At 43.7% G+C, this 67,683-nt stretch overlaps 3 protein-coding genes and 1 pseudogene across 3 annotated transcripts; 2 read left to right on the top strand and 2 right to left on the bottom strand.

Annotated features, from left to right (window-relative positions):
• Positions 1–2,479: 2,479 nt before the first annotated feature.
• Crxos1 (Crx opposite strand transcript 1) lies at positions 2,480–5,304 on the bottom strand. Its single transcript, XM_006228355.5, has 3 exons — positions 5,174–5,304; positions 3,873–4,021; positions 2,480–3,219 (listed from the first exon to the last, which is right to left on the bottom strand). Exons 1-3 carry the CDS (start codon positions 5,196–5,198, stop codon positions 3,037–3,039), a joined length of 357 nt encoding a protein of 118 aa, XP_006228417.2. The 5' UTR covers positions 5,199–5,304; the 3' UTR covers positions 2,480–3,036.
• A 24,129-nt stretch (positions 5,305–29,433) lies between these two features.
• Positions 29,434–43,315, top strand: Crx (cone-rod homeobox). Its single transcript, NM_021855.2, has 4 exons — positions 29,434–29,497; positions 37,277–37,408; positions 39,845–39,996; positions 42,339–43,315. The coding sequence occupies exons 2-4, from the start codon at positions 37,309–37,311 to the stop codon at positions 42,984–42,986; spliced, it is 900 nt and encodes a 299-aa protein (NP_068627.2). The 5' UTR covers positions 29,434–29,497; positions 37,277–37,308; the 3' UTR covers positions 42,987–43,315.
• Positions 43,316–45,970: 2,655 nt separating this feature from the next.
• Positions 45,971–46,639, bottom strand: Rpl23a-ps5 (ribosomal protein L23a, pseudogene 5; annotated as a pseudogene).
• A 19,291-nt stretch (positions 46,640–65,930) lies between these two features.
• On the top strand, positions 65,931–66,383 carry Elobl4 (elongin B like 4). Its single transcript, XM_039097344.1, has one exon. It carries the CDS (start codon positions 65,931–65,933, stop codon positions 66,381–66,383), a length of 453 nt encoding a protein of 150 aa, XP_038953272.1.
• Positions 66,384–67,683: the final 1,300 nt, after the last annotated feature.

Genomic DNA, 67,683 nt, shown 5'->3' with positions numbered 1-67,683 from the left:
AAAAAAAAAAAAAAAAAAAAAAAAAAAAAAAAACCAGCCTTGGCCACACCGGTTTTCTCAATGATCCTGATTCCAGGAAAAGGGCCTCCAGCTTGCTGGTTCCTTCTCCACGTTTGCCTTATTTTCTTCCTAAAGCTCTACACCAAGAGTAGGGACCAACCAGAGCTCCTTGTCCCTTCACACACCCTGTCCCTGGTCCCCAAGGACACTGCGAATGTTACTTCATAGTCACAGGGCTCCCCTTGGTTGTCTGGACCTGAGGGGTCAGGAAGCTTCTCCGCTTGGCAGTTTTTTTTTTTTAAAGATTTATTCATTTGTTATATATAAGTACACTGTAGCTGTCTTCAGACACACCAGAAGAGGGCATCAGATCCCATTACAGATGGTTGTGAGCCACCATATGGTTGCTGGGAATTGAACTCAGGACCTCTGGAAGAGCAGTCAGTGCTCTTAACCACCAAGCCACCTCCCCAGCCCGGCAGTTTCTTTTTAAGGTATGACCTGAAGCTAAGAGTTTTCCTTTATTATTCCTGTCTGGTGTTTCAGACAGGGTCTCACTATGTCCCGCTGGCTGCCTTGGACTCACTGTGTAGACCAGGTTGGCCTCCAAGTCTCAGAGATCTGTCTGCCTCTAATCCAGAGTGCTTAGGTCAAAGGCCATCCTAGCTTTCTAGAACTCTGAATATAGCTTGACCTTGAAGAACTGATCTTCCAGATTTCTCTCCCAAGTGCTGGGATTACAGGCATGTACTATGAGAGAGTGGCTATGTCTAGACACTGGCTTCAGTCATTGGAATTGGAAAGTATGAGTTTGCGACTAAAAGTAAGACCTAGCAATGTCCTAAACCACAGCTCCAGTGTTTTGCTTTTGTTTTCCTTCATAAAGGGTTTGACCAGTAACTCTGGTTGGGCTGGAATTTGGATGTGTAGACCAAGCTTGGATTCTGGCGCAGAGACTGGAATTAAAGGCACGTACATCCACACCCAACTTCCTCTACTTTTTAGATAAGCCTTTCTTAGGAGCCAGGCTGTTTAGTTGTGGTTGTGCATGCCTTTAATCTCACCCCTTGGGAGGCAGAGGGAGGCCAATCTCTGAAATCAAGGTCAACCTGGGCTAAAGAGAAACCTTGTCTGGAAAGAGAAAAAAAAAGTGGGGATCTAGACTGACAAATTACAAGCACAAATTTAGAGTGGGAGGACCCTTGACTTCTCACAATGGAGCAAAGATATTGATATTGAACAATTTATTGAAATATCAACTGAGTTCATGGAATCAACCAATGTCTCATGAACTAAAGTTCTCAGGAAAAAGAATTTCCTTGTCATCCATGTCTGTGTGGAGGGTTCTACAGGGAGCCAGGTGAGGTGGCCCATGCCTTTGCTCCTAGCACTGGGGACAGGGTGGGAGGAAGACAGGGTGGATCTCTGCATAGAGAATTCTAGAGCAGCCAGTGTTTCTTAGAGACCCTGTCTCAATAACAAAACTCAAACAATGAAGTGGCTTGGTTAGCACTTGGAGATTGGTTAAAGCCAAGAAATCTTGGGGTATCTAGGTCACAGAGTAGCCTTACCTGGCTCACCTGGCATTCTAGTTTACAACCAGGTACATCCTTCACATTTCCCAAAGGATTAACTCAACACTAACTTCCACTGAACTCAAAGAATGTCATCTGCAGGCTGGGCATGGTGGGGTACACCTTCCCTTCCATCATTCAGGAGGCAAAGGCAGGCAGATTACTTGAGTTCAAGGCCAGCCTTGACTCCGTATGCAGGATGTTCCATGCCGAGGTTTCCAGGACTGCTGTAACCCACTTATGGTTACATCGATGTAGTTGGTACATGTACGTTCTTGATTCAACAGTGTCAGCACTTTTCAGTCTTCACATCACTTGGAGTATCTCAAACCCGTTTGGAATCACTCATTCACTCAGCATAACAGTCTTTAGCTGTCTGGATGTTCTGCCTGCATGTATGTCTGTGTACTTCATTTATACAGTGCCCTTGGAAGTCAAAGAAGGTGTCAGAGCCTCTGGTTCTGTAGTTCAGACTATTTCAGACCATCCGGGTGCTGGAAATGAAACCCTGGATTCTGGAGGGCAGTGGTGTGAAAGCTGAGTCATTTTCCTGGCCTACAGACTGACTCTTAAAGACCTTAGGGTTGGGGATGGCACAGTGGTGGGACAAGCCTTTAATCCCAGCAGAGGATTGAGGCAGAGGCAGGCAGATCTGGAGTCCTAGGACTGTTCAATGTTGCAAGTTGCAGGCCAGCTAGAGCTGGTACAGTGCAACCTCCACCTCAAAGAGCATCAAATACAAACAAGAAAGCCTAGCTATTGAGTTGGCCTTGGATGAAAGGTCTTTGGCAGGAAGCTGGAAGACTTAAGCTCCATCCCCACTACCAGGAGAATTGATTCCTAAGTTGTCCTGACTTGTACCACACAAGTGTTTTTTTTTTAATGCACAAAATTTTTTAAAAAAATCAATTTTTATTAATCAATAGTTTCATTTTACCAGTGACCCACTCCCAGATCTAAATCCCCAAGCAGGTGCCTCAGAAGCCCCAATAAAACACACACACACACACACACACACACACACACACACACACACACACACACACACTTATTGGCCTGATTGATTGATCAAGGTCACAGAGGAAAAAAAGAGCTAGCTGTGTTAACTAACTAGTTAATCTCATGGAAAATGGTGGTTCTGGCAGTATATATTAGTCTGTAATCAGGCCATGGGAAAGGAGGCAAGACATCGGTGTCATACTGTCCTACGTAATTGAGTTGATAGCTCACCTTTGAGGAGAGGCTGTTAGAAGAAGGAACCACAGGCTTCCCTCAGAGATTGGTCACCATTTCTGACCAATGCCATCTGTCAGGGCACCCAGGTATTCAGACACCGACCCTGAGGTTTCTGGAATGCATCCACCATTTGTCGTGTCTGGTGCAGCTAGGAGTCTGGAAAGGAGGGGTGTCGTGAGGGAGGTTTTTGTGCTACATGTTGAAGTGGCCCCCTGGGGAAGGAGGATCAGCAGCTGTGCCTGCAGCTGGTTGAGGACTCCGGGGCGTTGATGGGAACGAGCCTGTACTTCCAGCTTGTCGGCTGGCAGCGGAGGGCTTTGTGGGTAGCAGAAGAGTTATCATCCCGGGCAGACTGCTGCAGCCTGCGGGGGCGCGTCTCCTGCTCCAAGGATCGCTGGATGAACCAAGCCTGCAGAGGAGAAGAATACATGTAAACATTTCTAAGGAGGGACCCTGTGCTTCCAATCTCCTGATATGATGCTAGAAGGAAACGATCTTTCCAAAGCTGCCACCAAAACTCTTCTCCTGACTTCTTTGATCAGGGACCCAAAAGGATGACCCCCAAGAAATACTGAGGGGCCTCAAAGGTAGGACCTACCATCCAGGGATCTAGCCTGCTACAGTGCCTAGCTAGTATGTAGTTCCTAACCTTCCTGATACTTGACCATCTAATACACTTCCTCATGTTGCTGCTGCCCCCAAACTATAAAATGGTTTTTGTTGTGTGGGAGGGGATATATGGGAAGAGGTGACTCACACCTTTAGTCTGAGCACTAGGAGTCAAAGGCAGGCCTTCTCTGAGTTTGAGGCCAGCCTGGTCTACAGAGTCATTTCCAGGACAGAGCTACCCTCTCCAGTGAAAATATTTTCACTGCTACTTCATAATCATTTTTGTTGCTATTCCATAACTAACTTTGTTACTGTTACAAATCCTAATGTAAATATCTGAAATGCAGCATATCTACTATGTGATCCTAGAGAATGGGTTTTTTGACCCCAGAGGATTCTCAGTGTGGAGAACCACTGACTTTGAGGCATATAAGGTGAAAATGGCAATCTGACCTCAACCTGTTCCTCCTTCAGTTTGAGTCTGGTGGCCATGACTTTTCGATCCTGGAGGTCCGGGTATGGTTCCATCTTGAAATGTTGTTCCAGCTCCCAAAGCTGCTCCCAAGTGTACGTCTGGTCAAGGGGAGCCATGGTATAGGAGGCTAAGACAGAGAGGGAAAAATGGATCAGGAAATCTGTAACGTAAGTGTCCAGAGTATGGGTCAAGCCCTTGGTGTCAGGCCTGAGGATGTGAATTTTGATCTTGAGGGACTCATGGTAGGAGCTAGCCCATTGAATAAGGAGGTTCTCGGACCTCTACACTCTTGCCCAGGCACACTCATACACAAAAGAAGCAACTGTCAGGAGATAAGCCTTCCTTGCCACCCCAAGGTCTCCTTTTTCTCTTGGGGAGCAGAAAAATCAATGAAATACCTGTGGCCCACTTTAATTCCCCACTTTCCAGTCCCACCCAGTTAAACTCTTCTGGGACTCAAGATCAGAGGAATCTTTGAAAAAAAGGCAGAGTAGAGAGTCACACACCCTTAATCCCAGCCATTGGAGAACTGAGGCAGGAGGATAGGGAGTTTGAACTGCTGTTCCTACTGCTGTAACTGTAGAGTTGCAGTAAACATTTGTCTAAGTATGGTAGTTGCAAGCCTGCAATACCAGCATTCGGGTAGAAGGAGTTCCTTACAAGATTTCAACATTGCCCTGTCCACAATAGCCAGGCATGGTGGCATTTACCCATCATCTTAGCACTTGGGGGGCAGAGGCAGGTGGACATCAGAGTTGAGGCCAGCATGATCTGCAGGGAGACCATTGTTCAAGGTCCATGACATCTTGTCTCTAATAAACGTAACTATTAACACCCTCCCCAAAGGAAAACCTGTCAAACAAAAATCTTACAAAATAAAAATCAAAACTAAACAAGTTCATATGAGTTTGCAAATAGTTCCCTTGTTAATACGGTAGCCTAAATCTAAGCAGATAGGTTTTTATGGAGGACCCCCACCAAGAGCCTCCAAATATGCTGCTCTCCTACCCTTAACCCTGAACCTTAGAGGAGCCAAAGTGTTCCGCCAAAGCGCCATGTGCTCAGATCACCTCTCTTGACACTACCACACAGACCCCTCCCACCCCATCCCCACCCCCACCCCCACCCCCACCCCAACTCCACTGCGATGGCCTCAGTTCTCCAAGCCTGGTCTGCTCTGAGGGCCGGATGGGAACTATAAAACCCAAGCCTCAGCATAGCAATCCTTCCCACCCGACAGCAGATGCATGCAAACAGGCTCCTTAGGACCCAGACTTACTCAGAGAACGCGGAAATGCTTCCATCTCATCTGTTGCTCACTTCAGGTGTGATTGAAGATCTATGTACTATGAATTTAGGATTACATCTCAGGGCGGTGTTGGACCCATTCAGCAGGGACTCTCCTACCTCTAGCCCCTCCCACTCTTCAGCCTCCCCTGAGCCTTGGCTTTGGCCTATTGAGTTTCCAGCCCAGAGGAAGGACAGACTCCACCCAGGGTCTCCTTTGCAGGAAATGGACTCCAGCCAGCCAGCCAGCCAGATAACCCCAGGTGTTCTTCCTCATTCTTTCCCGAATCTGGATGCTCCTCTTTCATGTCCAAGAACCAGCCTAGTGTCTCGGGCTGCCGCCCTATGCCTCCCCCCCCCCCATTTGTCCGGATTATCTAGAAACCTCTGAGATTACCTAAATGCCTGGACAAGGGGGCTCAGGTAACAGCCTTGATTTCCTTAGGGTTTCTTTTAAAACTGAGTGCAAACGGATGTTCACGAACAACATGGCTATGAGTCCCGAACTCACTTTGTAGACCAGCCTGTCCTCCAACTCAGGGAGCTGCTGGTCTCTGCCTCCCAAGTGCTGGGATTAAAGGCATGAGCCACACTTCATCCGGTCATTTTTGTCATCTGTTTGCGATGTTGTCATGTTGCCCAGGTAGGTTGGAGGTATCAAAGTGCTGAGATTATAGGTTTGTGATACCAAGTCTGGATTCCATTGGTGTTTTAATTTTTCTCTCTCTAATAAATTTCAAAGCTAGAGCATTGCACATGCTAGGTGCTTTACCACTGAGCCACTCTTAGCCTCCCCCCCCCCCCCGACCCTGACCCCCATCCTCCAATAAAGAAGGGATTTATATAGTCCTGGCTATCCTGGAACTCACCATGTAGACCAGTCTGGCTTCAAACTCAGAAACCCACCTGCTTTGCCTCCCACCCCACCGGGATTAAAGGGGTGGCCTCCTCTGTCAGGACTCATCCTTTACTTTTAAAGACTTGCTGGTGATAAAAGGCCAGGGTGATTGAACAGTTCTCTTGTAAATGACGTTCCTCCAGGTGAAGCAGGGCAGAAAGATTTGAATTTTTAACATTAATCATGAACTACCGTAATTCAATCAACCCCTCTGGTATGTAAACACAAGTGCCTAAAGGGCTCTAAGGAGCCAAACCCGTGTTCAGCATGTGTATGATAAGGAGTTGGAGATTGTGGGAAGGTTGCAATGCTGTAGAGCAGAGCCAGGCTTTCTTGGGCTAGCTTTAGTCTCCTTAATATCTGTTTCCATCGATGTGTTTGACCTAACACTCCTCCTTCTAGCAAGTTAAAACCTTTCCCTTTTAGAAGGCCTTAATAAACCGCTAACTCCCACCAACCCAAAAAGTTAAGGATCTTATGCACAGCAACTTCTTCTCTCGACTATAACATGATTCATAGAGGTAATTTTTTTAAGGCACTTTCCTGATTTTGACTTTTCTTCTGTCCCATGACCAAATATACAAGTTCCCCTAAACCACTTTTCCCAGTGTTCACCCTGGGCAACCCGAATTGGTCACGCACTTTGCTCCTAATAAACTAGACTGGGCTTAATATTGAACACCTGGAATTTCAGGTGGAGGTGGTGGTGGGGGATGGTGAGTTCAAATCCATCCTTGGCTACAGAGTAAGTATTGCATTTTCTGGGAACAAAAATGGGGTTGGTGAGGGTCTAAACATGCTCCCTGACATGGTGATGTCTTGTGTCAGATCCCTGGGACACAAAGGGTGGAGGGAAGGAGAGCCCTGACTTTTACATTCCCTCCCCAACTCATGCACAAGGAATTAAACACAATATTAAAAAAGGAAAAGACACCCGGTCATCTTAGGTTTTTTTTTTTTTTTTTTTTTTTTTTTTTAATCAATGACTTCATTTTATCATCAATCTGCCATTCATAGATCAGGAAATACAAATAACAGTTAAAGTCCTCATGGACAAAATAAATTCAGAAGGAAAAAAGAAAACTCACTTCTAGGGGTTAGGGTGCATAAAACTTAGGGTCAAAACCACAAAGAATATGCTACAACAACAAAATGAATGGTAGAGCTTGGGGAGTTGGCTGGCTGGGTAAGGGCACTGGTTATTCTTGCAGAGGATCTGAGTTCGAGTCCCAGCACTCAGCTGGTGGCTCAGCCATCTGTAATTCATGATCCAGGGGAGCCAAGACTTCCTTCTGACTTCCTGGGAACCCGGTATCTATACTTAAATAGGCAAACATCGCTAACATCGTCCCGCTAAAACCAAAATTTTAAGATGAGCTTGAGAGGCGTCTCATAGGTTAATAACACTGGCTGCTTCTTACAGGTTCCATTCTCAGTACCTGCGTGGTGGCTCACAACCACCTTTAACTCCAGTACGAGGGGATCTAATGTTCCCTTCTGATCTCTACAGATGTTAGATTATTTAAGGCAGCTGTAAAGAGACAGAAGATAGACTGGTTTGATTTTAGGCAGGAACCCCATTTATTCACTGGCTTGGGAGGCACTGTCACCACATGAGCAGATGGCCAAAATGCCTGTAGAAGAAGATCAGATGCAGCCCTTTAGATGGGAAATTTGACTTCCATAGTCAGAAAGGAATGTTGGGAAGTGTAGTCTTTCCAGGGGGAGCTATCAGTAAACACCAAGCACACATGCTGTGTACAGACATACATTCAGGCAAACCAGCCATACTCATTTAAAAAAAAAATGTATACTGTCCTTAAAAAATTAAAATGGGGGTTGGGGATTTAGCTCAGTGGTAGAGCGCATGCCTAGGAAGCACAAGGCCCTGGGTTCGGTCCCCAGCTCCGGAAAAAAAAAAAAAAATTAAAATGGCGGGCTGGAGAGATGGCTCAGAGGTTAAGAGCACTGGCTGCTCTCTCGAAGGTCCCGAGCTCAATTCTAAGCAACAAAATGGTGGCTCACAACCATCTGAAATGGGATCTGATGACCTCTTCTGTTGTGTTGAAGACAGCGACAGTGTACTCATACACATAATTAATCTTAAAAAAAAAATTAAAAAGGTGGCTGGGTGGTGGTGCAAGTACCAGGATAGCAAGGACTATTGAGAGCAAGCCTTTCCCAACGCCCCCCAACTCCCCAAAAAGGCTGTGAAATTTAATCCCAGGTAAATCTGAGTTTAAAGGCCAATCTGATCCACAAAGTGAGCTTCAGGCTAGTCAGGACCACACAATGTTTCTTTTTTTTTAAAGGAACAAAAAGCTGGGTATGGTGGCTCAGGCCCTTGATTGTTCCCAGCACTCAGGAGGCAGAAGCAGATCTCTGTCCTTGAGGCCAGCCTGGTCTACAGAGGGATTACCAGGACAGAGAAACCCTGTTTGGAGGAAACAATTTTCACTGCTACTTCATATTTTGCTATTGTGATCAGTCGTGATGTGACTATGTGTTTTCTGTTGGTCTGATGTCCCTCCTGGGAAAAGGGTGTTCATCCCTGAATCAGAGTTGGATATCCACAGGTTGAGAATTGATGCCTTAGAAGGAACCACACTATTTTCCAATAGGAAGCAGTCTCTGTCCAGAAAGCACCAAAATGACCCCTAACCATAAAAGTTTGCAATTTCATAACTAATTTTGTTACTGTAAATATCTGAAATGCAGGATATCTAATATGTAAGCTCTGTGATTGGGTGTTTGAAGCCAATGGTTTCTGTGTGGAGATCCACTGGCTGAAAGGCTTGTAAGGTTTGAGATGGCGATCTGACCTCTTGCTCCTCCTTTAATTAGAGTCTGGTGGCCATGATCTTTTGATCCTGGAGGTCCGAGTATGATTCCATCTTGAAGTGTTGCTCCAGTTCCCAAAGCTGCTCCCAAGTGTACGTCTGGTCAAGGGGAGCCATGGTATAGGAGGCTAAGACAGAGAGGGAAAAATGGATCAGGAAATCTGTAACATGAGTGTCCAGAGTATGGATCAAGCCCTTGGTGTTAGGCTTGAGGATGTGAATTTTGATCTTGAGGGACTCAAGGTAGGAGCTAGCCCATTGAGTAAGGAGGTCCTCAGACCTCTGCACTCTTGCCCAGGCACACTCATACAGCTGTGAAATAAGCCTTCTCACCACCCCGGGGTCTCCTTTTCCTTTGGGAAGTGGATAAATAAGTGAGATAACTGTGGCCCACTTAATTTCCCACTTTCCAGTTCCACCCAGGTAAACCTTCTGGGGCTCAAGATCCGAATCTTAGAAAAAGGCAGTGTGGAGAGAATCTAAGATTAAATCTCACCTCCAGGCTGGGCCAGCTCACCTGGGACTCTCCCACTGTCCATCCTCTATGGAACCTTGCCTTCAGGTCCTAGAGTCCCAACCCAGAGGATGGGAGGGCTCTACCCAGGGTTTCTTTTGCAGGAAGTGGCCTCCAGCCAGTCAGGCAGATGCCCAGGCATTGATCCTCAATCCTTCTCCAAGGAGGATGTTCCTCCTCCTCGGCCAAGGATCAGCCTCAGGTCTCAGGCTGCTACCTTCCTTGTGTCTGGATTAACTAACAACCTCAAAAGTTCCCCCTACAGTGCCTGGACAGAAGGCTCAGGTGACTGCTCTGAGGTTGACTAGGTTTCTCTTAGGATGTCAAGACTGAATGAGGCATGAGAAGTGTTCAAGGGCCAGCTACTGAAGAGTCTTGGACCTTACTTTGTAAACCAGACCAGCCTTGAACTCTACTTGTCTCTTCCTCCTGGATGCTGGGATTAAAGGCATGCAGTTCTGTATTTGTGCAAGCTCTCTTCTGGATTACAGTGTTTAAGGGCATCCAGAATAATGAATCCACAGGATATGAAAGGAGAATTCAAACAAGTCCTACATCAAGATACCCATCCCCACTCTAAAGTTTATACTAGGATAGGAAAACCCTGAACTGGACTGAGGAATAAGGGACTTTGGTGTTTAAAGGAGTCATTTTTCTTTCTTACTAGGTTTATTATTAATGTATCATCGATAGATATAAAACCCAAGGGCCCCAACAAGGAAGTTGAAAAGCCATTAACAAAAGGAACATACAATAGATAGGACAGGGAGTCAGAAATCCTGTGACACCATCCCTGAAGAGAGTGTGATTCTCTTCAAGGCATCGAAAGCTTTTGGGTACTTCAGGATCATTTTGGGAGGACTCCTTGGGGTTCTGCTTGGTCAGTCCAATGGGTATGGAGTAACTTTCCAAAGCCTGGTGCTGATATTAAACGACCTCGTAGGCTACATGTTGACCCATATCTTCTGACAGACTGACACTGAAAACTATCTTCCCTGCACTTCAGCTCAGATGTGTGGGCCTTGGACAACTGCTTGAGCTCCATCTCATGTTTTCAATATAGGAACCAAATCTGGAGAGGCAAAGAGAATATGGAGATAAAGATATCAAAATAGTATCTTGGTCCAGGTTGTGATCATGAGCTCTGGATAGAAGGACAGAGACCATTAAAGGCAGGCCCAGTTACCTAGGGACTCTGAGTTGCCTGCTTGAGGCCTTTGTTTTCTTATTTAGGGCAGGGGTTGGGGGTAGTCTGGGCAGGTGCTGAGGTTACAATCAGGGCTGATTGTTTTGGACACAGGGTCCATGGAGCCCAGGCCACCCTTCATTGGCTGCAGAACCCAGGATAATCTTGATCTCCTGAAACAACGATCTCCATCTCAAAAACTTCTATTTTTTAAACAGGGTTTCTCTGTGTACCCCTGGCTGTCCTGGAACTTGGAAACTGTACACCAGGCTTGACTGAACTCAAATATCAACTTGCTTCTTCCTCTGTGCTGGCACCAAAGGGGTGTGATATCACTACCTGCCTTTCATTTTTTCTTTTGTCTTTTAGAAACAGTAGCCCAGTCTACTTTCCAATTATATTGTATAGGCCAGGAAGTGATAACCTTGACTTCCTTATGTGCTACTCTCCATCTCTTTGCTGACCTGTACTGTAGCTTGACCTTGAATAACTGATCTTCCAGATTTCTCCTCCCAAGTGCTGGGATTAAAGGCAGGTATTATGAGACAGTACCTATGTCCTGAAAAGTATGAATTTGAGAGTGCTACTAAAGGTGGGATTTGGCAATGGGCTAGGCCACACCTACAGGTTTTCTTTTCTTTTCTTTTTCTTCATAAATGCTTTGATCAGGAACTCTTGTTGGGCTGGAACTTGAATGTGTAGAATGGGCTGACCTTGGACTCGGGCTCTGAGTGGAATTAAAGGCACGTACATCCACACCCGACTTCCTCTACTTTTTAGATAAGCCTTTCTTAGGAGGCCAGGCTGTTGTGGTTGTGCATGCCTTTAATCTCACCCTTTGGGTGGCAGAGGGAGGCCAATCTCTGAAATCAAAGTCAACCTGGGCTAAAGAGAAACCTTGTTTGGAAAAATAAGAAAAAAAAATTGGGGGTCTAGACTGACTAATTTCAAGCACAAATTTACAGTGGAAGAACTCTTGACTTCTCACAAGGAAGCGCAAAATATTTATAGATATTGAATAATTTATTGAAGTATCAACTGACTAAATTCATGAAATCAATCTATGTCTCAGTAACTAACATTCTCCAGAAAAAGAATTACTGTATCATCCATGTCTGTGTGGAGGGTTCTACAGGGAGCCAGGTGAGGTGGCCCATGCCTTTGATCCTAGCACTGGGGACAGGGTGGGAGGAAGACAGGGTGGATCTCTGCATAGAGAATTCTAGAGCAGCCAGTGTTTCTTAGAGACCCTGTCTCAATAACAAAACTCAAACAATGAAGTGGCTTGGTTAGCACTTGGAGATTGGTTAAAGCCAAGAAATCTTGGGGTATCTAGGTCACAGAGTAGCCTTACCTGGCTCACCTGGCATTCTAGTTTACAACCAGGTACATCCTTCACATTTCCCAAAGGATTAACTCAACACTAACTTCCACTGAACTCAAAGAATGTCATCTGCAGGCTGGGCATGGTGGGGTACACCTTCCCTTCCATCATTCAGGAGGCAAAGGCAGGCAGATTACTTGAGTTCAAGGCCAGCCTTGACTCCGTATGCAGGATGTTCCATGCCGAGGTTTCCAGGACTGCTGTAACCCACTTATGGTTACATCGATGTAGTTGGTACATGTACGTTCTTGATTCAACAGTGTCAGCACTTTTCAGTCTTCACATCACTTGGAGTATCTCAAACCTGTTTGGAATCACTCATTCACTCAGCATAACCGTCTTTAGCTGTCTGGATGTTCTGCCTGCATGTATGTCTGTGTACTTCATTTATACAGTGCCCTTGGAAGTCAAAGAAGGTGTCAGAGCCTCTGGTTCTGTAGTTCAGACTATTTCAGACCATCCGGGTGCTGGAAATGAAACCCTGGATTCTGGAGGGCAGTGGTGTGAAAGCTGAGTCATTTCCCTGGCCTACAGACTGACTCTTAAAGACCTTAGGGTTGGGGATGGCACAGTGGTGGGACAAGCCTTTAATCCCAGCACTTTGAGGCAGAGGCAGGCAGATCTGGAGTCCTAGGACTGTTTAATGTTGCAAGTTGCAGGCCAGCTAGAGCTGGTACAGTGCAACCTCTACCTCAAAGAGCATCAAATACAAACAAGAAAGCCTAGCTATTGAGTTTGGCTTTGGATGAAAGGTCTTTGGTAGGAAGCCTGAAGCTTCATCCCAGTACCCGGAGATTCTATTCCTATATTGTTCTTTGTTCTGACTTCTACACAACCAGCCAGCTTCCACACAAAATGTATTTTTTTAAAAACAACATGACGTTTGTTTTAAAAAAAAAACAATTTTTTTTTTCCGGAGCTTGGGACCAATCCCAGGGCCTTGCGCTTGCTAGGCAAGCACTCTACCACTGAGCTAAATTCCCAACCTCCTCAAAAAACAATTTTTATTTGTCAACAATTTCATTTTATCAGTGAGCCACTCCCAGATCTAAATCCCCAAGAAGGTCCTCAGAACCCCAATAGACCAAAAATGCATAAAAACCCATAAAATATTCATTTGCACAAAATCAATGATCAAGGTCACAGAGGAAAAAAAGCAGTGTTAACCAGTTAATCTCTTGGGAAATGGTGGTTCTGGCAGTATATATTAGTCTGTAATCATACCTTGGGGAAAAGAGGGAAGAAGGCAGTGTTATACTGTCCTGCAGCCTGGACATGTTAGAATTAATGAGCTGCAGGGATACGGAAACTTATCAGATTTACTGCTGTGCTGCTGCTACCCCGCATTACTGAAGATGGCTTTTGTGGTTTCTCCCTTTACATACACTGTGCTGAATATTAAACTCTGAGCCTTCATCAGAACACTGTCTTGGCTTCATGTTTCTCTTGTTCCCTGCCCTTTTCATTTCTAGCCCTCCTTTCAGGTGAGCCCTGCTCGACCTTAAGCTGCCTTTTCTTCTGTCCCATGACCTCAGATACAAGTTCCCCAAACCACTTTTCCCAGTATTCACTCTGGGCAACCTAAATTGGTCACACACTTAGCTCTGAATAAACTAGACTGGGCTTAATAGCACACACCTGAAATCTAGGGGTAGGTGGGAGGGTTGTGACTGCTAATCCATCCTGGCCCAGTGAGTAAGTATTGCATTTTTTAGGAATAAAAACAGGGTTGGTGACGTGTTTGAGGGAATAAACAGGCTACCTGACATGGTGATGTCTGGTGTTGAATCCCTGGGACCCAAAGGGTGGAAGGGCAGAGAGTCCTGACTTCTACATTCTTTCCCTAACTCATGCAGGAGGAATTAAACACAATATTAAAAAAGGAAAAGACACCTGATCATCTCAGTTTTTGTCAATGACTTTATCATATCATCAGCCTGCCATTCATAGATCAAGAATTACAAATGGCAGATGAAATCCTCATGGACAGGAGGGAAAACTACAGAATAAATCCAGGAAGAGGAAAGGAAACTCACTTCTAGGGGTTATATACACTCAAACATTTACACATAAAATAAGCAAATCTTAAACTCAAAATAAACCAAAATGAATGATGAAGAAATGCTACAATCCCTAGAGAGACCAGGGAGTCTCGCATAGTGTAAGATCTTCATTTGATGCAGATTTTGTTTTGTTTTGGGTGTATGTGTGTGTATGTTTAGCCTTAGGTGTCCTGGAACTCGTTTGTAGACCCAGCTGGCCTCTGGGTAGAGATCTGCTAGCCTCTGCCTCCAGAGTGCTGGGATTAAAGGCAGGCATCACTGTCACTGCCCTGCTAAAACCAAAATTTGAAAACAAGCTTAAGAGATGTCTCATAGGTTAATAACACGGGCTGTTCTTCCCAGGTTCTATTCCCAGCACCTGCATGGTGGCTCACAACCACCTGTAACTCCAGTTTGAGGGGATCTAATGGTAGCTTCTGGTCTCTGCAGATGTCAGATAATTTAAGGCAGCTGTAAAGAGATAGAAGATAGACTTGGTTTGATTTTAGGCAGAAAGCCATTTACTCACTGGGTAGAGGGACACTTTGTCACCGCATGTGCAGATGGCCAAAATGCCTATAGAAGTTGCAGCCCTTTAGATGGGAAAATTGAGTTCTACAGTCTGAACGGAATGATGGGAAATGTAGTCTTTCAGGAAGGAGCTATCAGTGAACAGCAAGCACACATGTGGTGTTCAGGTATCCATGCAGGCAAGCTACCCATACACATTAAGAAAAAAAAAAAGGGAATAGTGTCCTTAAAAAATTAAAAAGGCAACTGGGTGGTGGTGGTGCAAGTTCCAGGGCAGCAAGGACTATGCAGAGAAACCTTATCTCAAAACACCAAAATAAATAAATAAATAAATAAATAAATAAATAAATAAATAATTTTTAAAAAAAGGTTGTGAACTTTAATCTCAGGGTTATCTTTGTGAGTTCAAGGTCAATCTGATCCACAAAGTGAGTTTAGGACTAGTCAGGACCACACAGGTTTCTGACTTAAAAAAACAAACAAAAAGCTGGGTGTGGTTGCACATGCTCTGGATAGATCCCAGCAGTGAGGAGGCAGAAGCATGCTGATCTCTGAGCTTGAGGCCAACCCGGTCTACAGAGAGAGTTCCACGCTCTGGAAAAACAAACAAACGAAGTGTTCAAAGTCATTTTCTGCTACTTATTTGAGTTGATGCCTCGCTTGTGCTACAGGTGACCCGGAGGTAGGGTGAGGTTGACTAAATACATAAATAAACACGCAGAGAAGTGCAATTTGCAACTTCCTGCTTTTTTCGGAAGTCAGTTCAGAAAGAGGCGGAAATGACTTAGGGCCCTTTAAGGCACCTTCCCTACTAGATTCAAAGATTGTTGAGGTCTGATTAGTCGTCTGCCATTCCATCCTCTTTGGGAACATCTCTAGTGTTGTGGGGAGTTGGGTGGACCCCCATTGTGGTCAAAGTTCTAGCCATCGGTTGGGGGTGCCCTGCTGTGCTAGGTACTGGGGATCACATAAACCACAGATGTGCTTATGGCTGGACAAGGACCACTTTCTTAAGTTTTAAACCCAGGACAGGCAGAGGAGGTTCTTATTTAACATATCAAAGCCAACCTGGCCTCCAGGTTCTCCCAGGATCCCTCCACCGGTTATGAAGTATGACTGGCATACCCCACCCTCTACCTAAACTCTTTCAGCCCAGGGGCTGGTCTACCCTTTCCCCAGGGCTCTTCTCTGGACTGAGCTGCCCTTCCCCCAGGGCTCATCTATGGGCTGGGCTGGGCTGGGTTGGGCTGGGTTGGGCTGGGCTGCCCTTCCCCCAGGGCTGCTTTGTAGAATCTAGGTACCTTAGTTACCCAGCCCTCCTTTTGTACCTTTTCACAAGGGTGTTCACTTGTTGTGTTGTACTTGAGTTTCTCTCTTTCCCTTGATCACCCCTCTTCCCACATATCTCCGGGTCATGCTCATTCTGGACTCTCCTAAAGTGTTCCTGCCTCTGGCTGTGTTCTCCCACATATCTATAATAAACTTTCTCCTCCACCATACCTAGGATCATCATGCAGTCATGTCCTTTTCTTTCCTGTTTGTTTTTATTTATATTTCATTTGCACTTTGAGTTTACAGAATCAAGCTGACCTCCCAGCCTTTGGAATGTCAGCAGTAGGTGATGTGTTGGTGATGGAATGAGAGTCTGATAAGGATTGGATTGGGTATGCTGCACCTCAGTCTTCTCCAGATCCTTCTTGGGTTTGAGCAGGCTAAATCAAGTCTAGTTGGATAAAAGACAGAGATAACAAAGTGAAGGACTGGAAGACTGGCGAGAAGGATGGGTGGTCACCTCCTCTTTCACCCAAATGGTGGCCTCATTCTTTGTGACTTCTAATATATTTCTTATTTATTATCTATTATCTATCTATCTATCTATCTATCTATCTATCTATCATCTATCTATCTATCTATATTTATATGAGTGCTCTATCTGCATGTACACCTGCAGTCCATAAGAAGGCATTGGATCCCATTACAGATGGTTGTGAGCCACCATGTGGGTGCTGGGAATTGAACTCAAGACCTCTGGAAGAGCAGTCAGTACTCTTCTTCTTCTTCTTCTTCTTCTTCTTTTTTTTTTTTTTTTCTTCCCGGAGCTGGGGACTGAACCCAGGGCCTTGCACTTGCTAGGCAAGTGCTCTACCACTGAGCTGAATCCCGAACCCCACAGTCAGTACTCTTAACCACTGAGCCATCTCTCCAGCCCCTGGAATATATTTCTAACAACTGTTATCCCTCGTGTTCCTAAAAGTTTTTCATTATATCTCTTTGGGGGTGAGAATGGAATTAGTAGTGTTTGTGGCATTTAAAATGGCTCCTGGCCATTTAGTACATGGAGTGGACCATTGAAACAATTGATCTCTCAAGAAGAGACTGAGAGCAATGCATCCCTCTGGAACAGGACCCAACCTCTGAGAAAGACAATTTGCCCAACACCAATTATAATTTATGACAAATGATGTTCCCAGCTCCCTTGTATTAAAAGCTATCAATACATCTACCAATTTTCAAACCCCTGAAGTACTTTATTTTGTGGCATTGGGGTTGAATCTCCAGGTAAGTGCTCTCCTATTAAGCTGTAGCCCACATCTCCAGGAGCTCATTTAAAAATCTTTCCAGCATAGAAGTACCCACTGTTTGGTTTTGGGCTCTGGGACAAGGGACTGAGGTCCACATTTTACATATCAAAGCAGACCTTGACTCCAGGTTCTCCCAGAATCCCTTAGTCCTTACCTAGCAAAACTTGCCCCCAACCATGAACTTTCCAGTCCAAGGACTGGGCTGCCCTTCCCACAGAGGCTCTTCCCTATATAATCAAGACTTATCAGACCCTCCTGGGTCCCCTGCAGTGTTTGACCCCCGCTGAGTCCAGCTGATGCATGTAGAAGCCTTTTGATCCTAACAAAGGAATGCCCTGGCCCAGCAGTGACACACCTGTGTGGTGGTAAGCCTGGGTGGTGGTGATGTTTGATGGTTCGTTCCTGACTTTTGTTCTTCGGTCTTCCTGGGATTCTCCCCAGTAAATTTGGGGCATGTATTTGGTCTTTTGTTTCTGAGGCCTTAAGCCGTTTTTTTCCCACTGTGCTTCCTGGAATTTCGCTCTCTCCCCACCCCAGTCTTCCCCTCTTTCTCTTCCTCCTCCTCCTCTTCTCCTCTTCCTTCTCTCTTCTCTCTCTCTTCCCATGGCAATTTCCCTGGTCTTCTTCCTCAGGCCAGTGAACTCCCCTACTGGAGAGCAGCTTCACAATAAACCTCCATTTAATATAATCTAATCTGACTTGAATTGGCTCATTTCACTGGCAGAGAAATAATTTATCATTCACCTGTAATCCCAGCACTTCTGAGGCAGAGACAGGAGGATCACTCCAAATTTGAGGCTAATATAGTCTACATAGAAAGTATACGACCTTCAAAACAAGGTTACATAGTGGGACTCCATCACAAAACCTATGAGGCAATCCAGGCTAATCCCAGCACAGGCAAAGACAGGCTGATTCCTACTCATTCCAGGATCTAGACTAGCCTGGTCTACTTAGCTAGTTTCTTTCAGGCCAACCAGGGCTAAGCAGAGAAACCTTGTGTCAAAAAACAAAAACAAAAACAAAAATCAAGCAAACAAAAATCCCTTAGTCTTGAGATAGCTCAACAGCCAAAGGCTTTTGCTGCCAGGCCTTGGCAACCTGAGTAATTGCTGCCAGATTCACCTGTTCTTGGAATTTTATAGAAAATAATTAGAATGAGGTAGACAAGCATAGCAGATCATTTTAGCTTCGGACCCTGTTTGGTTTGGGTTATTCATACCCCTCCCTCTTGTAATAACACACTTGACAACCTAGTTTCTTCCCATGTGCATACTATGCCCACACACTCCTCTCCACACAATGCACCCAACAGCCTCAGAACCCCTTGACACCCACAACCTCACTGTGTTATTCATACTTCTAACTCAAGGACAGTATAGATTTCTTTACCCACAGCATCTCATTTAGATAAATTCTATTCAAGCAGATTCCCAAAGTGTAGGGTGGAAGGAATAGAAGGGCTGAACTGGTTTTGGGTGTACGCACAGTGAGAGGAGTCTCTTCACTATCTTATGCCTGTGCACAGTTGGGTATGTCTATGGTTAAAATCAGATCATAGTGAGGAGGGATATTCAAAGTAGATATAAGACTTCATCTGTCTGGGGTTGGGGATTTAGCTCAGTGGTAGAGCGCTTGCCTAGCAAGCTCAAGGCCCTGGGTTCAATCCCCAGCTCTGAAAAAAAAAAAAATAGAAAGGAAAAAAAAAAAGACTTCATATGTCTATAAGAACAGAGAACTGTGATGGTTTGTATATGCTTGGCCCAGAGAGTGGCACTATTAGGAGGTGTGGCCTTGTTGGAGTAGGTGTGTCACTGTGGGCGTGGGCTTAAGATCCTCATCCTAGCTGCCTGGAAGTCAGTATTCTGCTAGCAGCCTTAGATGAAGATGTGGGGGCTGGGGATTTAGCTCAGTGGTAGAGCGCTTACCTAGGAAGCGCAAGGCCCTGGGTTCGGTCCCCAGCTCCGAAAAAAATAACCAAAAAAAAAAAAAAAAAAAAAACCTAGATGAAGATGTGGAACTCTTAGCTCCTCTTGGACCATGTCTGCCTGGATGCTGCCATGTTTCTGCCTTGATGATCCTGGACTGAACCTCTGAACCTGTAAGCCAGCCCAAATGAAATGTCTTTTATAAGACTCGCCTGGATCATGGTGTCTGTTCACAACATTAAAACTCTGACTAAGACAAGAACCTTAGGTGTTAAGAGCACTGGCTGCTTTCCTAGGAGATCCACTCTACATTCCCAGCAACCATGTTGCAGTTGACAACCATCTGTAACTCCACTGTCAGGGGATCTGATGCCCTTTTCTGGCCTCCGCCCCTATCAGGTGCGCAAAAGTACACAGACACACTCAGGTAAAACAACCATATACATAAAATAAAACAACAATGAGGCCCTCTTAAACTTCATCCTTTAGTAACCAGCTTCTCTCTTTTTCTTTCTTGGGTTAATGTGTATAAATAGGAATGGCTAGGACTTAGAATCACTCCCTGTTGAGCGTACAGATAGAAAGAAGAGCCTTGGCTAGGTAATAAAGGTGACTTACAGCAGGGCTGGCTTCTTCCTCATGCTCCTGGCCCTGAGACAAAAGCAAGGCAGCAGTTGGGTCCTACAATTTTAAATCACATATTGACCCTCACACAGTGATAATGGCAGCTTTCAATATCACACTCCCACCAGTAATCAGGTCCTACAGACAAAAAATAAACAGAAAACTATTGGAGATAATAGATGCTATGAACCACATGGATCCAATACATACTTATAGAACATTTCACCGAAACACAAAAGAATATACTTTCTTCTCAGCACCTTACAGAACTTTCTCTAAAACTGACCATATACTTGGATACAAAGCAACTCTCAACAAATACAAGAAAATGAAATGACTCCATGCATCCTCTCAGACCACCATGGATTAGAGCTGGATGGATATCAACAACAGAAACAAAAGAAAGTTTACAAACTTGTGGAAACTGAATGACTCACTATTGAATGAAAAATGGCTCAAGATGGAGATAAAGAAAGAAATTAAAGACTTTCTAGAATTGAATGGAAATGAACACAAAGCATAACCAAACTTATGGGACACAATGAGGGTGGTTTCAGAGGCAAGTTCATAGCACTATGTGCCTACATAGAAACAAAACAAAACAAGCCCCACCCCCCAAAAAAACCCAGAGAGATCTCACACTAGCAACTTAACAGCACACTTGAAAGCTCTAGGAAAAGAAGAAGGAGGAGGAGGAAGAGGAGGGAGAAGCAGAAAAGGAAGAAAGGACACTCCTGAGGAGTAGAAATAATCAAATTCAGGACTGAAATCAATAAAATAGAAATAAAAAGAACAATACAAAGACTCAACAAAACAAAGAGTAGGTTCTTTAAGAAAACCAACAAGATATACAAACCCTTATCCAAATTAATGAAAAAACAGAGAGAGAATATTCAGATTAGCAAAATCAGAAATGAAAAGGGTTCACAACAACAGACACTTAGGAGATCTAGAGAATCATAAGGACATACTTTAAAAATCTGTACTCCACCAAATCAAAAACTCTAAAAGAAATGGATAATTTTCTTTGTATATGCTAATTACTAAAGTTAAATCAGGATCAGACAAATAATTTAAGCAAACCTATAACCCTTTATGAAATAGAAGCAGTAATAAAACATCTTCCAATCAAACCAAACCAAACCAAACCAAACCAAACCAAACCAAACCAAACCAAACCAACCAAACAAACAAACAAAAAACCAAACCAAAAAAAAAAAAACAAACAAAAAAAAAAAACAAACAAACAAAAAAACCAGGGGCAGATGGTTTTAGTGCAGAATTCTATTAGACTTTCAAAATAGCATTAAAGCCAATACTTCTCCACTTATTCCAAAAAAACAGAAACAGAAGGAAGATTGACCAGTTTGTTTTATAAGGCCACAGATACTCTGATACACAACCATACAAAGACCCAACACAGAAAGAAAATTCCAGACCAATTTCCCTTATGAACATAGATGTAAAATTTCTCAATAAAATACTTGCAAATGAAATCTAAGATCACATCAAAAAAAAATTCACCATGTTCAAGTAGGTTTCATTCCAGAGATGCAGGGAAGTTTCAATGTAAAAAAATAATAATAAATGTAATCCACATATAAACAAACAGAAAATAATTGTATGATCTTATCAGATGGGGGAAAGGCCTTTGACAAAAATCTAACACCCTTTCCTGATAAAAGTCCTGGGAGAAGGGATATAAAGGACATACCTAAACATAATAAAGGCAATTTACAGTAAGCCCATAACCAACACCAACTTAAATGGAGAGAAACTCAAAGCAATTCCACTCAAATTAGGAACAAGACAAGGTTGTCCACTCTCTCCATACATAGTCAATACATTACTTGAAGTCTTAACTAGAGCAAGAAGACAACTGAAAGAGATCAAGAAGATACAAACTGGAAAAGAATAAGTCAAAGGATCTTTATTTGCAGGTGGTATGATAGTATATATAAATGACCATAAAATTCCCCTGGGAAACTCCTACAGCTGATAAACACTTTCATCAAAGTGGCTGGATACAAAAACTGAAGAAGGGGACTCAGGCAAGCCGCAGCCATGATAGAAGAAACTGAGATGGAGATAAGTCCAAGTCTGTACTATATGAATAGAAGCTCTGGGTTCACCTGTGAGCAGTTACAGGATCTAAAAAGGCACTTCGAGACAGATTACATCCCTAACAAGGAGACTCTGGAGGCCTTGGCTGATTCACTCAAACTGACAAAAAGAGATCAGGATTTGGTTCTTATATCAAAAACATGAGATGGAGCTCAAACAGTTGTCCAAGGCCCACACATCTGAGCTGGAGTCTAGGGAACATAGTTTTCAGTGTCAGTCTGTCAGAAGATATGGGTCAACGTGTAGCCTACAGGTTAGTTTAATATACTACCAGGACCAGGTTTTGGAAAGTTACTCCATACTCATTGTACTCATATATAAAATAAATAAATCTTTAAAAAAAATAAAGAAGCCATAGATACACATTAGGGGGAAAAAAAGGCAGCATCTTCAACAAATGGTGCTGGTCAAACTGGATGGTTGCATATAGAAGAATGCAAATAGATTCATACTTATTATCCTGCACAAAACCCAACTCAGCAAATGAATCAAAAACCTCTCAGCATAAAACCAGAGATAGAGCTTTTGAAATTGGTTTGTGGAAGAAATAATAGAAAGGATGATAGAAATTAATGAAATGGTGGAGTGGATGAAGGTAACACCACCTTGTTCTAGGGTTATTCTTTGCTCTTAACCAGTGAGTCATCTCTCCAGCCCCAATAAAGAACTGAAAACTTACAAGGAAAGAAAACAAAACCTGATAGAAAGGGAACTAGGGAATCGTCTTGAATTCACTGGTACAGGAAAAGACTTTGGTACAGGAAAAGACTTTTTGAACAGAACACAACACTGTTATTAGCATAGACATTAGGATCAACAATTAATAAATGAGACCTCATGAAACTGAAAATGACAAAGGACATCATTATTCAGACAAAGAGGCAGCTTACACATTGGGAAAAGACTTCTTTAAGTAACTCTGTGTCTGATGGAGGAGTAATATTCAAAATTACAAAAAAAATCCCTCAAAAAACTAGATATTAAGAAAACAAATTATGCAATTAAAAACGGGGTACAGATCTAAAGAGAATTCTCAAAAGGAGAATTTCAAACGGCTAAACACTTAGAGAATTGTTCAACATCCTCAGCCCTTAGGGAAACACAAAGCAAAACTACTTTGATGAGTTAGTTCATTCTACAGCTGTCAGAATGGCTAAGATCAGCAGCACAAGTGATGGCTCATGCTGTTGAGGATGTGGAAGAACGGGAGGACTCATCCATTGCTGGTGGGAGTGAACGCTTATTTGGCCATGGAAGTCAGTGTGGCAGTTCCTTAGGAAGATGAGAATCAATGTACCTTAAGATCCAGCTACACTACTCTTGGGCATATACCCAGTGGATGCTTCATCCTATTGCATGTTCATTGCTGTTCCATTCATAATAACCAGAAACTAAGTGGAAACAGCCTAGATGCCCCTCAACAGAAGAATGGACAATGAAAATGTAGAATATTTACACATTGGAGTATTACTCAGTCACTAAAAAAAAAATGAAATAATGAAATCTACAGGTAAATGGATAGAACTAGAAAAAAAATCATCCTGAGTGGAGTATCTCAGACCTGGAAAGATTAATATGGTATGCATTTGCCTATATGTAGATATTAGCTGTTAAGTCAGTGACAACCAAGCTACAGTCCCCAGAACCACAGAAGTTAGGTACAGGAAGTAGAGGTGACAGGAATAGGGGAGAGACAGCTAAGAGTTAGGGCCATTTGAGGGGTAGTATGGAAACCTAATACAGTAGAAACTTCCATATATATATATATATATATATATATATATATATATATATATATATATATGAAGGTGATCTGAATGAAATTGCCAAATAATGGGGAGACAGAGCCTCAACCGGCCATCTCTTGTCACCAAATGAAGCTTCCAGTACCAGGACTGGGTTATACCTAATTGAGTTGTTGGTTGAAGGGGTCCCATGGGAATCCCCCAACAATCCAGGCTGTTGACAAGACTATAGATTGCTCCACAAACCGATGGCAAAGCACCACTGCTGAAGACAACACCTACCCAACTCATCGAACATAGAGAAGTCAAAGCTCGTGCCCACACGGAACCTTCGCTTCTATGTTCTAGTGTCTCTGGTACAGGAAGATACTCTGCACACTATCAAAAGAGATCTGTAAACACCAACACAGCCACAAACCTTTGAATCTACAATGGCGTCCTTCCTGCAAGATATGCTAGTGCAGTGGCTGCGTGAAGTTTGTGGGAGTAACCGACCAATGTCTGACTTAAGGCCCACTCCATGAGATGGAATCCCTTGGGCTGGAGAGAGGGCTCAGCGCTTAAGAGCACAGACTGCTCTTCCGGAGATGGAACCCGTACCTGATAGTGCTTGCATAACGTGGACTAGATAGCCAAGGAAGCTAGGGCAAAGGCAAATACTACTGTTAAAAATAAAAGCAATAAAATGACTCCTGATGACTTTCTGCTACTCATAGATCAGTGCCTTGCTCAGCCATCATCAGGGAAGCTTCCTCCTGCAACAGATGGGAACAAGTACAAAGACCCACAGCCAGACGTCTTGCAGAGAGAGTTGAGGTTCTTAGAAAACTCAGCCCTGAAGGGGTGTCTCCGTTATAGTCAGCCCCTAACCCCTGCCTTGCAGGGGATCCTGCAGAAGAGGAGGCAGAAAACGGGTAAGAGTCAGAAGGGATGGACGATACCAAGGAAACAAGGTTCTCTAAATTGACACGATCAAAGCTCATGTGAACTCACAGATCCCGAGGCAGCATGTACAGGGCTGTGTGGGTCTGCGCCAGGCCTTCTGCCTATTCACTAATTATTCCTGTTAAATTTTTTTTCATCTTTATTAACTTGGTTATTTCTTATTTACATTTCGATTGTTATTCCCTTTCCCAGTTTCCGGGCCAACATCCCCCTAACCCCTCCCCTTCTATATGAGTGTTCCCCTCCCCATCCTCCCCCCATTACCGCCCTCCCCCCAACAATCACATTCACTGGGGGTTCAGTCTTGGCAGGACCAAGGGCTTCCCCTTCCACTGGTGCTCTTACTAGGATATTAATTGCTACCTATGAGGTTGGAGCCCAGGGTCAGTCCATGTATAGTCTTTAGGTAGTGGCTTAGACCCTGGAAGCTCTGGTTGGTTGGTGTTGTTGTTCATATGGGGTCCCGAGCTCCTTCAAGCTCTTCCAGTCCTTTCTCTGAATCCTTCAACGGGGGTCCCATTCTCAGTTCAGTGGTTTGCTGCTGGCATTCGCCTCTGTGTTTGCTGTATTCTGGCTGTGTCTCTCAGGAGAGATCTACATCCGGTTCCTGTTGGCCTGCACTTCTTTGCTTCATCCATCTTATCTAGTTTGGTGGCTGTATATGTATGGGCCACATGTGGGGCAGGCTCTGAATGGGTGTTCCTTCTGTCTCTGTTCTAAACTTTGCCTCCCTATCCTGTTAAATTTTTAATGGAATTCCTGGGTGTGAGAACAGATCCCATCTTGTGCCTTCTCTTGGTTTCTTGTACGTCTCTCAATTCTGACGCTTAGTTTTTACTTTATTCTATTATTATGTTATTATTATTTCATTGAATTATTATCCCTTAAAAGCCAGATTGTTTTCTAGTGAGCCAGAAAGGGAGTGGATCCAGTGAGAGGGGAAGTGGGGTGTGACTGGAAGGAGTAGAGTGGGGGGGGGCATAATCAGACATATTATTCGAGAAAAAAAAACTATTTCACTAAAAAGAAAAAAAGTAATTCCTTGTCAGATGTGATGGGTACACACCTGTAATCCCAGTACTGAAGAGGCAGGCAGATCTCTGTAAATTCAAGGCTAGCCTGGTCTATGTAGGTACAAACAGGTGAACCAGTGCTACAAAGGTGAGATCTGCTTCAAAACAAAACAAAACAGAACACAAAAAGGGGATTGCCTGGAGGTCTGATCCCTACCACAACAAAACAAACAAATAACAACAACAAACTCAAATCCTACCTAAGCAACAAAGCCAAAAGAATGTGTTTCCAGAAATCTGAGATCCTGGGGCTATCTGTGGGGGTCTGTCCTTGGGTGGGGCTAGACAGGAATTACAGTAAAGGCAGCTGCTCTCAGCAGCCACCTGCTCCTTCTCTGTTTCCCAGTGACAGACACCATAGGGGCTCCCAGAACCACCAGAGTGGGTTTCCTCATCTATTTAATCAGCCAGCCCCACTCATTCTCTTAGCCTTCATCAATGCTCCATAAAACACATGTGCCAGGGCCAGCAAGATGGCTCCGAGGGTAAATGTGGCTGCCACCAAGTATCCCCAGGACCCTGTGGTGGAAGAACAGAACCAGCTTCTGCAAGACGCCCTTTGACTTCCATGTGAGTAAACTGGTTTTCACAAACAAGCAAACAACGTAGTTAATCAAACCAAATCAGACATTTCATGAGTTCATAATTCTGGATGGGAAGACAGCCCTGATAGAGAGGGGTACCATTTAATTGTTTGGGTAGAGGCTTCTAGAGCTAAGGTGATTCTGAGGGAAAGCCAAGTTAGGGAAACATCTTTCCCCCATCTCCCAATGTAGAGTAAACCTATGGCCTTGTTCTTGCCTGGTCTTTTAGTCCCATTCTTCTTTAAACTTTTCTGAAACAGAAACAAAAAACAGAACAAAACAAAAAGAACCTAAACAAGGTCCGGCTTGGTGGCACACGCCTTTAATCCCAGCACTGGGAGGCAGACGCAGGTGGATATCTGTGGGTTTGAGGCCAGCCTGGTTTACAGAATGAGTCTAGGTTAGCCATGGCTCTGTTACACAGAGAAACCCTGTGTTGAAAAACAAAACAAAACAAACAACAAACTGAAACAAAAACCAAAATACTGCATCTCTCCCCTCCCCCCCCCAAAAAAATCCAAAATCAAAACACTTCTCCAAGCTAAACTAGAAAACCCACTTGTCACAAGCATTCTGTAGGGCTTTAGGCTAGAAATCTAAAGATGAGGCCCCTGGCCTGAAGGATTGTTTCCTAACCCTGTCTGCACAGTTCAGCCTTCCTGCTGGGCTGAGCAGCAGTGAGGGCTGGAGCCTCCCCTCCGGACAAGCTTCAGAGCGTCAGACACCTCTTCCTCTGTGTCATTCCGCTAATGAGATCTGCTCTGATTCCCCTTCTGGCCCAGAGGCCCTAATCTCTCCTAGCAGGGGGTCTGGGGAGAGGGGAGAGAGGGGAGGCCCCTTGTGACCAGCACTGGTCCAGTGGTGAGCAGGGATTATAGAGCGTGAGTGTGGCTGTGTGTGCGCATGCGCTTGAGTGCAAGGCCGGGTGCTGGTGTTCAGAGATATTAATACCTAGAGAGATGAGGGGAGGGACAGAGAAGGAGGGAACTACTGAGGGAGAGAGAGAGATGGCAGGAAGATGTGTATGTGTGGAGTAGCAATGGAACCTTCAGCGCATGGATTGCAAGAAGCAAGCAGAGGCTCTGAGACCAGCCTGCAGCCTCAGGCTTAGGTGGTCAGGCAGAAGGGCTCAAAACGAGGGAGGGACCCCCAGACAATGGCAGAGTGACAAGGGAGGAAGACACAGTGGGAGATGAGAGAATGCAAACTTGCCTTACAAAGGGAACTAGAAACAGAGTTAGAGGCACAGTGAAAGGCTAGAGGGAAGGCTTAGTGGTTAAGAGGACAGGGGCTCTCCAGGAGGACTCAGGCTCCATCCCCAGTACATAATGGTGGCTTATAGTCTGCAATTCCTCTTCCAGGGGATCTGAAGTCTTCTTCTGGTCTCTTCAGGCATCAGGCATTCACTGGGTGTGAACACCCGGGTGCAGGAACAATACTAATAGATGTATAATAAAAAAAAAGAAAAACAAATCTAAGGAAGCTCCAGACTGATTTCTAGAGTGGTTGTACCAGGTTGCAATCCTACCAACAATGGAGGAATGCTCCTTTTTTTCCACATCCTCGCCAGCATCTGTCCTCACCTGAATTTTTGGTCTTAGCCATCTGACTGACTTAGCCATTCTGCATTTCCCTGATGACTAAGGATGCTGAACATTTCTTTAGGTGCTTCTCAGCCATTTGATATTCCTCAGCTGAGAATTCTTTGTTTAGCTCTGTACCCCATACCCATCGTTCCAGCTGCATATATAGCAGAGGATGGCCTTGTTGGGCACCAATGGGAGGAGAAGCCCTTGGTCCTGCCAAAGCTGGATCCCCTGAGTGTAGAGGAATGTCAGAGTGGGGAGGCAGGAAGGGGAGGTGATTGGGGAGAAGGAACACCCTTACACAAGAAGGGGAGGGAGATGGGATAGAGGGCTTATGGATGGGAAACCGAGAGAGGGAATAACATTTGAAATGTAAATAAAAAATATCCAATAAAAAGCAAAACAACGGGCTGGAGAGATGGCTCAGTGGTTAAGAGCACTGACTGCTCTTCCAGAGGTCCTGAGTTCAAATCCCAGCAACCACATGGTGGCTCACAACCATCTGTAATGGGATCTGATGCCCTCTTCTGGTGTCTGAAGACAGCTACAATGTACTCATATATAAAAAGTAAATAAATCGGGGCTGGGGATTTAGCTCAGTGGTAGAGCACTTGCCTAGCAAGCGCAAGGCCCTGGGTTCGGTCCCCAGCTCCGGAAAAAAAAAAAAAGCAAAACAACAACAACAAAACCCAAATCTAAACAAAATAGACACAGAGAGACAGAGTCAGACACACAGAAACACTCAGAGATAAAAAGAGAGGAAGAGAGACAGGGAGGACAAGAACCAGAAGCAGAGTTTCAGAGAGACAGCCAGAGACAAGGATTAGAGTCTAGCAGAGACACAGGTGGAGATTGACAGAGACAGCCAGAGAGAGATTTAGAGACAGAGAGTCTAACAGAGACATAGAAACCCAGGGAGAGGCATAGACAGAGACACAAAGAAACTCTGAGAGACAGGGTCTGAGCTAGTGATGAAGATACAGAGGCAGAGATTAGAGGCAATTGAGAAGATACAAAGAGAGCAGTGGAGAGACTGCAGAGATATAGAGAGATGGAGTTGGAAACTGAGGGAGGGGAGGAAGGAGGGAGAGAGATGGAGAACACAGAGAAAGAGAGCCTGAGGTCAAAAGAAGGAGAACCATCAGGAACTACACATGTGAACTAGTTCACTCATCCAGAGTACAGATCTCTTCCCAGTTATTCTGGCTGTGTCAGGAGATTTACAAGTTCAACGCTAGCGTGGGCCACAAAGAACAACCCGGAAAGCCCTGTGCCTTTCTCTTCCCAGTCTCTCAGGAGCACTGTACACATTTCTCGGTGCTTTTGAAGACATTTCTTTCCAGATAATAGCTGATGCTGGAGGGACACCAGTTAGACCTAAGGAAAGACTTCCCCAGGAGTGGGGACTCCTGGTTGCCGGCAGGAGTTGGGCCTTCCTTCCCTCCCTTCCTCATCAACCCTAATTGCCAAGATGTCACTGTGGGGGTGGTGGCGGTGGATTAAGCAGACGGTGCCCTTCCCCCAGCCAATGTCACCTCCTGTTGCCCAGTCGGTCCCCCACCTTCCCTGGGATTACCCTTCGAGATCCAGGCCACAATAGATGACATCACTCTCAGCTCAGGCTTAAAGTCACCCCATGTGAGGGGACCTATTTCCTCTAGCCTCTGCTGTCTGATGACACCATCCAGGACCTGGGCATCCAGGAGAGCCCCCATTTCTTCTTTCCAAAGGTGAGTCTTTGCAGGAGAGGCTGAGTGGACCAGGAAGAGAGAGAGAGGGGGTGGGTGGGGGAGAGAGAGTGAGAACGAGAGAGCGAGAGAGAGCAAGAGAGCGAGAGAGCGAGAGAGCGAGAGAGAGGAGATTTTATTCTCACTCGTCCATGTTTTCTGGGCTTGGTATAGTTTGACACAAAGATGGATCTGTGATGCTTTCTGAATAAATTAAGGTAGGGTAGAGATTCCAGCAGGTGTTCAGGGAAACAGGCCACTTAGGACCATGGTTGGAGGGAGTTCAGAGGTGGAATGCACACATCCGTGTATGTGAGCATGTTTGTATGTTTGTGTGTGTATGTATGTATGTATGTATGTATGTATGTATGTATGTGTATATGTATGTATGTGTACAGCGTGTGTAAGTGTGTGCGTCCATGTAAGAGAGCATCTGTGGAGGACAGAGATAGACATATTGGGTGTCTTCCTAAATACTTCCCGTTTGCTATTTTTTCCTAGAACTCTCTATGTAGACCAGGCTGGCCTTGATCTGATGGATCTTCCTGACCCTGCCATCCAAGTACTTAAGGTTAAAGGTGTTCACCACCACACTCAGCCTATCTCAGACAATGTCTTTTACTGAACTTGGATCTCCCTTCTGAGCTGAGGCTGGCTGGACAGTGAGCCCTGTGTATCTGTTTGTCCCTGTTTCCCCAGCGCTGGGGTTATAGTGTGCCCAGCTTTTATCTGGATGCTGGGGATCTGAACTCAGATCCTTACATATGCACAGAAGGTGCTTTATGTACTAAGCCATCTCCCCACTCCCCCGCAACCTTTTAAATTTTATTTATTTATTTATTGAGAGGAAGTCTTATGGAGCATCGGGTGGTCTTGAACTTGTTCTGTAATAGAGGCTGGTCCTGAACTCCTGATCTTTGTACACCACTACTCCCACTTGTATTGTCTTTAACTCTTTGGGATTTTTCTTCTCTGTTTGTAAGGATATATATATATATATATATATATATATATATATATATATATATTATATATTATATAATATATACATTATATATCCTGTTGAGGCCAATGTGGCTAATTTCTGTTCAATGCCAGCTCAACATAGTAAACTGGAATTCTTTCTCTAAAGTTGAGAGCAGGGCTAATGTTTCTAAGAACTCAAGTTATAGATGTTGAGTTTTGAAGGGAAACACCAATATTACTAATTTTTTTGCCTCAATGACTGTAGAAACTTTTCTAGGGCCTGTGGTCATCCAAATGAAATTATAGAGACATGTGGCAGGGCATAGTGGTGTATGCCTTCAATCCTAGCATTCAGGAGGTAGAGGCAAGCAGATCTGTCAGCTTGAGGTCAGCCTGATCTACAGAGTAAGTTTTAGGTTAGCTAGGACTTCATAAACTTTATATCAAAGGGAGACCTTGTCTTAAAAAAAAATATGGGGAGTTGGATGGCTCAGTGGTTACGAGTACTGGCTGCTCTTCAGGAGGATTGGGGTTTTGATTCCAAGCACCTACATGGTGGCTCACAGCTGTTTGTAATTACAGTTCCAGGGTACTTTTCTGGCTTCTTCTGATGGTACCAGGTGTGTTTGTGTTCATAGAAATACATGCAGACAAAACACCCATACACATAATATTAAACAAAACACTAACACAATGAAAGTAAAAAAAAAAATCCTAGGAACACCAAAGTTCGATATTACTGCTGCATATTTCTCTCTCTCTCTCTCTCTCTCTCTCTCTCTCTCTTGTCACAGTCTTTTATAGCACATGCTGGCCTTGGATTTGCTATATAGCTGAGGATGACCTTGAACTTTTGATCCTTCTACTTCTACCTACAGAGTCCTAGGATTACAGGTGTGAGACTCATGTTACTGTTTCTTCTCGTGTGTGTGTATGTGTATGTGTGTAATATATGCATGGAAGTGTGTGTATCTATTTGAATATGCCTGCATATTTGGAGGCCAGAGGATAACATCAACGTTTTTTCTTCTATTCCTCCTCTGCCTTATTGCTTTGAGACAAGGTCTCTCAGTGAACTAGGCACAGGGCATTTTGACAAGGCTGGCTGCATAGCTAGCTCTTGAGACCCACCTGTTTCTACCCTTCTTAAGGCTATAGTTCCAGGCATACAAAGCCATGTCTGGCTTTTTACATGGTAGCTACAAATGTAAACACAGGTTCTCATGCTTTTGCACTTAGCACTCTTCTCTACTTAACCATTTCTACCATGCCCACCCCACCTCACTTTTGAGACAAGGGCTCATGTATCCCAGGGTAGCCTCTAACATGATAAGTAGCCTAGAATGTCATTGACCGCCCCCAGCCTCCATCATCTGAATTTTAGAATTACCGGTGTGTGCCACCATACCCAGTTTATGTGATATTGGGGATTGAACCCAGGGGCTTAATACATTCGAGGCAAGTACTGTAACCAGCTGACCTATACCCCAAGCTTCCCATTGTCATTGTTAGACAGAGTGTGCTTATGAATCCCAGGTTGGCTTTGAATTTGGATCAATCCTCCTGCCTCAGGCTATGAGTGGCATATGTGAGCAAGCCTCCACACCCAGATAGAGGGTGAGAAGGAGGGGCTGGAGAGATGGCCCAGTGGTTAAGAACACTGACTGCTTTCCTTGAGGTCCTGAGTTCAATTCCCAGCCATCACATCTGTAATGAGATTTGATGCTCTCTTCTGGTGTGTCTGAAGACAGCTGGCTGCAGTGCACTCCTATACATAAAATAAATAAATTAAAAAACAAAACAAAAAAACAAGAGAGGGAGGGGGAGTCAGCAGACTGTTAGCAGGGTGCTGCTGGTTGAAGATCAGAGAACAACATGCAGGTGTGAGTCCCTCTTTCTACCGTGTGCATACTCAGTTGTTTGGCTCAGAAGCAGGTGCATTCACTCATTGAGTCATTTCGCTGGCCTTATTATTTTGTGTGTATGTGTGTGGTGTATATTCATATATTTTGGGAAGTGTGCACACCTATTGGGACATAAAGCTAACTTGCTCTATTACTTCCCACACTATTATTTTGAGACTTGTTTTCTCACAGAGCCAAGATCTGGGTTGTTAGTCAGCAATCTCTGGTGATCTCTTATGTCTGCTTCTCACAATCTTTTTTTTTTTTTTTTCCTTTTTTTCGGAGCTGGGACCGAACCCAGGGCCTTGCGCTTGCTAGGCAAGTGCTCTACCGCTGAGCTAAATCCCCAACCCTGCTTCTCACAATCTTAGGGTTCACATGGTCAAGTCTGCTTCCCTCACTTTGTATTTTGAGAAAGAGGAATCCATCTCTGTAGGTCTGGCTGTCCTGGAACTCGCTATGTAGCTGGAACTGGTCCAGAACTCAAAGAGATGAACCCACTTTTGCCTCGTGGGTACTGGGATTTAAGGCATGCAGCACTATGCCCAGCACACAAACTCAGATGCTGGAAGTGAACTCAGGTCCTTGTGATTGTGGTGTGACAGCTGTTCTTGTCCACTGAACTACCTTTCCAGCCCATGTACTAGCATGTATTATTATTATTGATTAAAGAATATTAATTGTGTATTTGCACTTGAGTGAGAGTAACTGCCGAGGCCAGTGGAAGGCAGTGGCTCCCTTGGAGCTAGAGTTACAGGCAGTTGTGAGCTCTCTGCTCTGGGTGCTGAGGACTGAACTTGGGTTCTCTGGAAGAGTAGCAAATACTAACCTGACCCGTCCAGCGGGTGCAGTTATTCAGGGTCCCGAAGAGGCTTTCTATCTGTGGGTCAATGGGGGTGAAGAGAAGAAGGAGACCAAGCAAAAGTTCTGTTGCCAAGGTCTTGTTTATTGGGGTAAGCGTTACAGCTTTTAAGGCTTTCTGGTAGGGGGAGTGACCTTTGTGAAACACAAAGGAAGGAGGGACGAGGGTACTCTGATAGCAGGAGGTGAAGAGGTCATGCGGTGGAGACACCGGGTGTTTGCTCAGGAGACATCTGGTAATTGCTCGGGCTGAAGCATCCCTTGGTTGTTATCTTCTTGTGCCGTAAATTCATGGGAAAGGCTTTTGATCAACAATCTCATGACTTTATGGTAGTCATTTCAAGGTTGAACATCTGTAGCCATGCAGCCAAGAGTCACGTAGGCATTCTGAGCTATACAGTCACAAAACAGCCAGGCCCAAATCCAATACGGCTCCCTACTCTGCAACTTTCAGTCTTTGCCTTCCACACCTTTTTAGAATATGTTTTTATTATCAAAACTTACGGGGTTGGGGATTTAGCTCAGTGGTAGAGCGCTTGCCTAGCAAGCGCAAGGCCCCGGGTTTGGTCCCCAGCTCCGAAAAAAAAGAACCAAAGGAAAAAAAAATTATGTGTATGTGTGTGTGTGTGTGCACTAGTGTGCAGATGTATGTTTATGTGTGTGTGCATGTGTGTGTTTGTGGGTAAGAGTGCATATGTATGCAGCTGCCTTTGGAGGCCAGGAGTGTAGGATCCTCTGGAACTGAAGTTATATGTAGAACCACCCAACTTGGGAGCTGGGAACTGAACCTGGGTCCTCTGAAAGAGCAAGGAATGCTCTTAACTGTTTAGCCATCTTCTCCGCCCCTCTACTCCTCCTCCTCTTGTTTGTTTTTTTGAGACAAGGTTTCTCTCTGTAGTCCTGGCTCTCCTGGAACTCAATCTGTAAACCTGTCTGTCCTCAAATTCAGAGATCCACCTGCCTCTGCCCCCAAGTTCGAGGATTGAAGGCATGTGATGATACATCCGGCTCCAGCCCCCTCCCCCTTTTAAAAAAGATTAATTTATGTGCATATGCTTGAATATATGCATGTGCACCATGTACATGCAATGTCCACAGAGGAAGAGGGAATTTGATGTGAGTTACCATATGTGGGCTGGGAATAGAATCCAAGTCCTCTGCAAGAGCATCCACTGCTCTTAACTGCAGGGCTGTCTTTCCAGGCCCTATACATTATATGTTTAAAATTCTTTGTTTAAAAATCATAAACAGTGGCATAATGTGCATGTTGATAGCACTGGCTTTTATTCTTTGAATATCCATAGTATATAGTAAATATGTTCATAAACTTTATATATTAAATGGCACTAAATAAAAATATAACAAACATTATTAATTTATTTATTTATTTATTTATTTATTTTTTGGTTCTTTTTTTTTTTTTTTTCCGGAGCTGGGGACCGAACCCAGGGCCTTGCGCTTCCTAGGCAAGCACTCTACCACTGAGCTAAATCCCCAACCACAAACATTTTTTAGAAGATTCATTTATGGGCTGGGGATTTAGCTCAGTGGTAGAGCGCTTACCTAGGAAGCACAAGGCCCTGGGTTCGGTCCCCAGCTCCGAAAAAAAAAAAAAAGAACAACAAAAAAAAGAGATTCATTTATTTACTATATATAAGTACACCGTAGCTGTCTTCAGACACACCAGAAGAGGGCATCAGATCCCATTACAGAGGGGTTTCTGGGGTACCATGTGGTTGCTGGGATTTGAACTCAGGACCTCAGGAAGAGCACTCAGTGCTCTTAACCACTGAGCCATCTCTCCAGTCCTATAACAAACATTTAAGTGATCTATTATTATCTGTAATCTGGACATACAGTATATGTAACACATGCACTTAGTATCAAAGTGTGACTTTGACAATAATCTCAGCATTTGGTAGGTGGAGGCAGGAGTATTGCTATGAATTCAAGGCCAGTCTGAGCTATGTAGTAAGTTCCTGTCTCATTAATGGTACATCTAGGAGATAGCTTATTCAGTAACCTTCTTACTTTACAAGTATGAGGATCTGAGTTTGTTCCCCAGAGGCCAGGATAAAAAAAAATGGGCATGGTGTTGTGTTTGTAATCCCAATACTGGTGAAACAGAAACAGCTGGATCCCTGTGGCTTGCTGGCCAGACATCCTAGCTTACAGTGCGATTTCCAGACTAGTGAGAAACCTGATCTTAAAAACCAAGGGAGATACTGGGGATGAAGCTCAGGAGGTAGATTGCTTGCCTAGCATTTGTGAAGACTTGGGTTCGGTACCCAGCACTGCATAAACCAGGTATGGTGTGCTGACTTGTGATCTCAGCATTTGGGAGCTGGAGACAAGAAGATAAAGAGTTCAAGGTTATTCTCAGCTATCTGGAAAATCTGAGGCCAACCTGAGTTATATAAGACCTCTCAAAAATAAAATGAAGGGGTTGGGGATTTAGCTCAGTGGTAGAGCACTTGCCTAGCAAGCGCAAGGCCCTGGGTTCGGTCCCCAGCTCCGAAAAAAAGAAAAAAAAATGAAAAAACTGAGGTGGGTAGCCTGATGAATAAACTTGGGGTTGAATTTTAACTGCCCCTCCACTCTTACACACACACACACGTACACCCCATACATACAAACACAATCTCCCCCACATACACAAGCACACACACACCCTTATACACAAACATTCCTCCATACTCCCCTACAAACACTCCCCACAAACACACACACAAACAAACACATACACACCTACCCCTCGGGAGTGATGGCTAATACTAGTGGTCTCAAAATTTGTGAGGTGGAGGTAGGAGGGTCAGAAATACGAAATCAGCTTTGGCTATAGCCTTGGCTAGTTTAATGTCAGCTAGGGCTACATGAAACTCTATTGCACAAAATAAAAAAAGTACCTTTCTTTCTTTCTTTCTTTCTTTCTTTCTTTCTTTCTTTCTTTCTTTCTTTTGGATCTTGTGGCTTGGTCTATAATTGAGTGCCTTGCCAACAGCCAGGGCTGTAAAGGAATTTTAATCTAGCAACATGGCTGCTCTGGTAAGGGATCATACCCAAAGAAATAGGTCTATGTGATCTGGCTGGAACAGACACACCCTTAGTACACTCTTTTAATCCTTTTGGCTGGAATATAGATAAGCCCACAGGATACACCTTTAATTCCAAACAATGATGTCTAAATTGAAGGACTGACAAAATGATGAATCAAAGAAAGATTTGACAGAATGAGTCAGAGATAGTATATATATATATATATACCATAGTATATATACCTCCCATAAGAACAGACAGGAAAGAGGCTACTTAAGAACATTGCAGGGAGAGGAGTTGGATTGAGTTCAGTTGCATTTGGTGCAGTTCAGTTGAATGCAGTTCTGTCCAGTTTGTCAGTCAGTGAAGTCAGTGTAGTTCAGTTTATGGAGTTTAGAAGTTGTTTTCCCAAGCAGAACAATTCAGTCAGAAGCAGAAAGAAGCCAGTCTGAATCAACCAGCTTGTGGAGGTGTTTGAGCCAGACAGTCGAATTGAACCAGCTAGCCAGAATTCAGAAAGAGGTAGAAAGGGTGAACTTACTCAGTATGTCTTAGAGTTGAAATATTCTAGGCCTAGATTGAACAGATGGAGGCCTTCAAAGTTTGGGCTTGTAGAAGATTGGATTGTATGAGGGTTTGAAGCTTCCAGGGCTAGGCCTAGGGATAGTTAGATAAAAACACTCCCGGCTCAGCCCAAGTTGTGTATTCACACACCTTGGGTACAGCTCTCATCTCATCACTTCATCTGAGGAAATAAAAATGACAATTACACAGAGCTAGGAACTGAGGCCCTGAAACTCATGTAGTCCAGGATACCAGGATGGCCTCAAAGTCACAGAATTCTGCCTCCTCAGCTGGGAGAAAATGAATATACCACAACACTTTGCCTCTAAAAATGAGAGAGAGAGAGAGAGAGAGAGAGAGAGAGAGAGAGAGAGAGATTGATTTTGATGGGCAAGGTTGGTTGGATCCCAAAGAAGACCTGAAGTAGGATGAACACCCTGTTCTCTTGTAGGCACCCAATCTGGGCCCTAGTCTCTGAAGATCATGATGACGTATATGAACCCGGGACCTCACTATTCGGTCAATGCCTTGGCCCTGAGTGGCCCCAGTGTGGACCTGATGCACCAGGCTGTCCCATACTCAAGTAAGTGTGTTCTCCTTCTAACCTTCAGTCTGTCTTTTAAGAACCTCTGAGGTTCATTGCCCTCAGGAGAAAAAGCATTCCTGGGGTGGAGGGGGCAGTGGGAACTTGTACCAGCTCTATGTCCATTTGCAAAGGAGTTTGGTATTCCAGGCACTTTTACATGTTCCCCGGGAATTCAGAGGAGTAAATAGTCATGACATTGACTCCCTTTGGAGGGAGAAGAGGGAAAGGGAACTGGTCTGGAAGAAGAATCAGGAGGATTCCATCTCTTTGTAAAGCTTTTTCTTTTTCTCTTTTTGGAGTAGTGGTTGTTGGGCTGTAATCCAGGGCCTTGTGGCTTCTAGGTAGGCACATTAGCATGGAACTATGCCCCACCATAGCTGTAGTAGTCTAGGCAGGGGCTCTAACACTGAGCCACGCCCCCAGCTCCTCACTGGGGGATTCTAGGCAGGGGCTCTAACACTGAGCCACGCCCCCAGCCCCTCACTGGGGGATTCTAGGCAGGGGCTCTACCACTGAGCCACACCCCCAGCCCCTCTCTGGGGGATTCTAGGCAGGGGCTCTACCACTGAGCCACGCCCCCAGCCCCTCACTGGGGGATCCTAGGCAGGGGCTCTACCACTGAGCCACGCCCCCAGCCCCTCACTGGGGGATCCTAGGCAGGGGCTCTACCACTGAGCCACGCCCCCAGCTCCTCACTGGAGGATTCTAGGCAGGGGCTCTAACACTGAGCCACGCCCCCAGCCCCTCACTGGGGGATTCTAGGCAGGGGCTCTACCACTGAGCCACACCCCCAGCCCCTCTCTGGGGGATTCTAGGCAGGGGCTCTACCACTGAGCCACGCCCCCCAGCCCCTCACTGGGGGATTCTAGGCAGGGGCTCTAACACTGAGCCATGCCCCCAGCTCCTCACTGGGGGATTCTAGACAGGGGCTCTACCACTGAGCCACACCCTCAGCCCCTCACTGGGGGATTCTAGGCAGGGGCTCTACCAGTGAGCCACGCCCCCAGCCCCTCACTCTATATAACTGAGCATGTCCCAGCCTCCTGATTCAAGACTCTAGAGTGTTGAGATTTAAGTCCTTCACCATCATGCTCTACTATGATACATTATTATTTAACAGATCTCTCTCTCTCATTTGCCTTTCTCTTCTTTCTCTTCCTTTTTATTTCTTCCCTCTCTCACTCCCTTTCTTCCTTCATCCTTTCTTCTTTTCTTCCTTCTTTCCTCCCTCTCTTCCTCCCTCCCTTCCTTTCAACAGACTCTCACTATGTAGCCTTAGCCTGGAACTCACCATGTGGACCAGGTTTCTTTATAGATTGACAGAGTTCTGCCTGTTTCTGCCTCCTGAGTGCTGGAATTAAAGGCAGGAGCCACCTATCTAGCCTTTCTCTTTCTTTGAAGAACAAATAAAACACTATTTTTGCATGAAGGGTAGGGAGCAGGAGGGATGTTTGCCATGGCTCCCTTGTTGAGGTCTGAGCAACTTTTGGGAGTAGTTTTTTCCCTTCTATGTTGGGTCCCAGGGATTGAACTCAGGTCCTCAGGCTTGGTCACAAGTGTCTATACATGCTGCACCATCTTGCTGGCCCCCTTTTTCTTTTACATTAAGTTGAACCACTTTTATAAGCAGGAGTCATGGTTATTGATAACACCATGTCTCAACCAAATATATCTTAAGAGTATAAAAAGTTTCAAGAGACGGGCTGGAGAGATGGCTCAGCAGTTAAGAGCACTGACTGCTCGTCTAGAGATCCTCAGTTCAATTCCCTGTAACCACATGGTGGTTTACAACCATCTGTAATGGGATCTGATGTCCTTTTCTGGTGTGTTTGAAGACAACAACAGTGTACTCATGTACATAAAAAAATATTTAAAAAAGTCTCAAGAGGGGAGTCTGGTGCAGTGACTGTGCCCGCAGATATTTGGGAGGCTGAGGTAGGAGGATCTCTTGAGTCCATGATTTCAGGGCCAGTGTGGGCTATGTAGTGAAAGTCTGTTGTAATGAGAGAGAAGGGGAGGGAGAAAAGGGAGGGGAAGAGTAAAGGGAGGATAGAAGAGAGAGAAGGAGGAAGAGAGGAGGAAGGGCAGAGAGAGGAGGAGAAGGAAGAGAAGAAAGGGAAGGAGGGGTTAGGAATGAAACAGACAAAATGAGGGGCAAATCCAGTGAATGAATGATTGGAATACTTCTCTTAATTCCTCTGGGGACTGAGCCACCACTAGAAGGCCAGGGAATCAATCAAAGCCCCTTCTTTAGGCTGATGGATGTGCAGAAAGGACTTTGGGACAGGCATTCCTCTGTACCTCCTAGCCTCTAGCAAGCAGACCTAGCCCACCTGAGGTTCTTTTTTTTTTTTTTTTTTTTTTTTTTGGTCTTTTTTTCGGAGCTGGGGACCGAACCCACCACCTGAGGTTCTTTAATTTGCCCCCACTTAGGTGCCCCTAGGAAGCAGAGGCGGGAGCGGACCACGTTCACCAGGAGCCAGCTGGAGGAGCTGGAGGCCCTGTTTGCCAAGACCCAGTACCCGGATGTGTATGCACGTGAGGAGGTTGCTCTCAAGATCAACCTGCCTGAGTCCAGGGTCCAGGTAGGATGATCTGCTCCGTGGACCCCTTGAACCCTTACTGTAACCTTCTGTGGGCCCTTGTCAAATCCAGAGTGCATGAAGGAAAGAGGCCAAGGGTAGCATATTTATGAAATGGCCTAAATGCCCTTCACATTCCTTATATCACTCTTCTTATATGATGCCTTCTCACCACACTGTCCTCCAAGGGTTCTCCTTCCCTTTGTACTCTGTTTTCTTTCAGGGCCTCACATATGCACGTGACCTACCACTGAGATATATCATCATCTCTCTTGTTTTTTAATCTTAAAACTATTTATCTTGATATTTATGTATTTACATGTTTGTTTGTTTGTTTATTTATTTATTTTAGTTCAAGACAGGGTTCTTTTGTGTATGTAGCCTTGACTGTCCTGGAACTCACTCCATAGACGAGGCTCACAGAGATCTGTCTGCCTCTGCCTCCCGAGTTCTATGATTTAAAGGGGTATGCCACTGCTACTTGGCTAAAACTAATTTTGAGGCAACGGTCTTACTACGTAGACCAGTACCAGCAATCCACCTGCCTCTGGCTCCCAAATGCTGAGTGTGTGTGCATATTTTATTTTTAATTATGTTCATGTATGTGTCTGTGCACATGAGTGCAGTTATCATTTTAAAAAATTATTCTGGGGAGGGGCAAAAATTATTCTTTGATTTAGAAGAAGGGAAAGAAATATGGAAATGATGTATTATACTTTAGAAAAACTAAATAAGCAATAAAACTTTATTCTTTGGGTAATTTCATACATGGATACAATGAATTAAGGTCAGTTCTACTCTCTCTTTCCAATACCTCCAGGAGCCTCCTCCTCTTCCATTTCTCTTTTAGCTTCATTCATGTCCTTTTTGTTTTTCTTCTCTTCCTCCTCCTCTTCTTCCTCTTTTAAAACCCACTGGGTCAAGTTTGTGCTGCTTATATGTGCATGGGAGTGGCACCATCCACTTGAGCATTGGCACTGGGAGACAGAGTCTCACTAAGTCACACAGGCTGGCTTTGAACTTACTTTGCAGCTCAGGCAAACCCTGATCTTCATATCTTCTTGCTTCAACCTCCTGAAGAGCAAGGATCACAACAGGTCTGTGCTATTAAGCCTAGCTTCAGAGGACTTGTTTCATCATCACGGTTATTGAGCAACAACCAGTCAATTAATCAAGTCATCTTATAAATCAAGGAGACTCACATGGATCACAGTGCTTTAAATTTCAAACTGAAATGCCAGTTTTTGGCTGAAATGCTACCTCGTATCCATCTTACTTGACAGCTTCTTTCAGTCCGACCAGTTCTAGAATACCACACTAAACATGCTAGGCTCACACCTGTAGCCTCAGCATTTGAGAGGCTGAGGCAGGAGGATTGCTTTGAGCTTGAAGACAGTCTTGCTACCTAGAGTGAGCCTCCACCCCAACTGTATGGCTTACCCACTTAGGCCAACAGTAATATTCCTCACCAGAGTAGAATACTAACCCCTCTGATGTTCCCTTTAAGCAATAAAGGCTGGGTGGTACATGATTATTAGGTGACTGAGAGGATTAGTGGGTAAGAGAAATGTGTGTGTGTGTGTGTGTGTGTGTGTGTGTGTGTGTGTGTGTGTGTGTTCTGCAGTGTGGGGGATTGAACCCAGAGCCAGGCAAATGCTCTACAACTAAGCTACATCTCTAGCTTTGGTATTGTTATATCTATATGTAAAATTAAGTGCGTGCATGCTATGAAATTAGCTGATGAGAATATGTATATATGTGTACTTATGCACAGATATATGATTGCATGTATGATATGTGAATATAATGCATGTATGATTACATATACATAGTCATGAGTAAGGAGCATGTTAATATAATGTGTTCATATGTGCATGACTATATGTATGATATGTCAATATAATGCATGCATTCATAAGCAGAAACACATAAATATATGTTCATATGTATACGATTGCATATATGGACAATGCATAATTGTATACATATTCATGGGATCAGGTGGGTGTCAATGCATATAGGTATGTATGTGTGACTGCATACATATTATGTGAGAATAATGTATGATTGTATGCATGCATACGTGATCAATCAGGTAAGTAGATGATGCATGACAACTGATAAATGCATGTACGTATGATTGCATGTTTCAAATGTGTGTGATCAGTGCATGTAGGTTGCTGTGTGCATGTGTACATGCATGATTGGATAGGTACACAGATCATGGACAGAGTTGCCCTATCATTGGATGTAGAGTGGTGATGTGTGGGTCTTACCATCAACTTTGTCTTCTTTTGGCATGTAGGTTTATCCCCCCTCTCCCCATATTTCCTCTCTCTATCTAGGTCTGGTTCAAGAATCGCAGGGCGAAATGCAGACAGCAGAGGCAGCAGCAGAAACAGCAGCAGCAGCCCCCAGGGGTACAAGCCAAGGCTCGTCCTGCGAAGAGGAAGGCAGGCACATCCCCGAGACCCTCTACAGATGTTTGTACAGATCCTTTGGGCATCTCAGATTCCTACAGCCCATCTCTGCCTGGTCCCTCAGGTTCACCTACCACAGCAGTGGCCACCGTATCCATCTGGAGTCCGGCCTCAGAGTCTCCTTTGCCTGAGGCCCAGAGAGCTGGCCTAGTGGCTTCAGGGTCCTCTCTCACCTCAGCCCCTTATGCCATGACCTATGCCCCTGCTTCTGCTTTCTGTTCTTCACCTTCAGCTTATGCATCTCCAAGCTCCTATTTCAGTGGGTTGGATCCATACCTTTCTCCCATGGTGCCCCAGCTAGGGGGTCCGGCTCTCAGCCCCCTCTCGGGCCCCTCTGTGGGGCCATCCTTGGCCCAGTCCCCCACCTCCTTGTCAGGCCAGAGCTATAGCACCTACAGCCCCGTGGACAGCCTGGAATTCAAGGACCCTACAGGCACCTGGAAATTCACCTACAATCCCATGGACCCTCTGGACTACAAAGATCAGAGTGCCTGGAAGTTTCAGATCTTGTAGAAGAGGCTTCATATTCTCCCTTCCAGCGGAATCACCCTCTCTGGACTCCGGCTGCCACCTCCTGCTTAGATTCCAGGAGAGTAGCTCTCAGCAAGCATCAGCAAGTAGCAATCCTGCCAAAGGCTGTGAAAAATTCAGCCCCAGGTGTAGGCCACCCTCAGCTCCATTAGAGTTTAACCCCTTTACCACCTACCCCAAGCAATGAAAGGGACTTCCTCTCCCAAGACAGTCCAGCAGCAACCAGTAGATAGCATGACCGATGTGTATATCTGATGCTTTCCCCAGTCTTCAGTAAAGGTGCTGAGAACTTGCTCTGGAGAGAAAGAAAATCTGTCTCGCAAGTGACTTGGAGAATGTTTGGGTTAGAACTCCTGGTACCCTAAGCCAGATGTGGTGACTCAATGTTCATAATCCCAGCATGGAAGAAGCTGAGGCAGGTGGATTGTGGGAACTTGAGGCCAGCTTGGACTATGAAGTGAGACCTCTAAATTCGTTTGGAAAATTTATACAGTTAAAGATCAGGTTTACATGGTAGGTTTAGGAGATTGTTCATTTGGACATGTATATATGATTTATGTGCCTGTATGTACGTTACAGGCATGAGCCACCAAACTGCACTGGGATGCTGTGGCTTGTATAAAATCAAAATGCAGAAGAAGCTTGATGTAAATATTGGGGAGGACTTGAAAGATAAATAGAATGTTCTAGAGCCCAAGGTGCCTCAGTCAGAGATCCCTAGGGTCAGATTGAGGGAGCACAAGTGATGAAGTCTTTCAGATGCCTATAGGAGTTGAATCGGGTAGAGGTCTTTTAGACATCCACAGAGTATGTCCAATATTATTTTTTAAAAAGACTTATTTTATTTGTATGAGTACACATTAGCTATCTCCAGACACACCAGGAAAGGTCATCAGATCCCATACAGATGGCCGTGGTTTCTGGGAATTGAACTCAGAACCTCTGGAAGAGCAGTCAATGCTCTTAACTGTGGAGCCATCTCTCCAGCCCATGGACAATATTCTATTTCATAAGCCAGGAGTGGTGGCACATGCTTGTGATCTCAACACGAGGGAGGTGGAAGCAGGAGGATAATGAGTTCAATGTCATTCTAGGCTACAAAGCAAATTTGAGGCCAGCCTGGGCTATATAAAACCCTCTTGCACTCCCCCCAACCCCCACAACTGCAAATCCTACTTTCCAAGTCACAAGACTAATGAGACAAATGGACATAGAATGACAAGGTCATTTAATGTTAACTTCTCTGTTCACGCCTTTCCTCTGAGCCTCTCAGATCTCCCTTCCCTGGCTACCCAGAGTGAAACTGATTAAAGATGTTGGATCCCACTTAAATCAGGGTGTTTTTTCCTCTTTGTTTCTGTGTGTTTTTGAGGGGGGCAGGGAGGAGGGGCAAACTTGGTTAGGTAGAAAGAGATTAAGATTTGCTTTGCCCTTTCTGCCCATAGTGTGCTCCTGGATATTTTCTGTTTGGCAATGCTTGTCTCTGTATCTTCTAAAAGTCAACTAAGGAGGAACACAGGACCAGGACAGATAGAGAAGGTCTGGGATCCCAGCACTTGGGAGCTGAGGAGGAGGATCTCAAGTTTAAGATCTGCCTAGGAAACTTAATCACAGATACATTTTAAAAGAGGCTGTCAGTGTAGGTCAGGATACAGCCCCTGCCTAGAAACCCCCAGTGAGGGGCTGGGGGCGTGGCTCAGTGGTAGAGCCTGTCTAGAACTCCAGTGGGGCTGAGGACATGGTTCAGTGATACAGTACATGTCTAGAATGTTGGTTTAGTTCCCCGTACAACAAAAGAATATGTCAGTCCTAACTGTAGATATCATCACAGCAATGCCTCTGATAGACATTATAGGTGAGGAAACTGCAAGGGCTTGGGAGTCAGTTCACCCACCATGATCTACATCTGGTAGAATTTCTTATTGGTCCCTTCTTGGTATGCACAATCCCTTTCATTAAAAAATATTTATGTGTATGGGTATTTTTGCCTGCATATGTGACTGTGTACCATGTGAAGGCAGTGCCTTTGGAGACCAGAAAAGGGTACCCAATTCCCTGGGACAGGAGTTGCAGTTACTAAGGAGTGTAAGTGGCTATGTGCATACTGGAAATCAAACTTGGATCCCCTGGAACAGCAACCAATTCTCTTAACCACTGAGCCATCTTTCCACCCTACTCCCTTCTTTTAAAGGCAGGGTCTTTCTACCTAGGTACGGTTGGCCTCAAACTCATAGTAATCTGCCTCCCATCTGCTGGGATTACAGATATGTGCTGGGTCTTTTGTACTTTCTGGCCATCTCCCTTCCATTCTTTCCATTTCTGTCCTCACCTCTGTAGCTGTCTGTCCCTCTTATTGTTTCCACCCCAGGCATTCTGTTTCCTGTGTCCCTGGACAGGACTAATTTAGTAAATGCTTCAATCCTCTTAGGACAACAGTCCAGCCTCAGCAGAAAGGCAGGGGGAATTATGGAGGATTAGGCTCAGCCTCGGGACCTGTGGGGGAGGGGACTCTGTGGGGACAGCCATTTTCTATCTAAACTGTACGACATCTGCTCATCCCCTCAGTCCCACATGAACACAGCTCTATTTGTGTGCACCATAATGATACAACCACCAGCTTACTGCTTATTTGTGTGCATATGTGTTTGTGTGTACATGTCCCGGTGCTTGCACATGCAGAGGTCAGAGGAAGACATTGGGTGCCTTCCTCTTTCACTCTGCTCCCCCCTTTCATCTCATAGATTTATGTATTCTATTTAATGTGATTGAGTGTTTTGCCTGCATTTAGGTATGTGCACCATATGTGTTTAATGGCCTCAGAGGCTAGATTAGGCCCAGAAAAAAAATGAAATTACACTGATGTGTGTGTGTGTGTGTGTGTGTGTGTGTGTGTGTGTGTTGTCAGAACACAACTTTAGGTTAGGGAGATGGTTCTTTCTTTACATCATGACGACTGGTTGTTAGTCTTTTTTTTTTTTTTATGGTGGAAAAAAAAAGTATATATTTAGAATTAACCATCTGGACTCACTTTAGATGATCCCAATCTTGTTGGCAACATCTAGAGCGTCATAATCAGGAGCCAAGCGAACATAGGCCTTCTTCTCTCCGTCAGGCCGTATCAGAGTATTGACTTTGGCCGCATCAATGTCATAGAGTTTCTTCACGGTCTGTTTGAGCTGGTGCTTGTTGGCCTTAGCATCCACAATGAACACAAGCGTGCTGTTGTCCTCTATTTTCTTCATAGCCGATATTTGATGATAGCATAGTGGTCAAGCTTGTTTCTCCTGGGTGCACTCTTTCGAGGATGTTTGGACTGCCTCGGGAGTCGCAGGGTCTTGGGCCGCCGGAAAGTGGGTGACGTTCGGATCTTCTTTTTTTTTTTTTTTTTTTTTTTGTTCTTTTTTTCGGAGCTGGGGACCGAACCCAGGGCCTTGCGCTTCCTAGGTAAGCGCTCTACCACTGAGCTAAATCCCCAGCCCCTCGGATCTTCTTTTTGTGGCTGTGGACACCTTTCAGCACTGCCTTCTTAGCTTTCAAGGCCTTCGCTTTGGCTACGGCTTTGGGAGGGGCAGGAGCTTCCTTCTTCGCTTTCGGCGCCATCTTGGCGAAAAGGGTTGGTTGTTAGTCTTGATGGGAAGCATTTTTATCCACTAAGCCGCCTTGTCAGCCTGAAAGAATCATGTTTCAGAAGTCCCAATGTTATCTAGATTAGAGAGGTCACCAGTGACCTGGAAAATAGGACTGTAATTAACTTTACAGAACATATAGGTCACAACTAAGGCCATTCTACCCTGAATGCAGCATATCTTGTCTGATTCTTTGAAGCTGAGCTGTTAGTAATCAGTGTTTGGGAAGGAGAACACATAGATCTGACCAGCTTGGATTCTAGAGAGGGCGTAGATGAGACTCCCATTTCCTGAGAGCATCTTGCTCAGACCAAAGCCACGTTAAGTAATCTTTAAAAAGGATTTATTTATTTTGCCAGGCATGGTGGGCACACCTTTAATCCCAGCACCTGCGAGGCAGGTGGATCTCTATGAGTTCCAGTCTAGTGTGATCTACATATGAAGTTTCAGGACAGTCAGAGCTTTATAGTGTAAAGATAGAAGACTTGAGAGCCAGGTAGCCGTGGCCCACACCTTTGATCCCAGAACTCAGGAGGCAGAGGCAGTCAGATAGCTGTGAGTTCGAGGTCGGCCTGGTCTACAGAGTTTCAGGACAGCCAGGGATACACAGAGAAACCCTGTCTCCAAAAATCCAAAAAAAAAAAAAAAAAAAAAAAAAAAAAAACCCAACCCCCCCCTCCAAAAAAAAACCAAAACCAAAACCAAAAACAAAAAAAACCCACCACCACCACCAACAAAAAAAAAAAAAAAAAACAAAAAAAAAACCCAAAAAACAAAAAACAAAAAACAAAAACCTATAAAAACAAACAAACAACCCCCCCCCAAAACAAAAACCAGATAAATTATTTCCTTGTATTTATTTCTTTGATGTCACTGTTGGTAACTGAACTCAGGTTGTTTCCCCAAAGTTGAGCAAGCACTGTGACACTGAGCCACAAGTCAGGGAAGCTTGCTTTTTTTCTTTTTTTCTTTTTCTTTTCTTTTTTATTGGATATATTTCTTTATTTACATTTAAAATGTTATTCCCTTTCCCGGTTTCCTGTCCATAAGCCCCCTATCCCCCCCTATCCCCCATAAAGATGTTCCCCCTTACCCCCTAGTCCTCTGCACTGGGGGTTCAACCTTGGTAGGACCAAGGGCTCCCCTTCCACTGGTGCCCAACAATGCTATTCTCTGCTACACAGAGAAACCCTGTCTCCAAAAATCCAAAAAAACAAAACAAAACAAAAAAAAACCCAACCCCCCCCAAAAAAAAACAAAAACAAAAACAAAACAAAAAAAAAACCACCACCACCACCACCACCAAAAAAAAAAAAAAAAAAAACCCATAAAAACAAACAAACAAAAAAACCCCTCAAAAACAAAAACCAGATAAATTATTTCCTTGTATTTATTTCTTTGATGTTGGTAACTGAACTCAGGTTGTTTCCCCAAAGTTGAGCAAGCACTGTGACACTGAGCCACAAGTCAGGGAAGCTTGCTTTTTTTCTTTTTTTCTTTTTCTTTTCTTTTTTTATTGGATATATTTCTTTATTTACATTTAAAATGTTATTCCCTTTCCTGGTTTCCTGTCCATAAGCCCCCTATCCCCCCTATCCCCCATAAAGATGTTCCCCCTTACCCCCTAGTCCTCTGCACTGGGGGTTCAACCTTGGTAGGACCAAGGGCTTCCCCTTCCACTGGTGCCCAACAATGCTATTCTCTGCTACACATTTCTTAACTGTGTGTCACATTTTGTACTGAGTCTTCATCTTCTATGGCATCAATGACCTTTCCTCAGAATAGAGTTCCTCCCTGCTACAGGTTTGCAGTCATAATCAAGAAATTGAAGCTCCTCTTCTCCTTCTTTGTCTAGCTTGAGCAACAAACCGAGGGGTTCTGGGAATGGACTGAAGGCAATTCAGTTCCTCACAAGGAGATGTCACTAACTGTCACCCAAGCACCTGTTTATCCCAGGGACAATTTGTGAACAGAAGCCAGGTCACCTTCAAGGGGATGCTTTGAGCCCTCTGTGTAGGAGCTTAGGAAAAACTTTGGGTAGAGACCATGGAAACTTCAGTGATCTTGGGGAGCAGAGTGGGGCTCTGAATGGCCCAGCTAGTGGGAGGGTAGCTAGAAAAGGTGACAGTTAGGTAGATGGAAGACTGAGCAGGCTCTTGCCATTCAAGAACTGGTACCCAGCAATGAAAGGCAATGAGGATCCCTGGGCAGCAGGCTGAGTAGAGGCTCATTTCCTGAGATGGTCACCAACCAGTGGAGATCAAATTTCTTCTGGGATGGAGCCCTCAAAGGGCAGTGCTAAGATTCTGTTAGGTTCTCAGCTCCCAAGCAAACTACCACTGAATATATCTGCTCAATAAAGAAAGATGTCCTCAATAGGGCCAGGTTTTCATAGGATGGAGCTGCAGACTGAGTGGGGTCTGAGTCGGGTGGTAGCGTCTGCTGGATGTGAGGGTGGTTTAGTTAGGTTACTACTGCTGTGTGATGAAACGTGGCCAAAGCAATTTGGGCAAGAAAGGGTTTATTTGGCTTGGGTTTTCATATCATTGTTCATCATCAAAGAAAGTCAGGGCAGAAGCCCGGAGGCAGGAGCTGACACAGAGGCTATGGGAGTGCTGCTTACTTGTTTGCTCAACCTGTTTTTTTTTCCCCTTTCTTTTTTTAGAATCTAGGACCAACAGCCCAGGAGCCTAGGGATACAGAGATGACATCATCTCACAAAAGGCTAGGACCTCCCCTATTAATCTCTAATTGAAAAGATAACCTGCAGGCTTGCCTGCAGCCTGATCTTACAGAGGCATTTTCTTAATCAAGGTTCCCTCTTCTTAGATGACTTTAACTTGGGCCAAGTTGAAATAAAACTATGCAGCCCAATTTACCCCCTGTCAACTTGACCCACGAGCATGTCACCATCAAGCCACAACCTCTCCGTCTTCATTCATCCTCAAGATCACACACTAAAAAACACAAAGTACTTTAAAAGTCCTGTAGTTTTTACCAATTCAAACACATTAACACTTCAGTTCCTATAGCACCTGTGAGTTAGAGGCAGGTGGAGCTCTATGAGTTCAAGGCCAGCCTGGTCTACGAAATCAGTTCCAGGACAGCCAGGGCTGTTACACAGAGAAATCCTGTTTTGGAAAAAAAAAAAAAAATTCAGTCCCTTTAAAATATCCAGTCTGTTTCTTAAAAAAAAAAATTTTTTTTTTCTCTAAATATATCCTGAGCTGGAGAGATGGCTCAGTGGTTTAGAGCACTGACTGCTCTTCCAGAGGTCCTGAGTTCAATTCCCAGCAACCACATGGTGGCTCATAACCATCTGTACTGGGATCTGATGCCTTCTTCTGGTGTGTCTGAAGACGCTACAGTGTACTAATATACGTAAAATAAATAAATCTTAAAAAAGTTATCTCTATCTATCTATCTATCTATCTATCTATCTATCTATCTATCTATCTATCTATTCCAACAGCAGTTTCCCTTCCCTTCTCTCCTTCCAGACACTCTGTTCCCCTAACCCCCACTTTCTCCTCTTCCACTCCTCTTCCATTTCTCTTTAGAAAAGGGCAGCCCTCCCAATGATATCAAACAGCCATTGCATATCAAGTTGCAGGAAGACTAGGAACCTCCTCTTCTTTCAAGGCTTAGATGAGGCAACCCAGTAAGAGGAAATCGGCCCAAAGGCAGGCAGCAGAGTCAGAGATAACCCCTGTTCCCACTGTAAGGAGTCCCACATGAAGAGCAAGCTACATAACTGTAACATATGTGCAGAGGGACCAGGTCAGTCCTATGCAGGCTCCCTGGTTGGCGGTTCAATCTCTGTGAGCCTGTATAGGTTCAGGTTGGTTGATTTTTGTGGGTTTTCCTGTGGCGATTTGAACCATCTGGCTCTTGTAATCCTTCCTCTCTTCCACAGGATTCCCCAAATTCTACCTAGTGTTTCTGTTTCCATCAGTTGCTGGATGAAGTCTCTCTGATGACAGCTGTGCTAGGTACCAATCTAGGAGCATAGGAGAATACCATTAGAAATCATTTCGCTGATGTTTTCTTCCCCACAATTTGTATTGGTTCTATACTAGGTCTCTGGGCGATCCAGCCTCTGGGTCCTGGCCTTGCAGGCAATGTCAGGGTTTGGCTCCCTCTGGTGGCATGAATCTAAATATCCAGTCTATTTAAAAATTGCATTTTTTTTTTTTTTTTTTTGGTTCTTTTTTTCGGAGCTGGGGATCGAACCCAGGGCCTTGCTCTAGGCAAGCGCTCTACCACTGAGCTAAATCCCCAACCCTGCAAACTTCTTTTAAAAGCTCCAAATCTTTCACCTGCACGCTCCTGTGAAAATCAAAATTAAGTTACAACTTTCTTACAACAAGAGGAAAGAACCATGGCACAGTCATAATCAAACTCCCATTGATGTAAATAATGAACTGTCAGCCTGATTCCCAGCTCTGTAGCAGAACACTGCTGCGGTCTCCCTTTCCTCTCTGACCTCATCCCCAGTGGATCACAAAGGTCTTCTCTAACCTCCCAGCAAATCATCCCAGTATCCTGGCCTCCAACACTAGTAGGCATTCTCTATGCACACAGGAGCTGAGCAGGCCATGGTAACAGGTAAGCTAACTGATGACCTTCACCGATCCTTCTTCTACTCAAAATCCAACTCCCCAATCTCATTCTTAGCTCTGCAACAGATACTAGTCTCCACACTTACCAGGTCCACAGAAAAATTTCTACCAAATTTAGACATAGCTATCACAATCGTTTAAAATCCAAAGAGGAAACAGAAACCAAGGAAGAAAAGACCCAACCTGCAAAGATGAATTCAGAAACCAGCACCTAGACCCATAGTTCTCTCAATCCCAAATGCCTAGATGCCATTTAGCTTCACATCAAATAACAGCCAGGGCAATATGTTTACATCTGAGCCTAGATACGCTATCACAGCAGGCTGTGAATTTTCCAACATAGCTGAAGCCTAAGGAAAAGATGTTGAAACCACCTGTATGAAGGTGATAAGAGATCCCTGAAGAAATTAGCAGTTTGTTGATATTGTTCTTCTTATGGGGTTGAAATCCCCTTCAGCTTCTTCAGTCCTTCCCTAGCTCCCCAATGGAAGCATTGGGGTCTCTGGGCTCAGTCCAATGGTCGACTGTGAGTACATCTGTATTGGTCAGGTGCTGGTAGAACCTCTCAGGGAACAGCCATATATATCAGGCTCCTGTCAGCAAATGCTTCTTGGCATCAGCAATAGTGTGAGGGTTTGGTGTCTGCAGGTGGGATGGATTTCTAGGTGGGGTGGTCTCTGAATGACCTTTCATTGAGTCTCTATTACATTTTTTTGCCTCTGTTTTTCCTTTGGACAGGAACATTTCTGGGTTAAAAAATTTGAGCTGCGGGGTTGGGGATTTAGCTCAGTGGTAGAGCGCTTGCCTAGCAAGCACAAGGCCCTGGGTTCGGTCCCCAGCTCTGGAAAAAAAAAATTGAGCTGTGTGGGTGGTCCCATCCATCAACTGGGGGCGGTGCCTAGCTTCTGGAGGTGGTCTCTACAGGTTCTATCTCCCCCTTTGTTGGGTATTTTGGCTAAAGTTATTGCAACTGGGTCCTGGGATCCTCTTGCTTCCTTGTACTTTCTAGTGGCAACCCCCACCCTAGTTTCCCATTCCTCACTACTACAGGTTTCTGTTCAATTTTCTGATCCTCTGTACTTCTCTACCATCAACCAAAGAGAATACATGGAGGGAGCCATGACTCCAGATACATATGTAGCAGAGAATGACATTATCTGACATCAATGGGATGGGTGGGAGGCTTGATGTCCTAGTGTAGGGGGATGTTAGAGGAGTCAGTGAGTGGAGGAACACCCTCATAGAAGCAAAGGGGAGGCCGAGAGAGGGGGAATGAGATGGGGGGTTTGTAGAGGGGTAACCAGGAAGGGTTCGGCATCATTTGAGTATAAACAAATAAAATGATTAATAAAAAAACAAAAAGAAAAAAAATACCATTTTAAAGGTTAAAAAAAAGAAGAAATTAACAAGTCCTTGAAGAAACCCAGGAAACACCAACAAACAAAGGAAGGAAAGAAAACTGTTCAAGACCCGAAAAAGGAAATAAAATCAATAGGGAAAACCCAAATTGAGGAAATCCTAGAACTTAGGAATTCAAACAGGAACTACAGAGGCAACCTTCACTAACAGAACAGAAAAGAGGAAAGAGGGAATCTCAGGTGCTGAAGATAGGGATAGAAGCAACGAATACTTCAGTCAGAGGAGATGTTAAATCTACAAAATTCCTGACACAAAACATCTAGGAATCTGTAACACCATGAATAGACCAAACCTAAGACTAATAGGACTAGAGAAAGGAGAAGAATATGAGCTCAAAGGCTAAGAAAATATTTTCAACAAAATCATAGAAGAAAAATTTCCTAATCTAAGGATGAAGATACCCATAAAACTATAAGATGCATACTGAACACCCAAGAGATTAAACCAGAAATAAAGTCACTTGGCACATAATAATTAAAACACTAAACCTCCAGAATCAAAGAAAGAATATTAAAATCTGCAGGTGAAAATATCATGAAACCTAATTGAGTTTCATATGCCTTCTCATCAGTCAGAAGGGCCTGGGTAAATATGCTGCAGACTACAAGAGACCACAGATGCCACCCCAGACTACTTAGCAAAACCTTCAATCACAATAAGATAGTGTATGATAAAGCCAAATTTAAACAGTACCTGCCTATGAATCCTGTCCCACAGAAGGTATTAAAAGGAAAACTAGAACTCAAGGAAGTTAACTACACCCATAAAAACACAGGACATAAACAAGCTCAGAGCAACAAAATCAAAAGAAAGGAAACACACACAGACACACACACACAGACACACACACACACACACACACACACACACAAACCCACCCCACCACCACCACCACACCACCACCACCAAAGTAACAGCAATTAATAATCATTGGTCATAATATCTTTCAACATCAATGGACTCAATTCCCCAACAAAAAGGCACAGATTGCCAGAATGGATGGGAAAACAAAATCCACCCTTCTGCTGCATCCAAGAAACACACCTCAACATCTACAACAGTTGGGATTTGAGGATGAAAGGTTGGAAAAAGGTATTCCAGGCAAGTGGACCTAAGCACTAAGCTTGTGTAGTCAGTTTAATATCTAACAGAACAGATTTCAAGTCAAAACTAACTAGAAGAGATAGGGAAGGGTATTACATACTCACATTGGACCTTGGAATTCTTTATTTATTTTTAAGAAGCTATTATACACACACACACACACACACACACACACACACACACACACACATATATACACACATACATATATATGTACATATTTAATTTATTTATTCACTTTACACCCCAATCGCAGACCCACCTTTCCTATCAGTACCACCCTCACATGCATCTCTCTCCATACCCCCTTCCCTTCTCCTCAGAGGAAGGGAAACCCCTCATGGGTACCAACCCACCCTGGCACATCAAGTCACAGCAGGACTAAGTGCATCCTCTGTCTCTGACTCTGTTGCTTGCCTTTGGAACCCCTTTCCCTAGCTGGGCTGCCTCGTCTGACATTGCAATTCTTAATATCTATGTGCCAAACACAAGGGCATCCAAGTTTGTAAAAGAAGCAGCACTACAGTTTACATCACATATTGTTCCTCACACAACTGATCGTAGAAGACTTTAATCCCCACTCTTACCAAAAGACAGATCATCAAAACGAAGAATAAACAGGAAATGCTATAGTTAACAGATGTTATAAACTAAATAGACCCACTAGATATCAGTGGAATATTTAATCTAAACACAAAAGAATGTACCTTCTTTTCAGTAGCTCGTAGAACCTTCTCCAAAATCGACCATTTACCTGGATATAAAGCAAGTCTCAAAATATACAAGAAAATGAAAAAAAACAAAAACAAAAACAAAAACAAAACTCCATGCATCTTCTCAGACCACCATAGATTAGAGCTAGACATCAATGACACAAAGAACTGAAAATTTACAAACCCATGGAAACTGAATTGCTCTCCATTGAATGAACAAATGTGTAATGAGATGTATAGTAGAGCCTTTATGTCTGGCTCTAAATGAAATGTGTAGGAAAGCCTTTGTGTCTGTCTTTGAGTGAAATGTTTCAGTAAAGCCTTTGCTATATTTGGGTCAAACAGTAGAGGCTGAGAAATTGTTATGAGACTGTTTGAACCTTGAAGAAATTGTTATGGACTGTTTGAACCTGGAAGGTCTGCATTTGGTGCTACGTGAGTGCTTGTAGCTGCACCAATTTTGGTCTTAAGACTAGATTATGCCTACCCGTGCTCTCCATTGAATGAACAAATTTGTGTGGGTTGACTGCTTTCTCAGGCAGCAAGGGTAAGATAATTTGGTAGCTGGAACCTTTCCCAGCCCTAATTAGCCTTGTATGATGCTTAACTAAAGTAACCGGAGTGAGCTAGCCAGGTGTCAATCTTCTCTGAGAGGCTGTACCCTTCTGCTCCTTTGGAAAATGAAGACTTAGCTTCTTGGTGAGCTTCTCTGTCTACTGCAGCACATATGACCAACATCAAGCAATAAGAATGGGTCAAGACAGAGATAAAGAAAGAAATGAAAGACTTTCTATAGTTGAATGGAAATGCACACAAAGCATAACTAAACTTATGGGACACAGTGAAGGTGGTTTTCAGAGGTAAGTTCATAGTACTAAGTGCCCACAACAAAAGAGTGGAGAAATCTCATTTTAGTAACGTAACAGCACACCTGAAAGCTCTAGGGAAAAAAAAGAAGCAATCACACCCTAGAGGAGTAGACAAGAAATAATCAAACTCAGGGCTGAAAGCAATAAAAAAGGAAAAAAGAGACCCAACAAAACCAAGAGTAAATTCTTTGAGAAAACCAACAAGATAAACATACTCAAAATTAATGAAAAGGGAGAGAGAGAGAGAGAGAGAGAGAGAGAGAGAGAGAGAGAGAGAGAGAGAGAATCCAAATTAAAAAAAATCAGACATGGGTTGGGGATTTAGCTCAGTGGTAGAGCCCTTGCCTAGGAAGCGCAAGGCCCTGGGTTCGGTCCCCAGCTCCGAAAAAAAGAACCACAAAAAAAAAAAAAAAAAATCAGACATGAAAAGTGGGGGTGCATAAAAACAGACATTGAGGAAATCTAGAGAATCATTATGAAAAACCTGTACTTGGGAATCCTACCGGTTTCTGCCTGTGCCCAGAGCTGAAAGCCAATCACCAGACTTGATCACACACCTGAGAGCAGAGGTGAGCTCAACTCTTCTGCTCTGGGTGATCCGCATGGACACACAAAACAAGGAGCAGTCTGGGACAGGACCCTTCTGGTTTCTGCCTGAGCCTGCAGCTGACCCAGTCCCTCAGCTCTCTCTACCCAAATCTTGTGGGGGAAGAGAGTTGGACTCTCAGAAGTGCAGACAATCCTGAGAGGTCAGGGGAGACCACCACTTCTGCTCATATTCCTGGCCCAGGAGGAACTCACCTAGAGACTTTTGGACACAAGAACCTAGGAGCAGTCAGGGACAGGATCCTTCTGGTCTCTGCCTGCTCCCAGAGCTGACCCTGTGACACAGCTTTCTGTATCCAGATCCCTCTGGGAGAAAGCCAGTCTCCAGGAGTGCTGACACTTAGGCGTACTATAGGGTCAAGCCACTCTCAGAGACAGCAAGATCAGCTAACACCAGATACACTCAGATGGCAAGAGGCAAGTGCAGGAATCTAAGGAACAGAAACTAAGACTACTTGGCATCATCAGAGCCCACTTCTCCTACCAAAGCAAGTACTGGATTCCCAACAAACCAGAAAAAGCAAGATTTGGATTTAAAAATCACATCTTATGGTGATGATAGAGGACTTTAAGAAGGACATAAATAACTTCCTTAAAGAAATATAGGACAACACAGGTAAACAAGTAGAAGCCCTTAAAGAGGAAAGATAAAAATGCCTTAAAGAATTATAGGAAAACACAACCAAACAGGTGAAGGAATTGAAAAAAAGATCCAGGGTCTAAAAATAGAAATAGAAACAATAAAGAAAGCACAAAGGGAGACAACCATGGAGATAGAAAACCTAGGAAAGAGATCAGGAGTCATATACACAAGTATCACCAACAGAATACGAGAGATAGATTAGAGAATCTCAGGGGCAGAAGATACCATAGAAAGCATTGACAGGACTATCAAAGAAAATGCAAAAGACAAAAAAAAAGCTCCCAATCCAAAATATCCAGGAAATCCAGGACACAATGAGGAGATCAAACCAAAGGATAATAGATATAGAAGAGAGTGAAGATTCCTAACATAATGGGCCAGTGAATATCTTCAAGAAAATTATAGAAGAAAACTTCCCTAACCTAAAGAAAGAGATGTCCATAAACATAAAAGAAATCTACAGAACTCCAAATAGATTGGACCAGAGAAAAACTCAGTCACATAAAAGTTAAAAACAAAACAAAGAAAGAATATTAAAAACAGAAATAGAAAAAGGTCAAGTTACATATAAAGGCAGACCTATCAGAATTACACCAGACTTCTCACCAAGACTATGAAAGCCAGAAGATCCTGGGCAGATGTCACACAGACCCTAACAGAACACAAATGCCAGCCCAGGCTCCTCTATCCAGCAAAATTCTCAATTAACATAGATGGAGAAACCAAGATATTCCATGACAAAACCAAATTTACACAATATCTTTCTACAAATCCAGTCCTACAAAGGATAATAGACAGAAAACTCCAACACAAAAGGAAACGATATCATAGAAAAAGGAAGAAAGTAGTCCTCTTGTAACAAACCCAAAAAAGAGCCACACAAACATAATTTCACCTCTAACAACAAAAATAATAGGAAACAACAATCACTCTTCCTTAGTATCTCTTAACATCAATGGACTCAATTCCCCAATAAAAAGACATAGACCAACAGACTGTACACATAAACAGGACCCAGCATTTTGCTGCATACATGAAATGTCCCTTAGTGACAGAGACAGACACTACATAAAAGTAAAGGGCTGGGAAAAATTTTTTCCAAGCAAATGGTCCCAAGAAACAAGCTGGAGTAGCCAGATAAGGACGGGCACTTCATATCCATCAAAGAAAAAAATCATCCAAGGTGAACTCTCAATCCTAAATATCTATGCTCCAAATGCAAGGGCATTCTTTTTTTTTTTTTTTTTTTTTGGTTCTTTTTTTCGGAGCTGGGGACCGAACCCAGGGCCTTGCGCTTCCTAGGTAAGCGCTCTACCACTGAGCTAAATCCCCAGCCGCAAGGGCATTCTTAAAAGAAACCTTAATAAAGCTCAAAGCACACATTGCACCTCACAAGTAGTGGGAGACTTCAACACTCCACTCTCAGAAATAGACAGACCATGAAAACAGAAACTAAATAGGACATAAAAAAACTAACAAAAGTTATGAACCAATTGGATTTAACATATATCTGTAGAATATTTTATCCTAAAACAAAAGAATATACCTTCCTCATGGTACCTTCTCCAAAATTGTCCATATTATTCTATACAAAACAGGCCTCAATAGATACAAAAAAAAAAAAAAAAAAGAAAAAAAAGAAAAAAGAAAAAAAAAAAAAGAGAAACGGTTCCATGCATCCTATCAGATCACCAAGGACTAAGGCTGGTTTTCAATAAAAACAAAAATGACAGAAAGCCCACATACATGTGGAAGTTGAACAACGCTCTACTCAATGATAACTTGGTCAAGGAAGAAATAAAGAAAGAAATTAAAGACTTTTTAGAATTTAATGAAAATGAAAGCACAGCATACCCAAACTTATGGGACACAATGAAAGTAGTGCTAAGAGGAAAACTCATAGCTCTGAGTGCCTGCAAAAAGAAACTGGAGAGAGCATACTTGACAGCACACCTGAAAGCTCTAGAAGAAAAAGAAGCAAATACACCCAGGAAGAGTAGAAGGCAGGAAATAATCAAACTCAGGGCTGAAATCATCCAAGTAGAAACAAAAAGAACTATATGAAAAAAATCAACAAAACCAGGAGCTGGTTCTTGGAGAAAATCAACAAGATAGATAAACCCTTAGCCAAGTAACCAGAGGGCACAAAGATAGTTCCCAAATTAACAAAATCAGAAATGAAAGGGAGATATAATAACAGAATCCGAGGAAATTAAAAAAAAACCATCAGATCCTACTACAAAAGCTTATATTCAACAAAACTGGAAAATCTGGAGGAAATGGACAATTTTCTAGACAGATACCAGGTATCAAAGTTAAATCAGGATCAAATAATAAACCATCTAAACAACCCCATAACTACTCCTAAAGAAATAGAAGCAGTTATTAAAAATCTCCCAAGCGAAAAGATCTTTACCAATCCTACAACAGATAGAGGCCTTATATCCAAAATATACAAAGATCTCAAGAAGTTAGACCGCAGGGAAACAAATAACCCTATTAAAAAATGGGGTTCAGAGCTAAACAAAGAATTCACAGCTGAGGAATGCCGAATGGCTGAGAAACACCTAAAGAAATGTTCAACATCTTTAGTCATAAGGGAAATGCAAATCAAAACAACCCTGAGATTTCACCTCACACCAGTGAGAATGGCTAAGATCAAAAACTCAGGGGACAACAGATGCTGGCGAGGATGTGGAGAAAGAGGAACACTCCTCCATTGTTGGTGGGATTGCAAACTGGTACAACCATTCTGGAAATCAGTCTGGAGGATCCTCAGAAAATTGGACATTGAACTGCCTGAGGATCCAGCTATACCTCTCTTGGGCATATACCCAAAAGATGCCCCAACATATAAAAAAGACACGTGCTCCACTATGTTCATTGCAGCCTTATTTATAATAGCCAGAAGCTGGAAAGAACCCAGATGCCCTTCAACAGAGGAATGGATACAGAAAATGTGGTACATCTACACAATGGAATATTACTCAGCTATCAAAAACAACGAGTTTATGAAATTCGTAGGCAAATGGTTGGAACTGGAAAACATCATCCTGAGTGAGCTAACCCAATCACAGAAAGACATACATGGTATGCACTCATTGATAAGTGGCTATTAGCCCAAATGCTTGAATTACCCTAGATGCCTAGAACAAATGAAACTCAAGACGGATGATCAAAATGTGAATGCTTCACTCCTTCTTTAAAAGGGGAACAAGAATACCCTTGGCAGGGAAGAGAGAGGCAAAGATTAAAACAGAGACTGAAGGAACACCCATTCAGAGCCTGCCCCACATGTGGCCCATACATATACAGCCACCCAATTAGACAAGATGGATGAAGCAAAGAAGTGCAGACCGACAGGAGCCGGATGTAGATCGCTCCTGAGAGACACAGCCAGAATACAGCAAATACAGAGGCGAATGCCAGCAGCAAACCACTGAACTGAGAATAGGACCCCCGTTGAAGGAATCAGAGAAAGAACTGGAAGAGCTTGAAGGGGCTCGAGACCCCATATGTACAACAATGCCAAGCAACCAGAGCTTCCAGGGACTAAGCCACTACCTAAAGACTATACATGGACTGACCCTGGACTCTGACCTCATAGGTAGCAATGAATATCCTAGTAAGAGCACCAGTGGAAGGGGAAGCCCTGGGTCCTGCTAAGACTGAACCCCCAGTGAACTAGACTGGTGGGGGGAGGGCGGCAATGGGGGGAGGGTTGGGAGGGGAACACCCATAAGGAAGGGGAGGGGGAGGGGGATGTTTGCCCGGATACTGGGAAAGGGAATAACACTCGAAATGTATATAAGAAATACTCAAGTTAATAAAAAAAAAAAAAGTCTCCCAAGCAAAAAAAAAAAAAAAAAAAAAAAAAAAAGGACCACATGGGTTTAGTGGAGAATTCTATCAGACCTTCATAGAAGACCTAATACCAATACTGTCCAAACTATTCCACAAAGTAGAAACAGGAACATTACCCAATTCCTTCTATGAAGCCACCACAATTATTATACATAAACCACACAAAGACCCAATAAAGAAAGAGAATTTCAGACCAATTTCCCTTATAAATTTTGATGCAAAAATAATGAATAAAATTTTCTTGTAAATTGAATCCATGAACACATGAAAATGATCATCCATCATGACCAAGTAGGCTTCATCCCAGGGATGCAGGGATGGTTCAATATATGGAAATCCATCAATGTAATCCACTATATAAACAAACTCAAGGGGAAAAAAACACACACGATCATCTTATTAGATGCTGAGAAAGCATTTGACAAAATTCAACACCCCTTCATGTTAAACGTCCTGGAATATCAGGAATTCAAGGATCCATACCTACACATAGTAAAAGCCGTATACAGGAAACCAGTAGTCAACATCAAACTTAATGTAAAGAAGCTTGAAGCAATCCCACTAAAATCAGGTAGTAGAAAAGGCTGTTCACTCTAACTATTCAGTATAGTACTGGAAGTCCTAGCCAGAACAATCAGACAACAAAAGGAGGTGAAAGGGATACAAATTGGGAGGGAAGAAGTAAAAAATATCACTATTTGCAGATGATATAATAGTATACTTAAGTGACCTCCAAAGTTCCACTAGAGAAACACTAAGGCTGATAAACAACTTCAGCAAAGTGACTGGGTATAAAATTAACTCAAACACTTCAATTGCCTTCCTCTAGCCAAAGGATAAACAGGCTGAGAAAGAAATTAGGGAAATGACACCCTTCACAATAGTCACAGATAACATAAAATACTCTATGACTCTAACCAAGCAAGTGAAAGATCTGTATGACAAGAACTTCAAGTCTCTGAAGAAATTGAAGAAGGCCTCAGAAGATGGAAAGACCTTCCATGCTCATGGATTGGCAGGAGTAATACAGTAAAAATGGCCATTTTGCCAAAAGCAATTTACAGATTCAATGCAATCCCCATCAAAATTCCAACTCAACTCTTCATAGAGTTAGAAAGAGCAATTTGCAAATTCATTCGGAATGACAAAAAACCCAGGATAGTGAAAACTATCCTCAATAATAAAAGAACTAGATAGAACTAGAAAATATCATCCTGAGTGAGGTAACCTAATTACAGCAAAACACACATGGTATGCACTCCCTAATAAGTGGATATACTCCCAAAAGCTCGAATTCCCCAGATGCAATCCACAGACCACATGAAGCTCAAGAAGAAGAATGACCAAAATGGCCATTCAGAGCCTGCCCAACATGTGGCGCATGCATATATATATATATATATATATATATATATATATATATATATATATATGTGTGTGTGTGTGTGTGTGTGTGTGTGTGTATGTGTGTGTATATGTATATATATACATATATATATATATATATATATATATATACAGACATATATATATATATACAGTCACCAGAACTAGATAACATTGATGAAGCTAAGAAGTGCATGCTGACAGGAACTGGGTATAGATCTCTCCTGAGAGACACAACCAGAGCATGTCAAATAAAGAGGCAAACCCTAGCAGCAAACCACTGAACTGAGAATGGGACCCCTGTGGGAGGAATTAGAGAAAGGATTGAAAGAGCTGAAGGGGCTAACAACCCCATAAGAACAACAATACCAACCAACCAGAGCTTCCAGGGACTACAGCACTGCCCAAAGACAATACATGGACTGACCCGTGGCTCCAACTGCATACGTAGCAGAGGATAGCCTTGTTGGGCACCAGTGGAAGGAGACGCCCTTGGTCCTTCTAAGGTTGGACCCCCAGTGCAGGGGAACTTTGAGGTGGGGTGTGGTAAGGGGGTTGGATGTGGGGGAAGGGGAAGGGGAGGGGGAGGGGATAGGACCTTATGGACAGGAAGCTGGGAAATAGAAAAATATTTGAAATGTAAATAAAGAAATATATCCAATAAAAAATAAAATAAAGAGGAAAAAAAAGGAACAAAGATTAATATAAACCTTTGTATGGAAAAACAAAACCCCAGGAGTGATAAAGAAATTATGTACAATAAAAATATTTGAAGGTATCAGCATTCCTGATCACAACCTCTACTACAGAGACATATCAATAAAAAAAATTAAAAGGAAAGAAAAAAACACGTTGCTCACCTAAAAACACACACTTACAACAATGGAATCAAATTGAAGACTCATAAGTAAATCCACACAACTGGACACTGAACACTGGATTTTTGATAAAGAAACCAAAACTATACAATGGAAAATAGAACTTTTAACAAATGGTACTAGTCTAACTGGATGTCTGAATGAAAAGGAGTCTGAATAGATCCATATCTATCACACTACACAAGAATGAAGTCCAAGTGGTTCAAAGACCTTAACCAAAAACTGCACACACTAAACTTAATGAACAGAAAGTGGGGAATGACCATGAACACTTTGAAACAGGAGACAAATTCCTGAAAAAAAAAAAAACAAACCCAACCCAATAGCCCAGGCACTGAGATCAACAATTAATAAATAGGGCCTCATGAAACTGAACAAGTGGGCTGCAGAGATGGCTCAGTGGTTAAGAGCACTGACTGCTCTTCCAGAGGTCCTGAGTTCACTTTCCAGCAACCACATGGTGGCTCACAACCATCTGTAATGGGATCTGATGCCCTGTTCTGCTGTGTGAGCTACAGTGTACTCATACAAATAAAATAAACAAACTTTTAACAACAACAACAACAACAACAACAACAACAACAAAAATCTTGTTCTATAAAAAAAAAAAAAGAAACTGAACAAGTGGGGTTGGGGATTTAGCTCAGCGGTAGAGCGCTTGCCTAGCAAGCACAAGGCCCTGGGTTCGGTCCTCAGCTCCGAAAAAAAAAAAAAAAAAAAAAAAAAAAAAAAGAAACCGAACAAGTATTTCCTGTAAAGCAAAGAACACCATCAAGAGAACAAAACAGCAGCCTACAGAATGAGAAAAGATTTTTCACCAACTCCACACCCAACAGAGGGCTAATATCAAAACTAGAAAAGAACCCAAGAAGCTAGACATAACAAACTAAATAACCCAGTTTTCAAAATGAGGTACAGAGCTAAACAGAGAACTCTCAACAGAGAAAACTCTAATGAGTGAGAATCACTTAAAGAAACGTTCAGCATCCTTTAGTCATCAGGGTAGTGTAAATTGAAATGACTCTGAGATTCCTCAGGTTACTAAGGTCAAAAACTCAAGCTGGAGAAAGAACACTCCTCCATTGCTGGTGGGAGTGCAAACATGTAAAACCACCATGGAAATCAGTTTGGCAGATTCACAGACAATTGAGAATAGACCTACCAGAAGATCCAGCTATACCACTCATGCACATACACCCAAAAGATTCTCCACCATACCCAAAGATTCTTCCTCAACTATGTTCATAGCAGTTTTATTCATAATAGCCAGAAACTGGAAGCAAGTGAGATGTCCCTGGACCAAAGAATGGATAAAGAAAATGTAGTACATTTACACAGTACAGAATTATTCAGGAATTAAAAACAAGAACGTGTTGTTTAGTCAAATGAATGGAACTAGAAAATATCACCCCGAGTGAGGTAACTCAGACCAAAAAGGAAAAAATAATATGTACTCACTAATAAGTAGATATTAGGCAAAAACTAAAGGATAACCATGCTACAATCCACAGCCCAAAGAAGTTAAGCAATAAGAAACGCTAAAGGGGAGATGATTGACCATCACTGAGGAGCAGAAAGAGAATAGACATCTTGGGTGGAGAGGGAGAATAGAGTGTATGGGGGAAAGTGGGGATTGAAACAGTAGGGATCAGGTAAAGGGGACAGACAGAGGGAGTACCAGGAAAGATGACTGAAATAGACTGTGCATATCTGGGAGAAGCTAGAAACCAAGGGCAATAGACACTCCCAGGAAGTTATCAGGGTGACCCTAGCTAGCATTCCTAGCAATAGGAGATATGGAAACAGAAACCTACATTCCCTGTAATCAGGAAAGACTTGCAATGGAAAGAGTGGGATAATAACCCAGCCACAAAAGTTTTCACCTACAAATTGCATTGCCTACAAGATTGCAGGATGAGTACAGGTTGAGGGAATGGTCAACGAATGACTGCTTCAGCTTGAGGTCCGTGACAAGAAGAGGGAGCCACACCGGCACTGTTGATCATATTCTGCGGTACTTGCAACCAGGAGCCTAGCATATCTGTCATCAGAGAGGTTTGCCTCACAGGTGATGGAAACAAACGCAGTAGCACACAAACATTGAGCAGACATTGGGAAATTCTGTGGAAAAGGGAGAGGAAGGATTGAAAAAGCCGGAGCGGTCAAGGATACCAAAAGGAAAGCTAAAGAGTCAACTAAACTGGATCCATTGGGGGCTCATAGAGATTGTACCACTAACAAGAAGGCATGCATGGAATTAACCTAGGAACCCTGAACATATCAAACAGTTGTGTATCTGTGGAACTCCTAAATGGGGAGCAGGGGCTGGCTATTGACTACATTGTCTGCTTTTGGAGCCCTTTCCCCTAAATGTGCTGGTTCATGTAATCTCAATGGAAGATGATGTACAGGAGGATATCTGTGAGGTCCTGCTCAGCCTGGTCTTCAAGAACACGTTTGGGGGGGTTGGGGATTTAGCTCAGTGGTAGAGCGCTTGCCTAGCAAGCACAAGGCCTTGGGTTCGGTTCTCAGCTCCAAAAGAAAAAAAAAAAAAAAGAACACCTTTGGGCAGCCAGCAATATATAGACTGACTTGGTCTCAAAAAAGCAAGGAAGGAAGCAAACAGGCAAGCAAACAAACCTTCAACATTCTTAGCCTTCAGAACAATGCAAACTAAATCTACTTTGAAATCCTGGTCCGAATGGACAAGATAATTAAATTCAACAAGAACTTATGCCCATGGGAAAAGAGGAATACATGCTCACTGTTGGTGGGTATATCCAAGCCACCCTCACCATCTTATCTAGAGAGGATCCTTACTGACCAATCACCCTGGATATCAGCAGGCTCTCCCATCTTGCCAAGATCCTTCCTGGTGGTTCTGGTAAATGACAGCTAGAGAATCATCTGTGGTTCACAAGATACCGGTTCAGTAGATGACACCTTTGCTTTACTGTGATACATGATGCTGGTCAGCTGGGGCTGAGAAATTATCAGTAATCAAGAAAAAAAAAAACCAGTGGGGGCTGAAGAGATGGTTCATGGTTACCAGTGCCAGCTGATTTTCCAGAAGACCTAGGTTTCAATTCCAAGCACCCACATGGCAGTTCAAAAAATGTCTATAACTCCTGTTGCAGGCATCTGATATCCTCATACAGACAAACAGACGTGCGAGCAAAACACCAATGCATATAACATGAAAAATAAAACATTATTGACCTGTTGGGGGGAGAAGTACAGCACAGAAGAAGACACTGCAGGGCCTCCAGGGCCAGACCTGTGGCCACAGGCTAGCATTGACACGGGCCCAAAGTCCTCAGACATGTTTCTCATAATCCAGTGCTCCAAGACCACCATCTTCACGGACTCCAAGGAGTCCAGCACTGTGTTCAAGCAGAAGCACATTGTCAAGGGCAGCCTCAAGCTGCAGGAGGAGCAGAGGCTGTGCAAGGAGAACCAACTCCTTCATGACAGGAAAACTCTGGGCGAATGTGGCATCACTGGTCAGAGAGCAGGGCCACAGGCCCCAGCCATAGTGTGTCTGGCCTTCCAAGCAGATGATGTCTTCGAAGCTCTGCACATTGAACCTTTCTCCAGCCTTCCACAGCTTCCAGATGTGACGAGGTCACAGGATTCTGGCGGCCAATGAGCAAGTTGTAATTTGGCTGTGTACAATAAAATAAAGAAATCATTTAAAAAAAAAAACCCCAAAATCCTAGCATAATTGAGGGTGAATGTTCTGGAAACAGACAGCAGCTGTGTTCAAGACTTGCCCAAGTTTGTACCTCATGCTGGCAGCTGAACTTGGTTATATGAGTGCAGTGAGCTTTAGTTTGTGCACCTGGCCATTTAAAGGATCACCAATTGGTAGTCTACTGACCCTTTAATAATTCTTGGGGCTGGGGATTTAGCTCAGTGGTAGAGCGCTTACCTAGGAAGCGCAAGGCCCTGGGTTCGGTCCCCAGCTCCGAAAAAAAAAAGAACCAAAAAAAAAATAATTCTTAGCTCTAGAAACTGAAGGAATGGCCATTCATAGCCTGCCCCTCCTGGCAATCCAGCCCTTATACGTACAGCCACCAAACCCAGACAATATTGCTGATACCAAGATGTGCATGCTGACAGGAACCTGAAATAGCTGTCTCATGAGAGGCTCTGCCAAAGCATGACAAATACAGAGGAGAATGCTAGCAGCAAACCATTGAACCAAGAACAGAGTCCTTGTAGGAGGACTTAGAGAAAGGATTGAAAGAGCTGAAGGGGCTTACAGCCCCATAAGAACAACAATACCAACCAACCAGAGCTCCCGGGAACTAAACCACTGCCCAAAGAGTACACATGGACAGACTCATGGCTCTAGCTGCATATGTAGCAGAGGATGGCCTTGTTGGGCACCAATGGGAGGAAATGTCCTTGGTCCTGCCAAGGCTGGCCGCCCCCCCAACCAGATCCGTGCAGGGGAATGTCAAGGGGAGTGAGAAGGGCATGATGGTTGGGGAGGGGGAACACTCTCATAGAAGCAGGGAGGGGGAGGGATTAGGGGGATGTTGGCCCAGAAACCCGGAAGGGGAATAACAATTGAAATGTAAATAAGAAATACTCAAGTTAATAAAGATGGAGAAAAAAAGAAATTCATTTGGAATAAAAAAAAATACAGCATAGTGACAACTATATGCAAAAATAAAAGAACTTCTGAGGAAATCACCACCACTGACCGCAAGATGTATCACAGAGCAATAGTGAGAAAACTGCATGGTTTGGTACAGAGAAAGGCAGGTAGATCAATGGAATAGAATTGAAGACCCAGAAATGAAACAAAACACCTATGGTCACTTGATCTTGGAGAAGGGATCTAAAACCATCCAGTGGGAAAAAGACAGCATTTTCAACAAATGGTTCTGATTCAACTGGTGGTCAGCATGTAGAAGAATGCAAATTGATCCATTCTTATC

Source organism: Rattus norvegicus, chromosome 1, assembly GCF_036323735.1.
Source record: "Rattus norvegicus strain BN/NHsdMcwi chromosome 1, GRCr8, whole genome shotgun sequence".
Taxonomy (NCBI): Eukaryota; Metazoa; Chordata; class Mammalia; order Rodentia; family Muridae; genus Rattus; species Rattus norvegicus.
Note: the sequence above shows the minus strand (reverse complement) of the source record. Positions and strands in the feature narration are given on the sequence as shown.

What these genes read in the sequence shown, in the direction of transcription:
- Crxos1 (XM_006228355.5), bottom strand. Translation starts at nt 5,198, where the DNA reads ATGGAAGCATTTCCGCGTTCTCTGA. An exon ending in AGCATTTCCGCGTTCTCTGA is followed by an intron (nt 4,022 to 5,173) that starts GTAAGTCTGGGT and finishes TCTCTGTCTTAG; the next exon opens with CCTCCTATACCATGGCTCCC. An exon ending in TGAAGGAGGAACAGGTTGAG is followed by an intron (nt 3,220 to 3,872) that starts GTCAGATTGCCA and finishes TCTCCTCTGCAG; the next exon opens with GCTTGGTTCATCCAGCGATC.
- Crx (NM_021855.2), top strand. Translation starts at nt 37,309, where the DNA reads ATGATGACGTATATGAACCCGGGACCTCACTATTCGGTCAATGCCTTG. An exon ending in CCAGGCTGTCCCATACTCAA is followed by an intron (nt 37,409 to 39,844) that starts GTAAGTGTGTTC and finishes GCCCCCACTTAG; the next exon opens with GTGCCCCTAGGAAGCAGAGG. An exon ending in TGCCTGAGTCCAGGGTCCAG is followed by an intron (nt 39,997 to 42,338) that starts GTAGGATGATCT and finishes CTCTCTATCTAG; the next exon opens with GTCTGGTTCAAGAATCGCAG.
- Elobl4 (XM_039097344.1), top strand. Translation starts at nt 65,931, where the DNA reads ATGAAAAATAAAACATTATTGACCTGTTGGGGGGAGAAGTACAGCACA.